The sequence below is a fragment of the Rhipicephalus microplus genome, chromosome 8, assembly GCF_043290135.1.
Source record: "Rhipicephalus microplus isolate Deutch F79 chromosome 8, USDA_Rmic, whole genome shotgun sequence".
Classification (NCBI taxonomy): Eukaryota; Metazoa; Arthropoda; class Arachnida; order Ixodida; family Ixodidae; genus Rhipicephalus; species Rhipicephalus microplus.
Genome location: NC_134707.1, coordinates 54,618,647 through 54,690,039, shown reverse-complemented (window position 1 = coordinate 54,690,039; position 71,393 = coordinate 54,618,647). Strand labels below are relative to the sequence as shown.

At 43.7% G+C, this 71,393-nt stretch overlaps 2 protein-coding genes across 2 annotated transcripts in view; both read left to right on the top strand.

Moving 5' to 3' along the window:
- LOC142761705 (15-hydroxyprostaglandin dehydrogenase [NAD(+)]-like) overlaps positions 1-7,463 on the top strand; it is a 13,394-nt gene extending 5,931 nt beyond the window's left edge. The window contains exons 4-7 of the mRNA XM_075871861.1: positions 2,512-2,608; positions 2,835-2,911; positions 5,895-6,046; positions 7,212-7,463. Coding sequence (XP_075727976.1) covers positions 2,512-2,608; positions 2,835-2,911; positions 5,895-6,046; positions 7,212-7,329 — 444 coding nt within the window. The 3' untranslated portion in view covers positions 7,330-7,463. The remainder of the gene's footprint in view (positions 1-2,511; positions 2,609-2,834; positions 2,912-5,894; positions 6,047-7,211) is intronic.
- An 8,507-nt stretch (positions 7,464-15,970) lies between these two features.
- On the top strand, positions 15,971-40,974 carry LOC119165432 (15-hydroxyprostaglandin dehydrogenase [NAD(+)]). The gene is made up of 7 exons (XM_037417611.2): positions 15,971-16,287; positions 24,926-25,049; positions 32,502-32,608; positions 34,506-34,602; positions 35,852-35,928; positions 38,412-38,563; positions 40,726-40,974. The coding sequence occupies exons 1-7, from the start codon at positions 16,192-16,194 to the stop codon at positions 40,847-40,849; spliced, it is 777 nt and encodes a 258-aa protein (XP_037273508.2). The 5' UTR covers positions 15,971-16,191; the 3' UTR covers positions 40,850-40,974.
- The last annotated feature ends 30,419 nt before the right edge of the window (positions 40,975-71,393 follow it).

Genomic DNA, 71,393 nt, shown 5'->3' with positions numbered 1-71,393 from the left:
ACATACTCACTCACTTGCGAACACAAACACGCAGTCGCACTTGGGTACTCTGTAGATTTGTATTCTTAGTGCGCCTAGATGTGCGCTTGCTCATGTGTGCATGAGCACGTATGTACTGGTTTGTGCATGGGCTTATTATCATGCGTGTGGTTTATACGTGTGTTTGTGTAATGGAGACGTGCGTTGGTAAGAGGAAAGGTGTCATTCGATAAGCTTTTTTTTCTTTATTGCCTTCTTGACTACAGGTCAAGCTAATATGACAATCACTATCACACGTGTTTCATGCGTGACAACGCGTCAAACAAAGATATTACATCTTCATTACAGTCGGTAGTCTTATACACATCTCGCACTTTTATAACAGCTTCCACGAAACACTCATTAACGGAATTCGTTTTTTGCCTTGTGATAGTTCTGTGCAAAATTTGGATGTTATATTTGTACTTGGTCTTCATTCGGTTTGGCGTAGTATGCTATCGTACAGACACTGTGATGTGAGAGTTCTATCAGTCATTCGATAAGCGACGGGCCACGAATAGCCTAACCAAACGGTTGAGTAAGCAGTCTGTTTTATACGAAGGTCATGCTGGTCAAGCCGACGTTTTCTGCTTTGCTGTGGTAATGTCCATCTGGTTGTCATCAAAGTGCAAGAGTGTCCTCTTCGGGAGTCAAGACCAGCTGTCTGTTCTTCCAGGAATAATAGTCAATGCTAGGCCGGCCATTCGGGACGGGAGAGCACATATGGTGCCATCATCTTCGTCGAGCACGAGGCAGTAATGTCGGCTTTTGAGGTACAAAAAAGCTCCTTTGATGACAGCCACGAGTCTGCCTGCGCGCAAGATTTGGCACTCAGTGTGAAGTTCAGCTGCTACCATGCGCTTGCACAACCCTAAAACGCCAAGTGTTTTAACAGTGTTGGCGACTTAGTATTTAGGCGACGCGTGGCACCAAGGTGTCAGTTCCGCTCTGTGCTATCCGATTCACTGTTACTGGGGCCTGAGAACGTAACACCAGGTTTGAATTTATTTCTTTACGTACTTTTGCTGACTTCAGCTGCCTGCACAACTGCAGCACAATCAGAGTTAACTATAAACGGTTTCAAGATTGCAAGCGTTGTGACCCCACAAAACTTCTGGTCACCTCATTTACCAGTTTCTAACGTGTAAATGTGCAAGTTTTGTAAAGGATAAGGAAAATTTCTTATTAGTGTTTAATTAAAATTAACGTGCGTAATGTTCAAGAGAGTTTCTTGGAATTTTTATGTAGCTCTAAAGAACTATCAATTCAATATATTTAGCCATTGCAGGGAAGAAAAGTGTAGAAAATCAGCAGACAACGTCACAACATGTGACTATCATGAAGACTTCATGATTTAAAGCCGGTCAGCTACTACAAAAAGCACGCACGTTACTGCGCCTATTACCTTAAGGCCACGAAGTTTGTGCATAGCAAGTTCGAAAAGATTTCATGCACGAACTGTTTGAAGTAACATTAGGGACAAGATATAGCTATCGCGCTCAATTCCTAAAGGGTGGGAGGGGCTTAAGAGTTCCGCAATTCTTTTTACTGAAATATAAAATGCCCGAAAAACACAAAATGTTCTTATACCAGGTACACGCCTAGATATCGCTGTGGAATTTTCACTTTATGGTCGAAGCTGGCGTTTTATTGGAAAAAAGTATTGCTTCGGCTATCGCCAAGCCGAATTTCGCACATCACTTCATAGCAATATAAGATATCATTGTATATTGAAACAATGCCAGTGAGACCATTCAATCAATTCGCCAATGGCACATGTCAATACTAGCGATATCGAAAACGTTGAGTTTGTATGCGTAATGAACCATCGTCGGTATCACCGATCCGTATTACAGCATGGCGCAAATATTATATATATATATATATATATATATATATATATATATATATATATATATATATATATATATATATATATATATATATATATATATTGTGCCACTTCATTCTGGCGGCAACCTTTCTTTTTAGTGGCACGATCGGCGAGTTATGTTGTTTTTTTAGGCACCCCGTTCCTACTTCTACTCTCGGTATTCTGAATATTCAGAAGCAGTGTTCTAAAAATCAAGCTATATGAATCTGCGGTGTTGGCTCAAATCAAAAAAAAATTTTACTGGATACACATGATATCGGATCTTCAGGTATCTTAAGATAACGACCAATTCACTGCAAGTATAAATATTGAAAATTACTTTAAATAGTTCATTGACAAAGCGGGCGCTCTTCAAGTGAGCAGCTGGGATAGTTGCGGCACCGGGCGAAGCGGATCTCAACCACGCGCCTCTTCTTGCGTGGCCTCCGAGATAGCTTTGGCAGCAAGACGAAACACAAAATTAACCCAAGACGCACACCCGGGAACACGAGTTCTGAATGGCCAGTGCCAGTGCCTCATCCTAAAGGAAGTGCTAGGGTGGCCTTCGATTTTTCTTCGTTCCATATCAGCGATCACTGAAATTCATTATTTCAACGCAGGAAGCCGTCTTCAGTGGAATTCTTCTCGGCTTGAAGTACATGGGAAAGGACAACGGACAAAAAGGTGGCGACATCATCAACGTCGCATCAGTTGCTGGTGAGGCACAGCTTGAACAATTACTTAAAAACTAATATTAACCTCAAATTCAGCGTTCCAAACAATCAGTTATAATTATGATTAGTGGGCACACTCTAAATAAAATATTACCACCCAGAATTCACCCATATTCACCTAATAGGAAGTGCACGAAGCGTAATGGCTTGAAACTTGGTCGTATTAATGAAGTTTTTTTTTTCTTTTTTTTTTCTGATGCTCCATTCAGGCCTCCGAGTGATGCCCACAATTCCGGCTTACAACGCAGCCAAGACTGCTGTGGTTGCCATGACGAGAGCTTTCGGGGTGAGTAGACAAAAAAAATAATCTGATGATGCAATCTCGCCTACCTGCCTCTCTGCAGAAAGTTATTCGGAAGGACAGCCTTCATGCGACAATACTAAGACGCTTGTATTTCACAATCGATTCGATGAAGCTCTCAGAGGTGGCTGGGCTATTTGTTTGCATCACTTGCTGAGAATGGGCAATGCCTCTCTTCTTTACTACTTAATAGAAATCAATCTCCTGCCACCTTGATTATTATTTCCTCTTTTAGTAGTCAATGCATTTTACTTCAAACGCAAGCTCATAATAACGTCAACTATATGCAGTGGTGTAAGTGTACGGAACGTGAACTACATAAAACAAGTACATAGGACAATAGGCATAGGCATAGTTTGTTTTGAAGGATATAAGAGGACGTGGCGTATCGAATGACGTAGCACTTCCCCGATACAAAGAGAAATGTTCTGTTAATAGACTTTCTATAAAACGCCGATAATTCCTATCCTAATAATCCCACACATTTTCTTAAGGAATCTTTAGAGAGTCCATATATTCTATTTATTTGCCTTATATATGTGTATGAATTTTAGAAATGTATAAAATTCTCAAAATGACATAGAAGCGTTTTGCTAAGTTGTGCTCTTATATTTAATCCATTAAAGCGAAGGACCAAAGGAGGCCTTTGTGTTAAGCCAGAAACCCTGCACAGTTTCTTGATTTTTTGGAATCTATTGTGAGGCTTGTCTTAAACTCGACCAATTGAGAGGGGGGGGGGGGGTGTAGAGGTGGAGCGCTGCTATGAAACCTTTCCCCTCTCCCGTCTCCCTAAAACAGGCAAACTGTACTTACGCCTATGTGTATAACCGTGTGTGGATGTTGCCGCCAAGAATGTCAACACCACCTTCATCGCCTTCATTCGCCGTGACTTCTCAGGACGACATTCTAAATTGTTGCTAAGACGTCAGCCTTCAGTCACAGTGGCCAGAAGTGATTGCAGGAAATAGTGTTTACATGATGTAGTGACCAGTAAATTAAACACTCGTGCACAAAAAAGAGTAAAGAAACGGAAGAAAAGCATTCCAACTACAGCACGACGATACCTGCCATCAGCTAAAACAAAAGAGAAGATAAAAAAAAATTGCACTACTCGCAGAGATCCGTCTTCTTAGTACTCACTAGATATCTGCAAGGAATTCCCTACTATGGTTTATTGTTTTTGACGAAATTTCTTGCTAGCTTTATTGCAAAAAGACCCTAATAGTAGCTGACGCTGATTAGGCGGCAGTGGCGCTGATATTTCGTTACACATAAAATATGTTCTGGGAACGGGGAGACTGGAGGTAGGGAGATATCTGACAGCACCGACTAGAATTTTATGAAGCCTTTGAAAGATTTTCGCTGAGTGCTGTGACATTTCAACGGTGAGTTACTTTCCGTAGACTTTGGTGTCTGCACCATTGTTAGAAATCGCTTCTATCAACGGTTGACATTGCTCTGTGGTTCAAAAAAATGTAAACTGAGCCCAAAGTTTCCGGACACAGGTAAGTATGACGACCAAGGCACACTGACTCCGAAACAACGCTCGTCGAGGTCGCGTATGCCTGCAGATTGAAACTGTGTATCCGATTCTGTCCACGAGAAAATCTATAAATAGCCATGAAATGCACCCGAATCAGCGGCACTCGCTGAAACCGCCAGCACAGCGGGTCATAGATGAGTCTAACTTGTAAATTGCTTCGGGTGACGTCATTTTCAGAGCGTCTTCATCCCCACCACGTGCGTACTAAATTTAAAGCACGCGCTGCGGGGCGACAACGGTTGGAGGCGGTGGGCGCGCGCCTTACACCTCCCCTGTCGACGTATCGCAGAGGAACACATGCGTATAGAGAGTGCTATGCGTTTTCTTTTGCCTCTCATTAGCCTGCTTCGACTCGGCGTTACCCCCTATTTTTACCCTCTATTCTATTCTACTCTATTCTATTCGTATTCCTGCCAGTTTTGCACAAGTAAGGACCACCCGCGAGGGGTGCAGAGCGCGCGAGTTTTGGCTCGATGGAGATATCATCTCGTGGCTCGTACGAGATGAGACTGGTATACATGCTCCGTCGCATGGTTTGGCTAAGATGGCCGGGCTTTTTTTAGTAAGACGTCGCAATACCGTGCGATATGAAACGATGAACAGGGAGAGCGGGAAAGGAGGGGGGTTAAAAGATGGCTTGCTTGTGGCGAGATGCCTGGTGTCTATAAAAGCTGTCGACAGCAGCTCTATTTGGACGCGGGCGATGAGCGAGTGCACCTGGAGACTACGTATTACACGGACGAGTAGTCTTGAGTGAAAACAGAAAGCGAGTGAGGGAGGCAGGTTTTTATGTCAGGGAACACTTCAGTGTGGGACGCCGAGATGATTGAGCAAGTGGCCGGGTGAGTGAAGGCGTCGGAGTGAACTTGTGTGCGCGCGATGGTGTGCCTCACGGGTGTGCCTCACTAATTCGAGAGAGAAACGAAAAAAACCTATCTCGGTTAGAGGGTGAGTTAGTCAGTGAGTGAGATCTGTAATATGACTTAGCAAGCAGGCTTTTGTATACTTAAGCAGGTCTGGTTCAAGACTAGATGGAAGAAGCAAACACAGCTATAAATGTTTGGCCCACTGAAAAGGCACATGAACCATTTATGCGCTTGAAAAGCAGCACATTTGGATGCTTCTTTTAATATATTACAAAAAAACGAAGATTTTTTTTGTAATTGTGAAGTCGTAACGGAGAAACAGCACTGGCTTCACTTGACAATTAGAACTGGTACAATAGCCGACACTTCTAAAGATTGTTTCGTGATCGTCGTGATCATTGACACTTCGCTAAGACAGTACAAATTACCTGCTTCTTGTGACACCTTATGCGAGCATTTTGGGAGTATGATATACTGCGAATTCTTTAGCAAAAGCCAAACTCATGCATGCTCATTTTACCTGAAACAATGTCCCATTATTTTTTGCTGTTAAACGTAGGATGACCTCTACTTGAACCGCCACGGAGTCCGAGTGAACTGCATCTGTCCCGAGCCGATGAACACGCCCATGTGGTGGGGCATATCGGCCTTCTGCAAGACCCGCGAAGACACCACCGCAATGGCCCTGGATTACGACAAGCGTGTTATGCCGTGCGTTTTAAACTAATATCTACCGTATCTTAAAGCTATAGCTTTTGAGCTAGTTGGTGCATGTCTTTATTAAATAGTTGACCTCGCACCGAATTCACAACCACACAGAGCAAGAGTGGTGTCTATGTGTTTTTCTTACTCTGTGTGGTGGTGAAATCGGCGCGAACTTGACCAATAATATTACTGTAATATTGTACTATTATGGTACTATTAATATTATTGTAGTTGACTATTATTAGTAGATACTGATTTAATCAGCATCTACCCAAGCGCCGCAGCATCACATCACCCCATTGACGAAAAGTCACACTTCCTGCCCCTTTTAAATGCTAAAATAGCAAGGGTTGACCTGTGACGTTGGCAGTTAGACGTGCTGTTTAAGTTAATAATGCTGCAACTTGTCATTACGGGAGAAAGTAAAAGAACACAGACGAGCAATAAATTTTCACGATGATAATCTGGAAGCTGCGTCAGGTATTTACGCGTGAACTAAAGCCACTCAGGCGAGCTCAAAAACAGAAGCGTCGAGAAACAGTAGTCCTATCTCTGTTAAATATAGTGAGAGCGCATGTGCCCAGAGATAGCTATAGGGCATAGTCCGGAGAACGCCTATGTTCGAGGCAGAGATAAATCAAAGTGCGTCACTTTTAGCGGCGCACTTTCTAAGCAAGTTTGACCTTAACACCAAACCGTATCGTAAAGGAAACAGTGCCGATACCGACGAAAAGAACAAAATCCACACACGCCACCCTCCATGTCTTTTTTCATTCTCCTCTTTATGTTCTATGAGCTATGTACCAACCTTGGTACCAACAAGCTCAAATTGAAGTGGTATTACGAGCGGGTATGCAGACAAGATACAAGAAAAATTTGTGCTATTCTTTCTCTTGTACCTTGACAGCGTACGTGCTCCTAATATCACTATTAGGCAGTATAAACTTGCCAAAATATTTGTGCTTCTATACGTAACCGTAGTCAAGAATCGCGTGCATACTTATGCAGCATGCTGAGCAATATTGCTGAATTCAATGCTGCAATACATAAAGACCACTTGAAATGGTTGTAAGACCAATCAGATTGCGAAATTAAATTTCGCGTAATTACGGAAGCATGATAGATGCCTCCTTATTTTTTTTTTTACCCGGATGCGTTCTGTTTCTTGCAGTGTCGAGCATGTGGCCAGAGGTGTACTGATGATCTTGGATGATGAGAAGAACGGTACTGCCTTGGCGGCCCTCCACGGCAAGGAACTGCATTATTTCCAGTTCCAACCAGATTGTTGAGTCGCCCTCACCGGCATTGAAGTGTGTGTGAGTCGAGCTGAATTATTTAAGACCATGTATTGAAACGTCAGTCCATGCATGTGAAAATGATTTCAATAAACGCCATACTTCACTTCGGTGGAGCCTCAACACAAGTGATCCATGTTTCATAGCGCGTAATATCTGTGCATATAAAGAACGAAACGGCACCTTTCTTCCGCTCTTTCATAACTTAGCAGATTCTTCGTCAGGTTTGTAAATTTCAGAGAAGTCAGCGTGTTGGCGAATGAGTTTTAATAGCTGCCCCAGAAAGTCGTTGCACATAGTTTTGAAAACCGGAGCAATGTGGCGACGCACTATTTTTGGAACAAACTGCTTGAGCAATGCTGTAGTTTTGCGCAACAAGTGAGCGGGACGATCAGCAAAAATGTTCGGTGATGGCTGTACCACCAACTAAGAACTGAACAGTGTATTTCTGGGCCTCTTTTTGCGAGCTTTAAAAAAATGATTAACCCAACTTTCGAGGACATGTACCACAAAATTAGTAAGGTGCAACAACGACACACAAGACGCGTGCGTGTGCTTTCTGCACGCTTCCTTCAAGCATCGCTTCTTCGTCAATTCTTTACCACCCAGTGTCTCAAAAGTACGTAGATGCTGCCTATAGCACTTCAAAGCTTAGCAGGTGCCACTCGGCGGAACTGCGCACCAAGACAGCGGGCTAGGTCTGCACAAACGCCCCTGTCTTCCACGGGTCATAACATATGCAGCGTCTTTGGAGTAATTACTTTACTCCACAGTATGTTTTAGCACCTGCATCGATACCTAGACAGTACGAGGATGGCGCGAAAATTAAGGCGTCGATCACTTTACTGTCACTCGAACCAGCCGAGCTAGCCACTCTTTTGCATATTCAAGTTTTGCGTTGTGCTTAAGGACTTCCAAGATCCTGGAGTTTTCAATGGTGTGCCATGGCCTGCACTCTAATCTCAGGCAGGGCGCAGCAACGTGCTGCCTCAGGGATCCAGGAACCCCCAATATGTCAGTAGCGCTGCAGGAACCACATGCTGATGGCAGGGGAAGTTAAACAAGAATGTCACGGGCATGAGTAGGCGTGCCGAATAGGACTACTGAAGTTACCTTTACATCAATCTATAGGTACTGCAATTCGTTGACAGTCAGCGCCTGTGCGTACTTTTCTCTTTTTTCGTTTTCCCGTCCTGTATTTTTTTCTTGCTTTTTTGCGCTGTTGCACAATTCACCGCATTCACAGAGATTTCAAAGAAGAAGACTAACCTATGCGCAAGGTTCCTACCTTGAGAAGAAGCTGGAACGGTTGCTTCGCTATTGCAGAGTGGATTGATGATATAGTGTTATGGCAACTATCTATATGTCTTAGTTGAATCCTTGAATTCTAACGCCCTCTATGTCAGAGTTCATGGACCGCCCATGGGAGTCCTCAAATTCTTTCGTAACCTCCCTGGCACCACCAATTGCAGGATAGCATGCCGACACGAAAAGGTTTCCCAGCGCGAATGCACACCGGGCGAACCTACAACTTGTAGCAATGTACAATATTCTCCTTATATTTTATCACTTGTGCTTTTTCTGGCCAAAGACTATTGAGTATCTACACGCATAGCGTCATTTTAATTGTCCTGACCAGTTTTGATATATTTTCAACCAACATTCTGTTCCCTAGCGATGGAAGCGTTTAGCGTAAGTATACCTATTAACAATTTGTGTGTATCTCAGAACACCTTCAAGAAAATATTGACAATAATTGAATCTTCTCATGGGACATCATAAAATTGATAGAATAGACTAAGTGGAGGAAGTAAGCACTATAGGGGCACTATTTAACTATTGCGTTCCGCTCCTAAAAATGAAGCTTATGCGTCCCCCAACTTTTTGTCTACTGTTTTGGCACTATCCTGCATGGTTTGTTAGAAAAACGCTGGATACTCTTACACCTACATTCCCCAGCGTTGGTGTGTTCCACATAATCTTTTTTGTTATAATTCCAGAACGACGTCAGCGAGTGAACTTTCTTAATGCCATGGCATGTTGACTTGAATTTAGAACAGCATAAAATACCGATGCAGCAAATAAAATAGCCTGACTTGGGTGTGTATACCCGATAGTTCCTGGAGTTAGCAGGAAAATATCACATTTTGAGAGCGCCTCTTCCCGGCCTCAATGCAGAGGCTACATGAAAGGACTGCGAGTAAAATAGCATACGTCTTCCTGTCTTACGTTTTCTTTTCCATAGCATGCTCCAAACCAGGTCGTACCCCAGTATTCGCTCCCACGGCCAGTTTATTGAAAGCATTGATCCAACATGTCCAGATTGTGGCGCCGTATCTACGTTAGACCACATGCCCTGGCCGTGCCCCTCGTGACGCGATTCTCGGCACATGACTGAAAAGGAATAGAGCTCTGTGCTCAGGAGCTCAGAGCTTGTACATCAACTCTGGGCTGTCCAGAGCACGGATGAAGGAAAGGTAGAAGGGGCTCTGACGCCACTCGTTGTGAAGCTGCGATGAAGCCGGAAGTTGGCCACATTTACTGGGCAAATTCTCCTCTCTTGTTTACATCCGAATGTAAAGCAGAATGCACGACTCTCCCTCCGGCTCGGAAAGTACGTGAGCTGGGCAGCGAGCGTGTCGTGACGATCCGAAACTAATGGAACGGGGCTCAACATTCTAGGCCAGCGTGACACCTTCGGCAAAATCACTTCGTCCGAGTATTAACAGTGAGTAACAGCTCACCGACAACGGAGGAAGTACAAGAGAACGCGCATTAGATTCACTGACAACTGCGAGTGTTTTCACGTCATTAATTCAGCAACTGTATAGACAACACGATCGGTCGTGCGCTTTCTACGGTTGCATTCCGCCACGCAGCCGACGCAGCGTCCTGCCACTGTGTCCGTGTTCCGCGTGAAACTCACCGGCGTCAGCATTCTGCGACCATAGTGACTTTGAGCGTGGTGCTAGTGACACTTGAACGCGGTTGCTGTTACGTTGAGATTACATGCAGTGCTGGGGGAGAGTATACGAAGCGGAACAGAAAAGGTGTTTCAATACGCACTTGCAAGTTTGTTATTGTACACACACACAACACAAAACTACGTATGTGCACATGGTCCTCATTGCGTCTTGCTGGGCTCAACAGCGTCGTCCGTTGTCACAAGCAGGAGCACTGCTCAACCGTCACTGACCTGCAAGGCGTTCGTCGTCGTTCCGCTCGTCATGGTGCCCAACGCATTTCGCTGAACACTAATTGCTTCTTCCGCGCCATCCGCCACGCGACACATGGATATGCACTCGTTCTACGCACTGTTGAAACGCCGTGATGGACAAAAGGATTTGTAAACATTGCTAAGAGTACAGTAACTGCCAGGAGAACCCTGCGTAACCAATAACGCGGCGCAGAGCACGGATATTGTCCGCCACGTCTCAGCACGAGACCTGGGAAGGCACACATGCCGCCGCCAGCCGCGGCCGCTTACTGCTAGACCAGCTCTACTGCGCAACACGTAACTATAGCAACGCCGCCATTGTGCCCGCTGAATATAGCTGCCATGATGCCATTTTCTCCACACTTTTCACGTAGCGCGCCGGCTGGGCATGTCCTCTCCTACCTTTCCTTCCTATGTGGTCCAGAGGGCCCACGACGTCGCGATGAGGCTCGACCTACCCATTCCGACGTGGGAGCGCCCCGTTGCTCTACCTCCTTGAGACAGTGTTCCTCAGAACCTCACTAAAGTTCTGTGTCTGTGTCTGCTTGTCTAGGAAGCCTAGTCACTTCTGCGTTCCATCTAAGGAGGATTAAAACAATTGTTGGAATGGGAGCTCCCGCAATGCATTGCCAGTAGAAAGGAAGCCAGCTTTTGCCACTGCCAAGATGGCGGAAACATACTCTATTCTGGTGATGCCCACTTAAAGATCAAGTGGCTTTGATATGTTAATGTAAATGCTACATTTGCTCTATATTAAAAAAAAAGTTGTTCCCGACGAACTAACACACAGAAACGAGTATGGGTGACTCAATGTTCAAACAACTTTGCTTTTAAATAGAGGCTTACTAATAAATATTAGTAACACTAAGACGCACTTGGAGCGCTATGCGACCCGAAAGGATTTCCACATTGAACTCGTTAGGCGTGCGAAAGAAACGTTCCGTTCTTAATCGCTGAAGGGTGATACTTTATCATCCCCCTAGTAAGATGGCCACCGCAGCCGGCAGACGACATGGTAGTGACACCTACCCATCGCTTTGCGTTCTACACCTTATCACCTCCGAGACGGGCGTGCAAGGTGCGCGTGCTTTGTTTGCAAAGTTAACTGCCATATGGCACTCATGTCTCCCGTGTGACGTGACTTGATGCGCTCGTTCGCCTCCGCTGCACTCGAGGCACTCTAACGCAGCGCCTCCGGAATACCATTCACCAATTTCTTGCGCAGAACATCAAATAAACGTTATGTTCACTCTCTCTACATGCAATGCTATCGTCTTTTGACGACATTTGCAGATTACATGCAGATACCGGGCCAAGTTTTTTTTAAGCGTTCTCACTAGCGAAAGTCGCGGGTCTGAATGCAAGTCCCGGTTAGCATATTTCAACGAAGGCCCAGTGTGCGATATCAATGCAGCAGCCCCACACATTTCCGGAGCCCTCCAGTGCAGCGTGTCTCATGATCACATGAATGCAATAGCGCGTGAAATCCCATGTATTCCCATGTAAGGGTTTTCACTTTTGGGTGTTAAGACTATACCACAGGACCACAAGCACAAGAAAGACAGCAAACAACCTATTTCGTCTGAGCTGGTTTCCGCAATTGCCAACTAATAAACCTGTGGCAGTAATCAGCCCAAACGATCAGTGTTCTCTGCTATCATTTCCTCGCTAACGCAATGCGTATTTTGCACACACGCCTGACCGAAAATGCATAAAACCTAAATAATGGGTACAATTCTGTGGGGGTTAGGCTTTGGGTGTTCAAATAAGTCGTTCTCACGGATGGCCCATGTTCCAATGGTTCACTCACCACTTTCGCACTATTAAAGATATGGGAAAGGATGATAGATTTCGTACATGAGAAAATCAGGCCTTTGCGAGCACCGGGACCCGCCTTACGAAGGCCCGAATCCAGCAGCCACACTAAAAAAATTAAGAAAAGAAGTGAAAGCTTGTTTTTCTTGCTAGACAGAACATCAGTAGGAACTAACACACAATAACGCGAAGGAATATATAGCGGTTGTTTTCTGCAGTAAAGTACAGACAATATAAAAGTGATGGAAGAATAGCGGATGAAAAGATAACTTGCCGCGGGCAAGGACCCAACCTGCTTATACGCTACAAAGTGGGCTGGGAAATGGGCGCCGCGGTAGCTCAGTTCGTAGAGCATCGGACACGTTATTCGAAGATGGTTGGTTTGGTCCAACAAACTATCCGCTATTCTTTCTTCACATTTAATTTACCTTTACTACATTTAAGATGCCCCCTTATTTATTTGAATTATTATCTGTTAGTTCTATTACTAATAAATTTGGGTGCTCTCACTTTTTTGTACATCCTGAATAGCCACGCAGATGACACACTTATTAGACACAGATAAACGCTCTCTGGGGGTAATAGTGGCGGCCTACAATCGTGGGAAAGTTGCGAAACCGAAAGGAGAATGTAAAGTGACGCCATGTGGGCCTTTTGACAAGGTAGCCACGCAACCTCGCCCGTTCTTTTCGGAAACAATGCACCAGTGACGTTTGCCGTTTCTCCTAACGTCACCGGCTTTTCTATGCAACTCGCTGTTGGGAATTCGGGGGAGGGGGTTCGAGCTGTCGACCTCTGCATTGCACGTGATGTCATCCACTTGAGCTTCGTTGGGTGGAGCGTCGCCCGCTATACTTGTTTGAAGTAAGCAACAAAATTTTACAACTGCCTGCCGAGGAGTATTAACACAACTCGTTCAATTCCATCAGCAAGGTTTCTAAACTGTGGGCCTCAGCAGATCTAGTCACTCCTCGCCGAAGAAGGAAGTATCAGTATAAAAAAGTGCACTGCGATGTTAAGAAAAAGATATGTTGCCACATTTAATTTTGATCCTGGCTTAAAATAAGCGCACGCTTCTGGACATCCGCGCCTTCAAATTTTGAGAGCCAACAGGCGGAATCCAGCTGTTGACACCGAAGCGAACACGCCGTGAAGCGCCTACTTGGCAGCCTTCATCACAGCAATGTGACATGCTAATATGTTTCCCTTATGTTTACTTGCTGTTATTTTGTAGCAGACATTGCAGAGACATTACGAAGGAATGCAGGTACGTGACACAAAAATTGGAACCCCCCTTCTCGCTTTTTTAGGCTATTGGTGCTGAGCAAGTAAGTTCTTCTCACAGAAAAGGAGTGTTTTTTTTTTTCGTGAAAGGGGGGAGGGGGGGGGGGGGGCTTCTTTTTTTTTTTACACAACCATTCGAATCCAACAAAAAATTAGACTAAAAAGCAGGGAGGACACCAAGAGTCGTTTATGAGTAGTGTAGCAGTTGGTATAATAATTGAATTGAACAATAATATATAATCAGGGGTTTAGCGTGCCATAACAACGATATGATTATGAGAAACGCCCTAGTGGAAGGTTTAGGAAATTTCGACCATCTGAGGTTCTTTAACATGCATTTAAATTTAGGTACTCGGGCCTCAAACATTTTGCCTCTATTGAAAATGCATCCGCCACAGTGGGAACTCAGTCCAACAACCTTCATGCTCTACCCATTGAGCTAGGGCGAAAAGCGCGCTTCCGTCAACTTCGTTAGATATTTATGTAGTTGTTATTTCAGGAAGTGTAAGTCAGTGCCACTCGTAGCTGAAGTGGCGAGATTAAAACGCTCATTTCGTAAGAGGTCAGTACGTGACACGTCAGTTTGGATGCCACTTAGGATAATTTAGGTGTATATCATAACTACCACACTATAATTTAGACAATACCACCATCTATACGTCCCTTGAATTAATTGCCAGATAGATTTCGTTGGTTACAGGGTGGTTCGTACTTGGAAGGAAGAACGGTGAGACGCACACTCTAATGAGAGATATGAACTGATTTTGTCTTTGACGCAGAGTAATCACCAACATTTGACGCAGAGTAATCACCAACAAGCAGCCTCGTGGTGGCCGCATTTCGGAGAGGCCGGAATGAAAGAGAGCCCATGTAGTGTGTCTTAAGCGGATGTTAACGGGAGTCCAAACGTTTTTGTACTACGAAGTTATTGTCAAGAATATCCTCGTTTTTGTCATCTGTAACTTCACAACGTAACGTAGTTTTTCGGCACTTGGAACCTCACAATAACGTTTGATAATTTAACGGCAACTAACGTAAAGCGGTTTCTAACATTTTCTTTCTTTTTGTACGACGTGCATCCTTCGAATAAAATTATATTGTTAACTAAGAAGCACATTATGTGCTAATAATTGCTGAATTCCACTGTCGTACACAGAGTGCAGAAATACAGATAAATATCAGTGTGCACTGAGAAGCATTACCAATTTATGGGTAAGAAAACAGATTGGCATTGCAAGCAGGAACATTCACAGTTGATATGAGGGCAAAAAGTGTAAGTATAAGGTTTCTGTTTTTGTTAGGCACAATTTTTACGAGAATTTACAGACAATGGCCTACGTGTATCATAAAGATTTTAGCTATAATTATACGATGGTAATTTTGGTATCCACAATTTCTTATAAAACTGCACTCGACAAAGCGGAAGTAACTCGATGAGGCATACATTTTGGATGAACTTGAAGTGAAAACCAGGAAATGACAAACGTTTTAACGAAATAGGTATGGCAAGTAGAATAAATGGTCGTTTTAAAGACACCGCTTATGAAATTTAGAATTGAAATGAAGTCAAGTTCATAGGGAAGCAAATGAATCCAGAAAACTTATTGACTGTTGTCAACAAAGAACATGGCCTGGAGAATTTCGAAAGCACCAGCTAATAAGCGCTGTGCATAAATCTCGCCGAACGTTTCAAGTAAACCAACGAAAATGAGTTAAAGCAGTTGAATAAGGTATTCGCCAATGAATTCTTGCAATCATGTGCAATAATAAGAAAGAAGAGTGTACAAATCGGTCGCTGTACGAGGTGAAAAAGTCAGAATCACAATGGTGATATTTCCTCTGTCTCTTGAAAACAGTTCTTAGTGCTCTTGAGCGTAAGAGCGTAAAACTACGATCTCATAGCGAAAGCAATTACCCCAGTTTTAAGGAATCACAATGCGATGCGAGATTCCTCAAACGAAGCCCTCAGATCCGTGCAGCGGGAGCCAGACCACCCCGCTTTCCGCGGCAGTGCCCGGCCTCCAGATAAGATTAGCCCTCTCCGGCTGGCAAACTAAAATACATCACAGCCCGGCGTGGCGACTGGCATCACAGCAGAAAAAAAAAGCTAATAAATGACATCGTGAGAACTCGCTAGTGAGAGGGGAAGAGAAAGCAGTGAGGGTGGGGGATGCTGCAGCACTCATCTTCATTTCTTCGTCTCCTTGGGAGTGCAAAGGAAAAGGTGAGAGGAGAAGCCAGAAAAAAACAAGGAAACACAAGAACGGCGTAAGTATGACCGGCAGTCCGGGCCGCTCGACATTAAGCCGCGATAGGCCAGGGCCCTGGCGGGGGCGATGCTTGAAATAACACCACCACCGTCGCCGGGCGACGAGCCTGACTAGGTAGCCGTCCCCCGGCATCTAGTCTTGCACCAGGAGTGGAGCGAAGTCGTCGGTGCCTCGGACCGGTGTCCGAACGACTACAGCCATTACGTACTCGCGCCCCGGCCCTCGCTCCCGTTACTATAGACAAGTGGGACCGGACATCTACTTTACACGATGAAGGACTTCAAGGGCAAGGTGGCCATCGTGACGGGAGGCGCTATGGGCCTTGGAAGAGGCATCGTTGAATCTCTGTTGCAGAAAGGTTGCAAGGTGCGTCGGTCGCCACATCTACTCATCCCGAACCCTAATCCCTAGTACGTGCCCCAGTTCCCGACCTCTCTGGAATTTACCCGCATGGATGGCATCGCGGATATGTTTGGTTGGCCAGCGCAAGAGAAGAGTTGATCATTATGATGAAACGCATTTTCTATATGATGCCCGGGCTCTCTGGCGTGTGGCAAGGTCACAGAGGATGTGAGGACCTGTGCCTGCTAAGTTCGGTTGCTGAAGCACACAGTATCATGGATGTTTTAGAGCTTTTTTACACTCCATACCAGTCGTAACTTCTCTCTGTGAGGATTGTGAATGCCGCCGGAGAGCTAACACACACACACACACACACACACACACACACACACACACACACACACACACACACACACACACACACACACACACACACACACACACACACACACACACATACTCACACACACACACACACACGCACAAACAAAAAATGTTGGTTCACACTTCTTAGGCATATATGCTATCTCTAAAGCAGCTTCCGCTTTGCCCGCTTCTATCACTCAAACCTTATGCATTTTGGTTCATGTTTTAAAGCGCTTTCTCATCTTGTTACCATACGTCACAACTTATTTTTTTTTTAAATTGTGATCATGAACCACACGCTTGCCAGAACAGTTGGTGATTTGCAAATAGCACAAAACGAAGTGCCGTATTGGATATTCTTCAAAAAAGTACTGCACTAGCAGAAAGTACTGCACTATATCCTCCACGCATTTGGATATTTCTCTTCTAGAAGTGTGAGCCCTCTAATGCCATTGAAAGTACAATTTTCTCAACTAGGCGATGATACATTCGGTAGGAACGGCTAATTGCTTCAACATCTGTGCACCCCTAATGGTATTCCTTCTGAAGCTGACTGCAGCTACCGTTCACGATAACCGAGCTTTGCTCATATTTATAGAATGCAACGTCACCTACATACAGCCGACATAAAGCAACTGCTTGATTCGGACAGAAAACAGGAAACTAAGTACTTGATCTGATAAGTTTATCCGCGTAAGTACGCAATTTCTACACTTCGAAGCAACGCCTGTCCATTATTCATAAATCCAGTTCATCACTCCTCCCCCCCCTTTTTTTTTCGTTCAGAAGGAACAGGGCTTCATACATGTTCATAAAGAGGCCTACACATTTTGAACACTCATATCGTCTAAAGTTCGCTTTTTTTTGCATTCAGACACTAAACTACCATGTTGGTGGTAATTTCGCATGACAGAGAGTGTTTGGAGCAAGCTACAAAAATTTAATTGCACACAACCTAAAGTAAAGATCACTTCATTTCGCCTGGAATGAAAATAATAAATTGGCAGTCAAAGCGGCGATCCCGGCTAGTTTACTTGAGTCACTTGTAATCATACTCGTAGCGCAATACAAAAACGAAAGCAAACAGACGCAGACACAAGGAGGACATACACAGGACGTGCGCTAGACATCGACTGATTTTATTATTAAAATACAGTGCAAAGGAGCCAAAAAGCCCACGAGCACATCGAGATTCGATGGTGCGCATGCGTTCATGTCCACAGGTTTTTGGCTTTTTGATGTGGTTATTCAGCGAAGAAAGAGTTGATGTCTATCAACCATATTGTGCATGTGTTCCTTACTTTTGTTTGCGTCTGTTTTTTTATTGCGCTATGAATGTGAACACAAAAAATAGGCATGTTGAACCAACGTTCCAACAGCGCCTTTAAAATAAAGCAGTTTGCGGGACGATAAGTTTTGGGCTAAAGAATTGTGGAGTTTATTAGGTAAATAGTGAATATACTATTTGGCCCGTAAATAGTCCTACGGGCCCGTGCATGAAGATGAAGAAGACAAAGCATATAGACTGGCGCGAGCTAATCTCTATGGCTGGCGCTGCGCTCTTCGTAAGGTCTGTTCCTTATGCCCAAGCCTTTGGCGTACCACTCCGACAAGAAGACGTATGCGTAGAAGTCCACGCAGGGGCTCACACTGGTGTTGAGCTTGCCACGCAGGTAACGTTCCGTCCATATGCAAGCGTCTGTCTTGCACTTCGTGTCGGAGCCGCCAAGCTTGACCTCGTGCTTCAGCAAATGCCTGGCCGCCGGTGCATTCACTTCGCTGCCGTGCTGAGGTGTTGTGGAGTTGTACACGAGTAGCCACATGGAGCGGTTGAAGAGCTTGAGGATGGTGGTGCTGTTTTGCAGTTTGTACGTCGACAAGGCCACACCCACCAGCACCATGACGCAGTTTGTACGTCGACAAGGCCACACCCACCAGCACCATGACGCAGTTTGTACGTCGACAAGGCCACACCCACCAGCACCATGATTACACCGACAGTGCACACGACCACGTAAGGAAGCCGAGTGTGCGTCGTCTGGATGACGTGCGAAGGATATTGCGTTCGCACCACTCGGTACTTGGCCTCGGAAGAACTGCTCCGCTCACCGGACTCCTGATACAGGACACTTGGACTCGGCTCCATGTTGTTCCAGAGGCTCGAAAGTACTGGCACGTAGCGATATTGTTCATATCACTGCTGAATTAGGAATGACGACTACTAGACTGCACCACCCTGCGTAGTATAAGAGAAGCTGAAATCACCCCGAATTGATATTTTGAACCGTGAAGCTTCTGTGTGCTCACCGCAGTGGTATACAATGATTACGTTGCTTGTTTTTTTATACGAACGACGTGTGTATGATCCTATTAGCGGAAGTTGCAAATCTCTGGAAGTGAAATGCTAGAAGAGCCTGTACTGCGCTATGTGAGTGCACGTCCAGAAACCCCTGGAGACGATATTTACCGGAAGCTTTCCACTGCATCGTCTCACGTAGATTGAACCAATCTATAGGATTTTGAACCTTTCGAACCAACATATTTTTGCGTTGCGTTGTTTCAGTATTTGACACTGCAGAATAAACGCCTCCTAAGCGATATGGGCTTGAAACGCTTCATATACTGCTTAACGACTGAAGGCAATAATAGAAAACCTGTGTGAACTTTCATAAATGTTTCATTCTCCTAGAAATCACCGGCACTGTTCATACCAAGCGAGCTGCACTAGACATTAATATCCCGTAACGCGTGTCTTTGGTGCTTGCGCCAAGCGAGGTTATAACTTTTTTATTGTGGATGACGCAGCCTTCATTGCAAGCACAAGTAACGAACCTGAGCGTTTAACCACCGTTTCAAAAAGGCCGCGAGAGCCAGCTCACCCTTTATTACAAAGCACCCTTGTAAGCGAATGAAAAATTGCCCCCCGTTCTTCGAAAGCATGTGGGCTTAGCTATCAGTATGGTCACACGTATCGAATGTCAGGATCATTGTTTCTGACAGCTCAAAGCCAAGGAGCACCCCTGTGTTTTCCGACCCGCTGTACGCCCATCTCAATTAGCGTCGGTGCATGGCATGCTCTCTCGCCGTCTTATCCGCGCCACCTTATCCGTTCTTGTTCAAGTTGACGAAGCGTGTGCAACCGTGAGAGACTGCAGGTGGTGTGGTCCTGGGCCTTTCGTTGCGGGAACACAAAAGGGTGGGGGCCACGGTTCTCTTGTCTCTGAGATCTTAATGGTCTGTGTGCTTCCTTGGCATTGTTCCTGGTACTTGCACGGTCGAGATACTGCCGCTTCATTGAGCCCGCATTAGCCTAGTGACTCGAGACCCCGGCCACACCTCTTTCGAAGGTGTGGTCTCCGGTCGTGACCAACAGCTTACCACGGAAAGCCCCTTGAAGAGTATTGCAACAAGGCAATACATGTATGTGGCGTTTATCTCTCAGTTTAAAATTAATGCGCTTTGTTCCCTTAGTTTTTATATTGCTTGGTTAGTTTTCTGAGTTTTCTTATTGCTCTTAGTTTCTTTATTGGTCACTTTTTTTAGTGTTAATGGAATGAGCTAAAGTTAAATGTATTTAAATTGTTTACTATAGGGCAAGTTCATTTGTACCAACGGATATAACTCAACAGTTATCATGCATTGACTAAACTTCTAATGCATTTACTTTATAGGCAAGCAAATATTTCATCTAGAAAAGCAACCTAAAACCACGTCCTTCTTTCACGAGTGTATTACACGATTCGAGTCAAGCTATACGACCTTTATGAGCATTAAATGCATTTTGGTCGACGCGGTTTCTGAGAAACCGAAACTCGGCGCACGAGATGTAGTCAGAGTACCACTGATTTCGCCGTGATGCCAATATTAGGAGTACATTAACCGTCACAATTATAATTTATTGTTTTCAGCATACTATCTGTAAATAACTCTTTTTTAAGCCAACGTTAAGTTTGAATCAACGTGAAAAATTATCGGTATCAATTTTTCAACTGTATGAAAACAATTTTTGGTGTGTAAGGATCGCAGCGAAAATTCAGTCACAAATTGGAGTCTAAACTTTCAGATGAAGGGACAGAGTGCATATATTATCACTTAGATCACTCTGCTCATGTGAAACATGCAGCGCACCTTACCTGTAACAATTTAATGTATTCGTCGCACTTTGTGCGCACCTTCATGTTCGTGCAAAATTGGCATAAAATACAAGTGGAAATGAAGCATCCCGCACATTAGATAATTCAAGATAAGCTGCAACGATGTGCGCAAATAAAGACAGGGACACGAAAAGAACAAATCGGGTCGGGCGCTGCGCCCTGGTCTTTATTTGCACGTACCAGTTTACCTTGAAATATGGACCATCTCGTCCAGGTACAAGGTTTTCCGAACCACACATAAGTAGTGCTGCGCAACATAAATGACTATGAAGTCGGATAACCAGAACCGTCACAATGGATAACATTTGACGCATGGATAATCTCCAAGCTTTTCCTCTTCATCTATATTTTCCGCTCTCTGTTTCTCATGGCGCAGGGTTTTGTGACTTACAAAGGCAAATATTGCTAATCTCGCTTCATGACCCTTATCACAACCCTGACATGCGGTGTGAATTACCCAGCGCAAGAAATAATGCCGGTCTTTCCAGACTGATTATTTCAGGGCAATACCAATTAGTAGAATCACGTGATGCGTAATTTAAAATATCCTGTTCACGTGGCCGTGCTCTTGTAACGATAAAAACTTCTTGTAATTTCCAGCTTGTTCTTTGGCATGCGTTTTGTCTTTAACACTGAAAAGATTCTATTTATAATTAGCAACCTTCTAAACCGGCAGTGTGTGTGTTACTCAAAGGGATTGCTCGTCAAGATATTGTCACGTAAGAGTGAGGGTAGCCCGAAGACAGGAGACCGGGAGGTTAGTAGAAATAGGAGGAGATTCGTTTATTTGGCGGACTTGCGCCCACTCAAGGAAAACAGACACACCGGCTTAGCGGGAGGCGAACAGCGCGTTCGACGGCCGTCGGGTAACAGAAATGTCCCACTGAAACGCAAGGCGCGTTCACCATCCGAGATACACAGTCGCCGTAGCGTCTGGCGCTATCTCGTTATCAACGAATGGTCGACGTGCGGGCCATGATATTTGCAGATGAGTCGCGGTGCATCCTGGACCACGATAAGGCCGCGTGCCGGCGGTATCGGCATGCGCAACACTATCCGCAGTACGCCTCGGGGCAATATGATACTCATGTATAATGTGGCGCACCAACCAGTAGCAGTGCAAACGCAGTGGCGACAGTGGTAATGGAGAATTTCGTTTTGTTCTGTGCCACGCCACCACGCAAGCAACTTGCCGCTTTCCCAAATTCACTGGCAAGTAAATGTGTGCCGCGCAACTACATATTTCGAATGGGTGAAAAAAGAAGCATTGCTTTTAGGTTCTTCTTTTGTTTCTTATACTGACAGCCAATGCAACCTTGATGCCATGGTTTCTGATCACCAGTAAAATAAATGGGATAAGTCTTCTGTGTTGTTCTCAGCGTTGATAAACTATACAGACAATTTCCCCTACACATCAAACGTATATATTCATTCCCATTTATTAAAAGGTTTCCAAAACGTTCAATAATAATAGCTTGTGGTGTTTGAAGCTCCAATATCATCCTGTGCTCGCCTGGTACACCGAAGGGGAGGAGGGGGAAAGTTTGGATCAAGTTTCGCAACCTGTAGTAACCTGAATTAATGTGCACCAAAATCCAAGTGTGCAGGTGTTCTGGCATTTCGCCCTTATTCATGTGTGCATACAACGGTCGGTAATTCAACTTGCACCCTCAAGAATGACAGCGTGACGGCTTACCTGCTAAGCTCCCAAAGGAAGTCACGAAGTATTTTGCAGAGGCAACCAAGTTCACTCCGTTTTTTTTTATTTGTCAAAGCCAACGCAAACTTTCTGACTCATCTCCAACGCACTTCACTGCGGCGAGCGCTCGGTAGACTAATCTTCTGGCACCTTAGCAACCATTTCACGTTGCTTAATACTGAGGCATAAATTACAGCATTGAGAACAAGACCATAGTATTGAGGTGCTGTTATGGCTAAGAAGGAGGCGTGCATTGTTTGCATGCGTTTTATTTTATTTGTTTATTGTACCCACAGGACCCGAGGTCATTACAGAGGAGAGTGGTGAACAGGAAATTATACAAGATTTCATGGCAATAACGCAAGAAGAACATTATACAACCGCGCAGTGAAACAATAGACTAGAAATAGCAGTACATACAATAGTAAAAAAATGCTTTGCAATAATAATATAAACAAGGTAACATGACATTAATTCCTGTCAATACATCATTAGGACAAAAATAACAAGATGTCATGAATTCCAAGTTGAGGAAGGTTAGGTATAGCCTTGCAAAAAAGTTTGTTATTTGTTATCAATGATGGTGACCATGTCTTTGCGAAAGTGGATCCATTGCCGAAATGCTCTAGGGAAAAAGGAATGACTAAACGTGTCAGTATTTCCTGCTTGAATTGCCCAGCGTTTTGCATTGCTCGGTCCGGTCGTGTTGGTGTGAGTGATATAACAAAGAAAAGTTTGGAGTCTTCTTGGCAGCCCGGCCTTCTCTGATGGGCGGCTCGTCAAAACGCTTTTGGAGCGATACTGCACAGTGCGACAGTTAGCTTCCAAAATGTTGCGTCTCAGTGTGCTACGCTGGAAATGTTTCAGTCAACTAATATAAATTTCCCTGTTCCTATTGTGTTCAGGAATGAAACCTTGGCAGCATTGCTTCTTGCAATAGTTGTGGCGCCTTTTTTAATTACATTATAACGAAGGTAATCATTCGCATACTCGTGATAAAATATTGCAGCTACAGTTTTACACGCCGTTTAGAAATAAGGCATGCCATTGCTTATCTACGCAGATTGCCTCAAATTGCAATTTTTCGCCAACGCGATAAAAAAAAAAGACCAAAAATGAACAAGCTATCATAGTAATGACGAAATATCACCTTGTAATAAGGACAAAAATTGTTTCTTATTAATTTCTCAAACCAGTAATATTATATAAATTATTGGTCGTGAGGCAGTTTCACTTGAATGCCCAAAGTCTTAAACGCCCTCTAGGCAATACTATTTTTTTCCCGAAATATAACGCCTCAATAACTACTTCTTTCATTCAGATATACCTGCACGATATTTTTTCAGCATGATCGGCGATGGTCTAAAATTGACCGGGTACACGTGATATGGAATGGACCATTTATATGCACACCCGTGGTACACGTCTCATCATTGTAGGTGCAACAGAGAACCGCAAGAACGTAACAGTAAACGTTGACGCACAGGAATGTATGTCTTCTTTTTGTCGTTTCTCACACAAGGTGACGCTCAATCAAGCCACCCAAATATTGGCACTCGTACATTCATGTTATTCACACACATGTGTTATTTCTCTTTTCCTTTGTTTTTGAGTTCAATTATTTATCGAACTCAAGATAAATAATCTTGAGTTCGATAAATAATTTATTTATAGGCACAGGCAGTGGATTTTAGTGTAGAGGAGAATTAATTTCTCTCATCTGATCTGCCCACTGCTGGCTTTTTCTGCTTTGCCCCATGCATTAGCATCACTCCATAAATAAACAAAGTACAATATACCGTGCATCGATCATACATGTAGGGTAGCTGGGCTGGACCGGCAAAGAGGCAATTCAATGCCTCACAAATTGTCGCAAGCCGTTTCAGTCATTGAACCACACAAGTAGCAGCAAAGAAAGTTCTTTACGAAAATCCTAAAAAAGCAGCCTTTGCAATAGAAATTTTCATAACAACAAATGAGACATCGTCAGAACAACATTCATATTAAATGCGAAAGAGGGGTGCTTTACAAAAAAGGCACTAAAAAGAAGAAATTGGTGACGCAAGCACTCTGTAATCGCACGCAAACAGTGCTACGCAGGCACACTGTTTGTGTACCTGTGTCTTCGTTCTTTTCTTTTGTTTCTGTTTTTTACTACACCTTTTTTCTTCAATTTATCGTGAATCATTACCACGCAACCCAAATGGCTGTTTTGCTAGAACGTTCATTTTTTTCAGACCTGCCTGCAATAATTCAATTAATAACAACATTTAGGTATAACATTTTTTATTGGCAAAGGCACGCAGCAAGGAATATGTGTAGGTACCCACAACTATGGGACACCAAATTATGCAATCACTATTCATCTAATGAAATTGTGGTAAATACTCGTACTACCTACTTTAATCGCAACTCAAGGTGTTTCTCTTCCCGATTCCCGCAGGTGTCTATACTTGACATAGACGAACCCATGGGCAAGCAGACGGCCGCCGACATGGTGAAGAAGTTTCCCAACGCTAACTGCGTGTTCTACAAGTGTGACGTCACCAACGATGCCCAGTTCGAAGGTAACGCAGCATGCATGGCGCTGTTTGTTCTAGGAAAGCTGTGTCTCCGGGAAATGAACAGCATCTATTAATACGTATGATGACATAAGCTATGCTACTTCATGCACAAGAAGTTTGGAAATAATAACTGCTGTAACAGAATGGAATGTGGGGCGAGTTGGTTTGAAAACATTCTTGGTCACAATGCGGCACGTGTACAGTGGACGGGAAAACGGAAGGCTAAAAAACAGAAGCCGTGCTAGTTTGTATTTTCGCCTTCCGTTTTCCCGTCGGGTTATTACGGCAGTCTGGAATATAGGCTCAAAAGCATATTACTTGTAGTTAAATTTATTATTTTTCGTGTATTTGCCATTTCATTTCATTATTTTTGGTTTTAAATTTCACTGCTTACCTAAAATAACATTTACCAGTCCCTACGTTGCATTATTGGCCAATCCCCCAAAGTGGGTACGTGCTATGTATCTAGGATAGCGAAGCGAAGCAAAGCAAAGCCTTTAGTTTTCTCTCCCACTATGTGCGCACCGAGTTGTTACCAAGAATACTAACTACCACTGAAGATAAATCGCGTTTCTGGACACAATCGAAGTCTTTCACTCAGTGTTAAGCTTCAAACACCTCTTTAAATGCAGTGTCCAGCTTAACGCAAATTGATGGTATCTGTGAACACTTGCAGCACACTGTATTGTTTCACAGAAATTCTGGTGTTGGCGTCAGCATTGGTGTCATTGGTTGTGAGTAAAAAAATCATCATCTTATCCGTATCCGCAAGGTTGAGAACGATGCAAATGAAATAAAGGATTAGAAATTCCCTAGTCAGACTGGGGATCGAACCAGGGTCATTTGAGGCTGAATGGGTATCAAACCCGGTTCGTTTGCGTGGCAAGCGAATGTTCTGATTGATTGATACGTGGAGTGTAACGTCCCAAAATCAGCATATCATTATGAGAGACGTCGTAGTGGTGGGCTCCGGAAATTTCGACCACCTAGTGTTATTTAACGTACACCCCAATCTGATCACACAGGCCTAGAGCATTTTCGCCTCCATCGAAAATGCAGCCGACGCAGCCGGGATTCGACCCTACGACCTGCGGGTCAGCAGCCGAGTACCTTAGCCACTGGACCACCACGGCGGGGCCAAGCGAAAGTTCTTCTACATGACCATGCATGTGTTTGTAAATACAGTGAAAATGACTTCCTCTGCTTGGAAATGCAGTGAAACTAGCTTTCATGCTGCACAACCACACGTGTCTTGTATATATGCTTGACAAGGCAACATGATATATTGCAGTAATAATGCGTGGTACAAGAGCCCATTGCCAGCTGGCGTGACAACATGCGATTACCATAATGGTTTCGTTGTTTAAAGGCGGTGACTCACTATAAAAGGTACACACGCTACTTAAGGCCAGGTAGTTGATGCGTAGCAAGTTAGAAAAGACTTCATGCACTAAGTGTTTCAAGCAAGCACCAGGAACGGAATATCGCTATCACATTCAACACGTAAAGGCGAAGCTTTAGGATTCCTTTATTTTTAACCCTGTTTTCGGCCTTGACTATGAGAAGTTTTGCAGCTTTAAAACAACCCGGAAACATAGAACAAACACATCATCAAAGAATCCAAGCTAAATTTTGTGTGACGAAATAACACAATTACTTTCCTTGGGTACTGCTAGCATTTCACTCAGTTATTTCTCTTGGGAATCGCAATGTTATCCTTGGCTGACCAGAGAACTGTAGGCCGGTAGAGAAAATGTTTGTCAGTGCATGCATCTGTATCCATCCTAGGTCTGGACGTACCGTGCTGACCCCAACGCACCAGGTTTAAGTGCTTGCTGAAAAAATTAACAATTTTTAATGCTCTACAACTCCAGAATTTTATAAATGAGGCATCGTAACAATGAAAGAAGGCAACACTTTTTTTTCTTATTAGAGGAATATTATTTAAAGATGATTGATTGTTATGTGAGGTTTAACGTCCCGAAACCAATATGATTATGAGAGACGCCGTAGTGGAGGGCTCCGGAAATTTTGGCCACCTGTGGTTCTTTAACGTGCACCCAAATCTGAGCACATAAGCCTGCAACATTTCCGCCTCCATCGGAAATGCGGCCGCCGCAGCCGGGATTCGATCCCGCGACCTATTATTTAAAGATACCCCTTTTTGAAATGTTTCGTATTCCCCGACAAATCTTGCACGTGAGCAAAATATCTGGCATCTTGGCTGTGCCTTCATCTTATTTTGCACTTCGATTAATGCCTATAAGTTTCTCTAATAACCAATCTTCGCAAATGTCATGAGGCGAAATGGCGGGTCATATCTGTGGTAAGACCTTCCGCACAAAAGTACACAGAGCTGGACCTGCCAGATTCGAACAATGCCTTCAAGGACACCGTAATCTGTGCCGCAATCGTTCTCTAAGGACACCGGCCCCGTTTGTATGTCGAAGTCGGTCAGGGCATTTACCGCGGAAATGATTCCCATTCATCCATTGCGCTGCGTTCAGACGCACACAAAAACGCTATAGTCATCCATCAAAATTTTTATTTCGCTCACTGAAAAGAATATATGACAGCTCACACGCTGCAGATAATATAAATACTTAATAGGAATAAGGTTTAAAACAATCAATATCGTTCGCAAAGCGTTTCTTCGTAACATGTTCGTTAAGCTGTACAAGGCGCGCGAACGAACGTAAGTAGGCCATGGATTGCAATCTTTGGAATACTAAAGTGAACATCACTCTGATGGATCTTCTTAGTCACAAACTGAAACCTTCTTGAAGCGATGGGGTCAAAATATCACAAGGCATCACTTATACATCACCCGACACAAAATGATCTGAAATTAAGTGCAGACGACCAGGCATTCGTGTACAAAAGATTTCGCGCTCCAAAAGCCGCTGGAGTGGTTACCAAACGTAACAAAAACTAACACTCCGAGATGAAAACACTGAGAGAAAAGCAAAAGTGAATGGCGTGACAGCAGGTAGACGGAGATTACACGGGAGCTGGCTGCCACGCATTGCATATTCAAGAGCTGTTTCTCCCGAAGGCGTGGTCTGCCGGAAACGGAAGTTTAGTGTCGTGAAGATATATCTTTTCAGCGCAGCCGATGGCCACTGTCTAAGCAGGAAGGCTGCGCATCGTAAATAAGGCGTAGCAGCGGCAGAAAAAATAAGCGTTCTCCATTAATTACACGCCAAAGGGAAATGAGTGCATGTGAGTACTGTCAAAGTGAACGGCAGGAGAGAAACGGTCCCACGACCGTATACTTTATAATACATCGGCCGCGTGACAGCGCAGTTGCGTCGAAGGACGATTGAGTAACGACGAACGGGGATGATCAAGGTGAGCCGGCAAAAGGCAAGTGCTCGATCATATAAGCGTCTAAGATATCCGTCGGAACGGATGGCAGCGCGCCTTTTGTGTGACTTGGCCGCACACGCAGGAGTGGAGGAAGGCCGCTAACGCGAGTAAACGGAGCGAGAAACGAGAAAAGACTTTCGATCTGCAGTAACAAGAAGAAGGACAACAACAAAAAAAAGACAACAACGGCAACTGTCGTGATTATGTGGGACACCGCAGTAAAAAAACCGCACTTTCGTCGTCTCACGGCCGCTGTCCCATGTATGCCGCGTGCCTCGGCTATGCACGGCACCGCAAACTACATCCCTTCCGCTCTGCTCGCTACCGCACGCGGATTACGTACAGAACGCAGCGCCTTCCTCGCCGTCCTTCTCGAAAACGCCGGCTTTCCGGAGCACTTGGCTCCGCTGAAAGATGGCAGGCGGCGAGGATTCTAAACTGCTAAGTCGCAGCTAACCACACCCTCACTTATTACCCCCTCCCACGGTTACCCGTACTCAAAGCCCGCTAGGACTCTCGGCATTTGTTCCGGTGTACTGCGGGCCTGCGACACGGGATGTTGTGCTGTGGCGACGCGCCAGTGTACGTTGTGGGCGTGTTATCTCGCAGCTTCCTTCTTGGTTGCACTGAGAGGCGAGCCCTCGCAAATAACCCGCCGCGTCACTCCGTTAATAGTCCTCGCTTGGAAAAGCGCACTGCCGCACCTTCGGCGCCCAGCTGTACATAATTTCGGAGCATGTATACGTAACTGCCGCATGGGAGCGGCATAACACCGTACACAGAAGTGGCGTCTTGAATAGTCTTGCGTCCCACATCGGGCGGCCCGATTACCGCGCTGTGGTCGTTGGGGCTGAAAATGCGTGTCATGTGGTTAGGAAAACAAGAGTTCGGTCCGTTGTATGTCGGGACAAACATAGTTGCTTTGAGGGCCTAGCATTTGTAAGGGTAAGAGTAGGCAAAAGGGGTGTAGCCTACCAATATTCGATGTGAGCCGAGTTCCGGGGAGAGCCACATTAATGAAGAGCTAGGACATATTTCATAACCAATGAGTTCCTTTGCTGACGCTTTCTGGAGTTCTTATTCAAAACTTCATGGTATTAATTCGACTGAGCTACCAATAAAGACAAGAGACCTCTTTTTTTAACGCATGCAATTTTAAGGTGTCCTTTTGCCAACAGGTAATCTAACTAGACTGCCGAATAAACATTACACGTCCAACACCATTTCGCACCACGAAGTTGGGTTTCTAATTTGATTAACGAAGGGACGTTGAAATAAACAAAACAAGAAGTGAACTTCACAGCTAAGAATTTTAAACGTTGGCTGTTATTGTTTGCTTTTTATCTTAAATATCCAACTGGACGGTCAATTAAACCAGAGATGACATTTTGTGCATCTAGTTATTGTTTTATGTGAAGAAAACAACCCAATTTCTATAAAAAAGCAATATTTGGTATAAAAATTTCGAAGACCGGGTTACTTGGGTCTTGGGGCAGCTGAAATGAAAAAAATAGCTTAAAAATTTAGACCTAGCTGTCTGGTAGATTCGTATGTAGGGGCTAACAGAAATCATAGGGCTAACAGATCCACAACTAAACAATCGAATATTGTCGTACAGTTTAGCAGAGATTTCTGATCTCGGTTCATTTGGTGCTATTCAATGTGTACGGAAAGAAGAGTGCCAGAAACTGACTGACGGACTGACTGACTGACATACTGAGTGAATGAATGAGTGAGTGAAAGAGTGAACGAGCGTTGTTTCTCATTCATTCTGCCAATGGAACGTGGCTTGGGTGGTGAAATACCAAACGCAGAATTCAGCGATCAGATAGGGAATGCTGAAGCGTGTGACTCACCATGAGTAGTGCTCGGTTTACTCGCTTGCTCGGTAACGATTGTTCCTTCACAGAAGAGAAAATAAATTTTACGTCCCTGTCCTACATTCCCAGTGCCAACCCTACAAATCCAATGATAAAGTGTTGGCCAGCGTATATGTTGTGGGACAAGCAGGCTATGTTAATTAGAACCTGTTTGAGAAGTTTCAATTATCTGAAATTGCGGTTTTTCCTCTACAACCCATTGCGGTTTTCCAAGCCATGCGGTTTTCCTCTACAACCCATTGGTATGCAAACGCACGTCGGTAAAGCGAAAAATCCACGATAGATGGCAGTTGGCCCGCGCTTGCAATTTGCAGCCGATATCACAACTCCAACGGCACGACGCGAATTAACATAAACAACGGATCCTTTGCAACCAACACAGCTGTAAAATCTGATAACAAGCCAAAAAACACGACCGACCTGTTTGTACGTTCAAAGTACACGGCGTAGTTAAGAAACAATGCGAGAAACAGATAAGTAAGAACTTGATAACGACTCCATTTACACATATTGCACCTTCGAAGTTGTGAAAGGAAAGGCCTTTGTCATGTACTATCGCGATTGCAAATCTAACTATGTCAGTGCGTATACAAGTGCGGTTACAATGGTCAGTGAGATCGGTGCGCGCAGTTAAGAAACTAAGTCCTTGGTGGTCTTGCGTGGCTACGATGTTTCCCAGTGGAAGCGGCGCGCCGGAGACATGGCGCTATCCTCATGAAAGAGAAATACAAAAGCCAAACAGGTCGAGCTCGCTATTGAGGACGCTGAGGCATTCGCAGCGGAAGATCAGGGCTCTCGGCAACAGGGCATAGCAATAAATTGAGTTCGAGACTAGCTAGACGATGCAGCAACCCATCTTCGAAAAAAAAGAAATCTCTAAAGGCTGCCATGTACGACTTTTTAAGTCACATCGCTTGCACCTGAACGTGGTAGATTTATTATTGCTGCTTTTTTTTCGATTTGTTGTGTGGTTATTTTGTTTTATCACTACGCCGATCGTATTTTTCGGGGGGGGGGGGGGGGAGGGGGCTTATCTGTGAGAATTTCGGTGCGGCGAATATGTTACGTAACTGATTTCGAGGTCACCGGATAGATTAGAGCCCGCGCTTCGATGCTTCTTCAGATAATTCAGCAGACGAAAAGTTGAAAACTAAGTTCTCCCCCGCTCCCCAAGAAAAGGTAATTAAAAACTTTCTTCTTAACATTACGCAGCCTTATCAAGATTCTTTTCATCTTGCAGCGTCTTGTAGAACAAGCAACCTATATGTTTGTTATCTCCACAGAAAAAAAAGATAAAAACGAGCAAAACGCAGTCAGATAAACTGATATCGAAACTAGCTCGTGGCCCAACGACAGTGGAAAAGACACATAGAGAGTAAAGGAGAGCACAGAATAGCAAAAAAAAGTGCTAAAAAAAGCGTCAGTTATTGTCCGTATAGTACAACGAGGACACACACAAAAATCAACAATGGTATTCGTTATGTCCAAAAATATGAGTTTTTTTTTAATATTGAATAACTTTGTCTGTGTCACTCATGGTATCACGGGGTGACATATTGCATAAGAAAATGTACTCAATTCGTAAATGTTTGACGCCAAAAAAAAAAAAAACACGGCTAATAAAGAGAGAACATTTTAGATAATTCCTGAAAAGGTTCAAAACAAACTTTCGATAAGGCCACAGGGTTGACGCCAAGCTTCATTAAATGCGATTATTTTCACAGGACTAAATTGCCCAATTTATAATAAATCACGACGATTATGTGTTTAGGTGGCGGTCTTACTTGTTTGTTCACATGCAAAATTAGAAAGCATATGCTGAAGGTTATGTGTAATATCTGGAAAATAAGATAACTTCAATACAGGTAAGTGTGTCGTATGATGTATGATAATTTTGAAAAAAACTATTATATAGCCAGCATTACAGTGATGTCGCTCAGCTGCATTGGTGGTAGTTATGGTTATAACAAATAGAATACTGGTTCAATGAGCACTCGTATGACACCAAGTGTGAGCTAGCGCATAATTTTTCCCTCAAATTTTGAAAACATATTGCTACAAGGCAATCCTTGAACTCTTCTGCTTGAGTAAATATTCAGTGCGCTGAATATCAGAGAGAGAGCGACTACTAAATACCTATTAGGCAACATCTCTACGATATTCACTAGCATTTCATGTAAATCAAGGATGCTTCTGGGCTTTTCAGATGGCTTTAAGAAGACCAAGAACCACTTTGGTGGTATTGACATCCTCGTGAACAACGCAGGCATTGCAGGAGAAGACCAGTGGCGAAAGGTCTTCTCTGTGAACCTTGTGAGTAAATGAATCATTTATTGGCATAGGAGGCATTGAAAATTCACCATCCTTACTGCTTTTTTTTCTTTCGACATTGATATTGAAGCTAAGAAGCATTAAAATTTGCGGTAGCCTTTTGCGTCCTTCTCCAGTGTTGTCCGAGATTTGCATATGTTAGACCACTACAATATAAACTGCGAAATGAAATTTGGACGGGCTTGCGTGCCCGGAATGCACATGGTTTTTATAAACGAACTGCTACTTTTCAACGTTCGCTTTCATTACGAGATACTGACATTTTTCTTACACAAAACATATAAAAAACGCCCATAGCAGCACAATCTAGTCATCCACTAGCACGGCATTAGTATTAAAGATGTCGCGGTGTCATTTCAAATAAGCCTGTTATACTACTTCTCAAGTAATCTCACAGACCCGTACCTCAAATGTAGTACTAGAGACTAATGATGACAATCGAATACTAGTACCAAGCTACCCCTTCTTTATCGGTAGTTATAAAGTATGTAACATACACCACCTTAAACATATGCTTCTCGTTCTAACGGGTGAAAAATAACTGAAAATTCAGCGCCTGCATGTCATTATTCGAATAGTAATATAGTGTCATGAGATGGAATGGTCACGGACGCAATAATGCGATTGTTGGGAGCTCATTTGCGCTTTTTCTCATTGATCATTTGCTCATCTGCCTAAACACACCGATACTGTAAACAAAGTTGTCCTTCCTGCTGCTGGATTGGCACAGCTATCAGAACGGTTAGTCTAACTCTACGTCATTTCGTGACAACGCTACGTCATCGTGTTGTCGGCGTCTCATAAATACCCTAATCCTTTGTATCCCAGGTGCCAGGTTTGTGGCAGTCTTGTGAATTTTCTTTCTGCCCCAAAATTTTATGATGAGACTTGTGACCCCGAGCTGCCACTAACTTCATTAGTGGCACCAGTGGTAGTGCACTGGAGTGCGACGTTTTTTGTGAAAACTGACATTACTTGCGGCCAGCAAAGACGACGTGTACCTGATCTCACGTGTTTTTTTTTTTGTCATGCTCCCATTTACTCAATACTTGCAGTATCTAATTATAAAGGTATCTACCTTTTTTAACGAGGTCTACAAAACAATATTAGTTTGTAATATTTTGGTGTGATCGGTTAATAACAGTTTTGCGTGCAGTTGAGGCTTGTACACAGGTCTGTGGCACTCACAACTAGCAAGTTTTGTTCTCCGGGTATTCAAAAAAGTGTGCTGAAGTTGGCAGTGTGACGCAGTTCTGGATATTTTTATTATTCTGTGGTAAAAAATATTTTAAAGCATCTCATTGCCTTAGATAAGTTTTTAAGGTACCCAGTTCAATGACGAGCAAATCCGAGACATCATCTTTCGAAATGAATACGACAGCCGAAGTGAAGAAAAAAACGTCTTCGGTACAGATTGCGTAGAAGAGTATATTCCACCAGAGAGACCACCAAGCCATGCACGGATGGTGAACACTCTAGAAACAAAGAGGATGACTAAGTTCAAGATACCTCTAGTCTGATCAAAAAACCAAAAACAATGGCGCTGTGAGAAGAACGATATACACAAAATAGAAAAATGAAAAAAAAAAGAAATTGGCAAAAAAGTAACTGCTTCAGTCTGTTCATGTCTCAAAAAATATTTCAAGAGTTCAGTGCATGGTCGTGCAGTTGTGATCTACACATAAATAATGGCTGCAACAAACGTGGCCGTTATAAAACTTTTATTAAACCTACAAATATCGATGTAACCTTTTTTTTTTCAAAGTATTTCTTAGTAATAAGAACTGCCTGCAATTATATTTTTCTGTCACGTTCACTGCGCACACTGTATGTGAAAAAACAACGGGTTAACGTTTAATTTTGCACCTTTTCCATCAAGGAAGCCTACTACTCCGGCATCCTCCTCGGAATGAAATACATGGACAAATCCAAGGGCGGCAAAGGAGGACACGTCGTTAATGTGTCGTCGGTGTCAGGTACGCTCCATTTAGAGGTAACGTCTAATCACGCCCACGAGAAGCTTTTTGAAAGATACTTGTTTATTTTATTCCTTATGTAATCCTACTACAGTATTAAACCACGAAAGTCAATGTAAGCTTTGAAGAAAAAAAAAACGTCAATGTGTTTCAATGGCCCAAGAATAACTTTCTCTAAAGAATTGTTAACGAGGTGAACTTGCGCGATGCCTGCAGGCTAGAAACGCCAACATTTACTAACACTGAATTGGTGAAAGCAGAGTATGACGCAACATTGCCATCGGTTTTTGGCCATACTTGCAAGTCGGCATTGGCTTTCAATGGAACTGTATGTACCCAACAATTCTTTTAGTGTACCTGCGCCCATAAACCATAACGTAATCAGATACATATTTTTGTTATAAGTAAATGCTCATTATAAAACGGCTTCAAGTAGCTACTTAGGCTATCACCAAACTTCAATATTGTGTGGCAGGCGGAAATTTGCGAACGATCAAGTGCAAACGATCAATTTGCGAACGAGCCTACCGCGATGAGATCCAAAATGGAGATGTGATGGGAAATAACTAGCACTAAGGTAGAGTAAACTATCATTGATACTTTGTATTAACTTGTGAAAATACACATACCCAACCTATATAGAGAGATTAAATATGAAAGAAACAATGAAGATAAGAATTAAGCCTACACTACTGTATCAATAAGATACATGAGTCAAAGACGTACCTGACTTTAACAACGGCGTTGTTAATGACACCTCTATGATCATGCGTATCAATTTTCACTGGTGCGCCAGACTGTGAAATTATTTTCAACACAATCAGCTTGTTGACACCATATTTTTTATTTACATATCGCTGCTCCAAACATAGCTTGGGAATATTGTAAATTTTTTTATATAGTGTCTCTGCATTTTGAAAAACTTGGTAACGTAGTTCTTGCTTACTTACAATGATTCTTGCTGCCATTCCACAGCCACTGTCATTGCCAAGACCATTTTTTCGCACGGAGCCCTACTACATGCTTTACCATTGTGTAATTATTCCCTTTCAATATCTCTGGAAATTCTTCTGGCGCTCATTCCCAAATTGTTCTGGTTACTTCAGTACAATACAAAATTAGCTTAATATTTATGACTCATCGATCACCGTACACCACCAAGATCAGTTCTATTCTGCAATAAGATTATCGTACGCTATGTAAAGCTGGCTATGTTTCGATGAGCTGCAGCAATCTTGTTTCCTTTCAGGGATCTACGTGTTGCCACAGCTTCCAGCTTACAACACATCCCAAGCCGCCATCGTCACTATGACCAGATGTTTCGGAGTAAGTCAATTGACATTTTTTTTCATAAAATGGTAATTGACCTGTGACACACTTTGTACACAATTGCGAGCTTCACTTGTCCTTGCCAGTGGCATCGAAACATTTAAAGTCAGTATATTAGACACAGGCTTTCGCCAAGTGATCTTTCGAATTTACAAAATTTCAAAGTGTGTTCGTCAAAAGCTTCTGACCATTCGACTGAAAATGCTACGTCTTTGTTTGTTTGTTTGTTGTTTTTGTACATGTATAGAATTCAGCATGGCGCTTGGTATCAGTAGTGGTGGAGCTAAACATTTATTGAAAACAGAGAGGTTGCCAGGGAAACAAGCCCCTAGTGGGTCAGCTTCTCTGCAGCACTAGGTGGAGTCCCTAGTCAGGGACCCCATTGGTCGTGGCCGCTGTCCTGGCGCACTTGACCATGGCTTGTTGGGCCGGAACATCCTGGCAACAAAGCAGCACCACCTCCCAGTCTTCTCTGGTTGGATTTGGGTTCGAGGGTAACTAGGAAATCGTATTCATGAGGTGCTTCTCTGAACCGCTTGCCGTGGAATTGCTTTACGGTGCGCCTGCCTTCTCTTGCGAAGGGCAGTCATTCCAGCTGGATTCCACTCAAGCCGCAAGTACTCTTTGTCGGCAAATATAAACACTACGGGTATTAATAATTGAAAATTCGCCGTTCCTGTTCATAATACTATGTCTATTCAAGCAGCGGCGCGAGAATATGGAACGACCTTTGCCAGGACATTCAAATTTCTCAAATTAAACCGGCGATACAATGATGGATTTCTATTGTGACGGGGGCAGATATATTTAGGCACTAACAAAGTACTGCCAGAAGTAAAGATACGACACACTTCCACTGTGCATTGGCAGGTATTTGTGTTGAAACTGATAGTTCTCCGTAATACGTGAACTCCTTCATGGCTGAATATTTGTCAACACAGCCTCATCAAGCGTGAAGCCCACGTAATGTCCTAGTGCTCTCTCATTGTAGAGTACCAATTACTCTAAATCATTCCCCATTTTATCTAAACACAGGCGGCTTTCTGCTCTCCCATAGCAGAGTGACGAGTACTAAACACAGACATTAAGGTTTTCGACTTGATATTGAATGAGACAAAGCAGCACTCAGTGAGCGTTGGATGAACTGAACCTCTCTCTAAAAAAGGTAGCGGCCTTCCCCGAATGAAACAAGCGAAATCCCTCTAAGTAAGGATTATTCATTTCTGTACTTTCATAACGCTGTGTACTTTTGCATATAATTACTTCGCTCAAGGCACTACCATGTTGTACGAGTAGTCCGACGTGCCGCATTCCGTGAGACATGTACAATTGCTCACTGATAAAAATAACATAAATAACATAACATAAAATAACATAAGCGAAAACAAACATGCAGAATATTTGCTGCCACAGATTTGATTGAGGAGGAGGAGGATTAAAAGACGAAGGACAGGGAGGTTAGCCAGTTCAAGTTTGATTTAATTTAGGCAAAACGGAGTAGGCATCTCTTGAGAATATATATTTAGGTGCAGTTTATTCAGGAATAAAAACTATCAAAACAATTTAACGAAATGTTTTAATATTTTTGGTAGAATATGGTATCAAGTGTTTTGAAATATTTTGCCAATTCAACGCATTTACAGGCAGTACTTCATAGACAATCTCTAAAAATCCTAATAAGGTGACACTGGGACATGCACGGATCAAAGCTCCGACTCTCATTAGCTTAGGCAGCTATATCACTCTAAAAGTCATACATACAGCCGGAACTTAAGCTTTAGCTCTCTAGAGTAACGAATAGATTGATTGATATGTTGGGTTTAACGTCCCAAAACCACCATATGATTATGAGAGACGCCGTAGTGGAAAACTCCGGAAATTTCGACCACCTGGGGTTTAACGTGCACCCAAATCTGAGCACACGGGCCTACAACATTTTCGCCCCCATCGGAAATGCAGCCGCCGCAGCCGGGATTCGAACCCGCGACCTGCAGGTCAGCAGCCGAGTACCTTAGCCACTAGACCACTGCGGCGGGGCAGAGCAACGAATAGAGCGTAACAAAAGTAATCGCAGATGTTGCCCGACTTTTCGAACATGCTAAGGAGTGTGCATCCCCATGCGGGCGCGTTTTACCCAGTAATAAAGTAATAAAACAGCCCGCGTTCGATTGTTTACATGTGGTCATGTGCGGAAGTGTATTCATGTGATCATGTGCACAAGTGTTCATGTGCCTAATAGAATTCATGTGTTCATGTGCACATGTGTTATGTGTGGCACAGTATTCATGTGTTCATGTGCCTAATAGTATGCATGTGTTCATGTGCACATTTGTTCGTTCGTGTGACGAAAAGTATTCATGTGTTCATGAGCACATGTCTTCATGTGCCTAATTGTATTCATGGTCCCGAATAGCTCATGTGCCAGAATACAGAGTCGACTAACATGCAGTCTTCTTAACTCCTTCGCTGCTTCCGCGCAGTCGGACATGTACTACAGCCGCACCGGCGTCAAGGTCTACTGTATCTGCCCGGACCCCATCGACACAAGACTCTGGGCCCAGCTGTCGGACTATTGCCGAATGTCCGAAGAGACCGTTGAGTACGCCCACGTCTACGATACGCGGATTCAGCAGTACGTACACTTCTTTATGTAATATGTGCTATGTTACTGATAATAGTTAAACGCATACTTGCGATCGTTCGTTACATGATGTGGCGAAAAACGGCGGCGTTTTTTATCTTTCCAGTAAATTTACACAATTCTGATGCATATCCTATAGGCTCATCAAATCATCAGCAAAATGCACAGTACGAACTAAATCTTCACACCCTGAGCGTAACCTACACATAATATAAGTAATCGCATATCAAAGGCCGCGTTCAAATTACCTTGTGTTACTAATAGTCTATCTCTACCAGTTAACATAAAATATTTTTTTACAGCGAAAGCTGTTGAGATTTCGCCAAAAAAGCCGATTATGGCACCGTAGTTGTCCAGCGCTGCCGCTACCGGTTATCGGTATCACATGAACTAGAAAAAAAAAACTAGACAAGTAAATTATATTGAAGACACAATAGGAATAGAACCAGAGCCCTGTGCGTGGCATGCTCAGTGCTTACTCACGGAGTTATGCCGCTTCTCTACACTACATATAAAAATGAGTCTATGCAGGCTTCATGTAGGGTAAAGAATAGTGTTGGGGTGCGTGATGAAGCGTTCTGATGATGATGGTAGATTTTAGTGGCGCAAGGGCAACTCAGGCCAATGAAGCGTTCTGGAACAGTAAAGTAACAACCGGGAGTCACACAATGTGAATTGCGCAACAGGTGGGTTGTTGACTGCTACTAACCATTGCAGGAACCTCGGGCATAATTCATCATCACCGTCACCCACAACATCAATAAAGAGAACACAATGGTAAAGCAAGAGTGTAGCGGGTACCATGCCTTTCCGAAGAATGATGAACAATGTCATATACCGAATGCTTCCGCACTGCCCGTAAACAATAATTATTCGTGGCGTACTAGGCTACTGTACCTGCTTTCGTTTGTGACTGTGCTGAATGCTCCGCGCAGTCCCTTGGCGGTTATAAGTTTACCATTTTGGTTTCCCATTGCTAAATGTAAATTTTTTAGAGTAAGCATATATATGTGCACACGTAGATTATGCCGTATATATATATATATATATATATATATATATATATATATATATATATATATATATATATATATATATATATATATATATATATATATATATATATATATATATATAAGGGAAAGAGGTGTATATCTAAGGGGTCGTTTTTCCGTGTTTTGACACAATATTAATGAGATCTAACAGACAATAATGCGAAGGAATGTATAGGGAAAGTTATTGAAACTTCCCCTATACATTCCACACACACACACACACACACACACACACACATATATATATATATATATATATATATATATATATATATATATATATATATATATATATATATATATATATATATATATATATATATATATATATATATATATATATATATATATATATATATATATATGTGTGTGTGTGTGTGTGTGTGTGTGTGTGTGTGTGTGTGTGTGTGTGTGTGTGTGTGTGAAAACTTGTTTACGCTTGTCGAAACCTGTTTATGGGCTGAAGTTTCGATAGGAGACCGATATCCAGCAATAAGACCGATAACTTTGGACAATCGTCGATAATTATATATATATATATATATTTATATATATATATATTTATATATAAATATATATATATATGTGTGTGTGTGTGGAATGTATAGGGGAAGTTTCAATAACTTTCTCTATACATTCCTTCGCATTATTGTCTGTTAGATCTCATTAATATTGTGTCAAAACACGGAAAAACGAGCCCTTAGATATACACCTCTTTCCCTTATATATATATATATATATATATATATATATATATATATATATATATATATATATATATATATATATATATATATATATATATATATATATATATATGTGATCATGAATGTCTGAGGCTTCGATGAGAGTGCAATAGTGAGGCAGGTAAGACAGCAGTTCTGAGCCCCTACTTTGGATCGTTTTCTTTATCACATCATTGTAAACTAGTTTTTTCTTCTAACCTGGGCCCCAAATTCACTGCCACGTGCTTATATACTAACGCATTTTCAACTTGATTGTAGCCGATTTGTCGGCTGATGAACTTCTGTCATTGGAAATGAAGATAACGTCGAGTGATAGATTGATTGATTGATTGATCTCATTAATTTTTTTCAGGCCTGTAGTAGTGGCGCACGCCATCATCCAACTCCTGGAGGACGAAAAGAACGGCGGCATCATGTTGTGCCTGCACAAGATTGGTAACAAGTACCACGAGTTCCCGGTCCTGCCAGATCAATGAACAACCCCACTGTTTTTTTTTTATTTTTCGAAACTCCGAACGACCACCTTTGTGCCTTTTTAGTCGCCTCTCAGCAATAAGACTGCCACAGTTTATCCATGACATTAAAACCGTGAACACCTGTTCATATTTTTTTATTGAACATACGGAAGTGCAACACACAAACGAGAAATAGAGAGAGAAATAATGAAAGAAGGTTGGGAAGTTAACTATACTACGCCCAGTTCACTACTCCACACGTGGGCAGATACGAAGAGTGTAATAAGGGAGTAAAAGAGAGAAATAGAGAGACACCTTTACGACCAAAGTGAAGTCTTTCGCATCAATTTCACTTAAATATTTATTGATCACTCTGTACCATTGGTGGTGAACTATCATGATCATCATATAGACTCCGCGCAGAGACGTGAAGATGTTGCAAAAAGTATTCTTTTACTCTCATTCTTAATACATTTCCATATTTCCGAAAACAGTGAATTTTCGCTGTCTCTGTGTCTTTATCTTGTAGATTCTTGTGAAAACTGATAAGCCCTTAGCAGTGAATTCTTTTTAACAATTCAGCACTTGTTGCGAGTATTGCTTTTTATGAAGCTTCGGGTGTTACAGCTCTCTGTAAACTCGGGCATAAGCCAATTACAAAAACATTTTCAGCTAAAACGAGGATACCCTTCCGGTCTTTTTATTTATTTCTCTCTCTTAACAAGAAAGACTGGTCAATAACCAAGTAGTATTTTGGATACAATCCCATATTGGACCATTACACTAAAAATGATCATAGCAACTTTTTTAGTATATTCTAATTATCGTTATTGCCACACACGCGCTAATGCTTTATGTAAACACCGGGTTGTGGTCTCCTGATCTGTTTAGCCTTTCTTGATGTACTGTTGTATATTTTTTTTTCATTTTCGCCTATTGTTTATACGCTGGATCCCAAGAGCTCTCAGCAGGCCAGACAAATTGTCATAAAAACATATGAGAATAATCGTTTCCATGAACTACAGGTTTGTTCGTCTGAAGTTATCTGATTCTTAGCGCGTTCGGTGAACGGGCAAGATGTGCACTGGGACAATAACTTCTCGTGTAAGGGCGGGGTGCTAGATATTAGCCTACATCCTATGAGAAACAATGGCGTTGCAGACGAAAAAAATTCTACATTCCGTCTCGTGTCACAGATACTTGTCGAGGTCTTCGTCTCGGACGAACGTGGACCGTTATTCGTCGCTGTATAGGCTGCACTTAACTGCGCCCTGATTCGCTCTCGATTCCCTGGCGGCCGCTGATGCTCAAAGGGCGTTGGCGGCGTAGGAGGCTACAGCGCAATAGGTTTCCCCGACGGGCCATGCTATCTGTTCAGTGCGGAAACAATGACGCCGTATTGTTGTCATCACTTTGCACGCACATTAATGCTGTGTATTTTCTATTGTACTAACTTGATGGAGAAAAAATGGAGTGAGCAAGACAGACACTCTTTCCGTTTCTTCCCGGACTCCGGAAGCAGGTGGAGAAAGTTTGTTTTCAGGGATGGCCGCCGAAGTTATGCGCATGATTGATAGAAAAAGGTGCTATTATAGCTCCAACTCTGTGCAGCTGACATGATTTTTTTTCTTTTTGCTTCTTAGTTTTACAAATGGACGGGGCACCCAGGCAAACGACCCTTCGTTAAAGGGGGCCCTGCCAAGGTAATCTTGCGGCTAAAATACTCGGCTGCTGACCCGCAGGTCGCCGAATCGAATCCTGGCTGCGGCGGCTGCGTTTCCGATGGTTGCGGAAATGCTGTAGGCCCGTGTGCTCAGATTTGGGTGCGCGTTAATGACCCCCAGGTGGTGGAAATTTCCGGAGCTCCCCACTATGGCGTCTCTCATAAGCATAAGGTGGTTTTGGGACGGTAAACCCGACATATCAATCAATCAATCGTTCAAAAGTTTCAACTTCGCATTATTTATTTATTTATTTATTTTTGCTGCGATCTGTTATTGCATGCATATCGTCTGCTACAGTTGTGTGACAGATAATTATTTAGAGGTTCCTCATTACCAACCAGTCTCCGTTTCAGTTTGAAAAAAGTTCAAAACACGACAAGCTGCCGACTGCAGCTATCACAATCTTGCAAGTGCAACCTCCAAACGCGTCCGCACACAGAATGGTGATGCACTTCAACACGGTCCGCGTCAAGACGTCTTTCTGAACGGTAAACGGGAGAGTAGTGTCGCGAAACACAATAGTTTGAACGCTCGCATCACAGCCATGGGCTCCTAGCATCTGTCGAGTAATAGTCTGCTGGTGCAAACGAGGCGAAATAGAAATGGCAGAAATGGCGTCATCTTATATTGTTGCGGCGTGGTCACGGGAATGAATTACGGGGTTTAAATAGGGTCACCTTGAGAGTGTCAATAGCGTAAAAGAGAGTCGACCACTCACGTAAACGTCAAAATTATTTCAAAACCCTTCCAAGCTATGCTTATTATTGATATTTTGCAGATGAAATACGTTTTATTGCGGACATTGCTCTAGCTGGCTAACTTGGCAGAGAAGTTATGTGTGCGCCTCTGACGTGGGTAGGTTGATTCGTATTCATGTTGTTGCAACAGTGCGCATAATGAGCCAAATTTTCTTTTCAAGTTTAATTTTACCAGTTGCACTGGTTAATGCCGTGCATGTGATCCTTGCTTAGTGGAACGCACGATATGTGCGTTGCTGATAATAGTAAAATCAGGGACAGTCACGGTGGCAACCACATGCTATAAATGATACGAAAGTCGATCATAGCGGTAGTAGAATCAATAAATTTGTCCATACACAAAGTGGGTGGTAAAAATACATAAAAACTCATTAGGAAATGTATAAAAACTCAATCTGCAATTGATGACATGATCAAAGAAGTTGTGAGTGAATATTAAAACTTTAACGTACATTTCTGTGTATTCTTCCTGTGCGACAACTCATGTGTTTTCTTTTAAAAACAGTTGTGGAGCTGTATACATTTATCTGTCATACTTATGTATGTTAAGTTCATTTATTTAGGCATGTATTTCTCGTATTTGTCACAATTCTGGTTTAATACTTTTTTTACACTGGCCTTTCTTGCAATAGACTGCGGTAATCTTGATCTAGTTAGAAGCTGCTTCTATTCTTGAGGTCAAAATTATCTGAGGATTCTGGCGTTCTACTCTAATATGATTTATAAGCAGTACCTTCTGTCACTTTTTAGTCTACAAAATATAGAATTTGTACATGAAAAATTGCAGGCGCAACTCCGGTATACGAGTATGGTTTTAAAACTGGCTCCTATATATTTTTGGAATTTTTTCATCACCTTTGATACAACTACCTATGACAGAGGAAATCTTTCTTCCTTCTCACCCATCGAAGTGTATATAGCCAGGCTTGGAAATAGTTTTAGTACCCCTTGGTAAATTGTGCTTGCAATCCTGAGCGACATTTAAGCCTACGTGCTACAGGCGCATGCACGTACGCCACTCCGGTGTCATTCGCATCACGTCTGAACTTTTATTCCAGATTTCGAAGCGCAACTATAATCCTGCAAATGCGCCGATGTTTTCCCATCCTACGTGCTTCGCAGTCTGGCCGCCTACGAACGACGATAACTGACTGTCGAGACCCGGCATCGTATATAGCCACCTACTTCCCGAGATCGCACATTTATTCTACTTCCGTGTCGCCCAGACTAGGTCGTGCACGTGCAATGCCATGGCCGGGGCATAGACTCCCCACCCCATTGATTGGAACAGTACCACTCCTTTATTAAATTTTTCGTCGAATATCATATCCGACGTTTAAGATATAATCCGAAAGTGACAAACGCCCCACTGCGGTGGTCTAGTGGCTAAGGTACTCGGCTGCTGAGCCGCACGACGCGGGATCGTATACCGGCAGTGGCAGCTGCATTTTCGATGGAGGTGAATAAGCTGTAGACCCGTGTGCTCAGACTTGGGTGCACGTTAAAGAACCCCTGATGGTCAAAATTTTGAGCGCCCTCCACTACGGCGTCTCTCATAATCATATGCTGGTTTTGGGACGTTAAACCAAATATAACAATCAATCGACAAACAACAAATCTTGCTGGAACAAACTTTCTGGAACAAACGTTCTGATGAAAACACGCACAGTTTCAGGCTGCTCGACGAACTTATTGCGCATTCAGCTATTCTTGTTCTAATTTATGTCTATTCATCGAACATTGCATGACGATTATATATTTATGAAGGGAGCCACAGTGCAGGGCTCCGGAAATTCGAACCAGCCGTCGTTTTTTTAAGCTGCACTGTTCTCAGTCACTGCGGAATTGAGGGAAATTAAATGGCGGATGAGTTGGCAAAAGCCGCTCCTAATTCTACGCAAACGTGCTTCATTCCGGTGTCTCATTATGATGTGAATAGAATTCTGAGAACAAAAAAAAAAAACGGGAATCATGCCTGTCTACCTGGTTCACAGACAAAACAAAGGAATCGATCCTATATTCTGTTGATCCTAATCTTGAATACCAATTAGACCGTGACCTCCCAAGACGTATCCACACACTCATTCATCGCCTACGACTCGGAACTGCCTAGACAAAGCACTTCCTACTTCGTATTCATCATGCAACATCGTCAGCATGTTCATGCGGCCATGATGACGAGGATATCTGTCACCTTTTGCTCGACTGTCCGAAATACGACGCACACCGAAGGCGACTAGAACAAGAACTGCATAGGTTAGATCCTGAGCGACCATTCGGGTTGAATAAAATACTAGGTCCATGGCCATCCAAAACAAACGGCAAAGCGGTGAAGGTGATGCAACAGTTCTTCGAAGAAACGAACACTTGTGACGAATACTGAGCGGACAAAAGTTAAAAGTGAGCGTGTTGTCTGCGTGTTTGTTCTGCCCATATAGAACTTTTGCTCTCACCCATGTAGGACTGTATATATGTATACATGCTATTGTTTTTTTTATATTTTTATTTGTACCAATTAAGTGGAAAGGGGTAGCCGTCACCAAATAACGGTGACGAAAACTCCTTCGTTTATTTTCTATTTCAATAAAAAAAAAGACAACGCGCAGTACACGGGGCCCTACCATTTTCCGCTATCAAATTGAGACCCCCCAATTCGAGGATCGAGCAAGTGACCTATGGGTCAGAAGCCGAGCATCTTAGCCATTGATCCATGACGTACGTGTCGGATGCAACCAACGACCCACTGTAAACACAGCTAACATTGCGGGACGCTTAGTTGCTATCGTACTCTGCTAGCACGATATATTCTCTACATTACCAAGCATCCTTTCTCGAGATGACGCCTGCGTTACCTAATTTTCCGAGTGAGCTTCAAGACAGATTAGCAGAAACACCGAACCTACGCCATATAATAAAACAACTTCCAGGAGCAACAAATTCAAATACACCTGATAAAGTACTGTTCTAGTGGCGCTGTATATTGGTGTAGCATGCTTTATTTACGTGTATAGGTATCTATTATTCTTTGAACTGTCTTAGTACAGTAAAATCTCGCTAGTTCAAATCCACCCGTTCCCGCAACGGTTTATTCGAGTCGGGAGCCTCTGGTTCTTAGATACGTCGTCTTGGATGATACTAGTGTGTTGTGATACAAAACTAACCTGCAAGTTTACTCTAGATGTGGAACAAAACAAAACAGCAGCGTTTCTTCACTTTAGGCAACTTGGACGCCACAATAGGACTCTTGGACAAGCTGCAAACGATGCTCATGGAGTGGCACACGAGAATTAAAATTACTGATTACCTTTTATTTTGATTGAGTCAACTGTTTCTTGTAACTGAATGTGTGTTATAGCATCAATTGCGTTATATATTCTGACATCAATGCAGACTGTTCACATGAATGCATGTCGTTGCTTGTTTCTGGCGTGTCACAAAGTGTTACATTATTTATGTTTGCAGCTAGAGCTTCATCAACGTAATTTACGGAATCACCTGCTAAGAAAGTGTATCATTACCTCATTCGCGATAACTTGTTCGGAGGGGGCTTCTTTGGGATCTGCCCTAGCGGTGTTGCACAATGTATGCGCATTCTAGCACCCGTCCACAATTTAGCACTGCACTATTATTACTAACAATTTCATTGACCCTTATTAGGTTTTTAATAGAGACCTTTACTATGGAACCATTTTTTAGATTAATAAATAAAAACGTGCGCTCTACTATACCACGCAGGGGGCCTGCGTTCAAATACCATTTTATACTGCATATTTTCTTCTCAATTCACCTTTTTCAGTAGTTTGCGTGATTATCGTTACGAGCCCCGGTGGTGACAGACGACTGTGCCACCAAAGTCGGCTCCTGCTGTTACCTAATAACAGCTTTCGTTGTAAGAAAACACAATTTCATGTCAAGAGGTGTATAACACTGCGAAAGAATTGTAAATTGCGATTTTAATTTCTTTAAATCTCTAAAAACACTCCTGCAGTTCTTCTGACTACATTATTCATAGTTGTAAGGGCAGCTAAATCGTTCTCATCGAGCATCGTGACAAGCGTTATTACGTTAACGCAATAAATCGCCCAGCCGTGAGAACGAGACGGTTTTCGATGCCACGGTCGGTTGCCCGTTGCTGGAAGATCTTTATACGCGTTCGTGAGCAACGAGCCCCCGCTGTTGTTGAGACGCTATCATCGTAGATCTGTGGGACCAGATGAAAGCACGCGAAACCAATTTAGACACAGCCACTGTTATCGGCAAGATCGCTGCGAAGGAACGAACACGTAGTAGGGGCTCCGTAGAAACGGAGCTGATAACACCGTACTTATGTAAGAACTAAAAATAACAATCGATCCCCCTCTTTTACTTTTTCCCCCCAGGGAAATAAACCTCTATCAACTTACCCGCCTTTGACTTGTGAACATCTCTGTTACATCTGAAACAGTTCTTCGATCGCATTCACGTTCTGCGGCTTCGCTCACACAGGATGCATTTTGTATTAGATTTTTTTTTCTACACGTGGCAGCTCTGTTTGTTTTTATAGGCATATTTTTAAAAAAGATATACTTATCGCACGTTTTAAAAGTAAGTGATGAGATTTGAGCGCCAGGAGTTTGTGTGATTTGATGAACCAGTACCTTCCTGTTCTTAACGGTCAAAAGGTACTATAAAAGAAAACTTGAACATGAATGTCATGACGAGTCTCAAAATATATCCGAACTTTCAATGATTAGTGAAGGTGGAAAAGTTATGAAAAAAAGCTTTTTTGTTACCGAGCAGCTTATTTTAGAAGCGGTTGCTCGTTCCAATGGAGGGACAGTGGAGATAAAGAGATGTACTACAAATTTTTCTCATTTCTGCCGAATTCCACCGTCAATTCTTTCAATTCCTGATCTCGACTTTTCGCGAGTGATCTATAGCGCCTAAATACATCATGACAACTAATGTTTCATAATACATCAGCTGTAAGACTTGAAATTCATCTTGTTCGTCTTCTCTTGTCGTGTCTTCCTCCTCTACGAAGTGCCTGTATACGTGAGCTAGCCCCGAAGTGACTTTTCACCAATCACAAGCGTTCACTTCATTCAGGGCGTTTATGGGAGTTTGAAAATTTTCGTACAAGCTGACTGGCCCCTGCAGGTAGATAGATTAGCCAATTTATTTCTCGAAGCTTTCGAATGTTCGTCTCTACACGAACATACATTAATGGAGAACACTTGAAAGAATTGCGAAGGGGAAAAACTAGATGCGCGTGGGCATAGCTTCAAATGACTAGGCTGTGGGCCTGGCTACAAATAAACAGTTCATTTGTTTCAGTAAAATGATTCTGTCTTGGTTTAGCTTGGTATGCAAGCGATAATAGTTCAAACCTAGAAGAACCAGTTTACGTTCGTTGGCATAAGTTATAAAGGATTGCGGAAAGAAAGCGTATACATTCACTTCTTTGCAGACTTCACTTCGTTCCTAGGGTGCACGCACAGACATATAAAAAAAAGTCCTCGATCAATTGTTTAGTCAGGAACCTGTTACAAAACTTGTCATTATCAAAGACACCCACGTAGCAATACGCCGGAGAACAATAGGTAGTTCATACGTCACTCTACAAGCCTATGCAACAGTGTGCGACCACCCACGATCTTCCTGCAGCACTTCGTGTTCTCACGGCTATTGATAAAAAAATCCTTCCTAGCTCCACACTTCGTGTGAATCGGTCCTCCCGTCCAGCCTACCCCATAGCATACAAAGAAGTTTTGCCTCTGCTTCATGTCCAACCTGTTTAACAATGCTGGAACCATCGACCAGGCCTTACGAGATGTCGGCCTTTTGTGCCTTCACTCACATATTCACCGCATCTATGAAAGTTTTACATACCTGATCAAACGGACAATTTGATTGTCGGCGCTGGCGTCAACGCGAGCGAAACAACTATCATCATCGCCTGATGAGGTCATTATTGCATCATAGATCAGCAAAATTTGTGATGCCATCAAATGAAATATTCCGGAGGACAAGGGTGGGCCCAGTCATAGACGCAGTCCTAAACCAGGCCAGGTGCATAAATCTTGCAACGACTCCGTTCCTGGAGGCTAATTGGGCGAGTTGGTCATTCATGATTGTTCGAAATAAGAGTGCTGTACTTAGACGCGGACAGGATAGACAAGGACAAGCGCTTTTATGCGAGTTTTTACGAAGGTTTAGTGGACTATGTGGTTACGGATGCACCACTACAAGCCATAAAATGTCTGTGTTGCACACCCAAGCCACCCACTAGTCTAACCATCCGTGTACTATACAGATCCTCCCTACTGTCATGTCTGCTTTCTCTTCCCTGCTTATAGCTAATGTTGTGACCTGTCATGTGCAGACGTTTCATTTGACAGGATTTGTGTGATTTGGCCCAAACTTTGCTAATATTTACGACATAGAAGACAGTGACCAAGGAGGAGAATACCCTTGTAATGTTTCTCAGTTGGTGGTAAATTTAAACCATCACCATCTACTCTGTCGTCGCGCTTAATACCAGTTGCACCATGTTGGCCGTGGTTGAAGAGAGCCCCAATCTTGAATGATGACACCGGAAAACGTTACGATACTACACTGGTTCATAGAGTAACGCGAACTTTAACATTGCTAAATTCACCATGTCGGGACGGCCTTACAGCGTTGACTCAACTTTTTTAGCACGAACAATATGTTGAAACTGATACCACGCGTAACTCTACAACACATGACTTGCACCCCTTGCACAAATTGCATCTTGTGCAGCCCTATTCGACGAAGAAGTGCTTACTTCTGACCTCTTTTTACACGTCTTTCTGTGCGTCGATTGCAGGCAACCAAGCCATTCATTAGAAAAGTCTATTTTTATCACTTGAGCTTTACGTAGCCACTAGATATGAAATATTATTTTTCTTACAGCACCATGATCCGGATTTCTCTCAGCACTTCATGTCAGGTAGGAAAGTCGTCTTAACTGCAGACTATCTAAGTTCCGGCACTTATAACCCGAATACGCTTCTGTAACCAGAAGCTTGAAGCCCACTTGCTGGTAAGCCTCGAAGAAAGTAGACATTGCTGGGTTCGACTTGCTCTACACAAGCCACGCATGCCCGAATTTAGAAACCGTATGTAGTATACGGCCACAGTTACTAAAGTTAGCACTTTTCAAAAATTACGTTACACGCTCGTGATGTAACCTTTACGGAGCTGCTCGCGTTAGCTATTAGGTGACCACTGGTTGTTATTTTCCTTAACTTGTTGCTGCGTTGCTTCTCTGACCTTTAGCTCAGTCGTCCACAACCCGGAACTTCGGTATCGATTACAAGCTTCGATAAAGTTAAAAGGCTGGCAGATTGAAAAAAAAAACTGCAGTAAACGCAAAAAGCGAGCGTTTTATTGTCCGAACAGTGTCAGATAACGTGGGTCTGCCCAGGTATCACACGCACACGAAATTCCTTCGCCTCCCTTCCCGCGAACAAGACAAAACGCTTTCACAGATCGACGATCGTCACGGCGGTGTAGCCCCCGCCAGAGTCCGAATTCCAGTCACGTTCGCGATTCCGCGTGTACACGACTGTGTTGGCGCGTCGCAGTAAAGATTAAGTCCCTCCAGCGCAGCACTTTTAAAACCCTCACCCACCGGTGTTTTTCGGGACGTGATTTGCATTTGCGCCGCAGATATCACCGCGGCTCTTCGCGACTAACAAACTCTCCGTAACCCGACAAGCGGTGGTCGTGAATGACTGCCGGAACTCAGTGCGCCCATCGTCCCTTATGCTATTGGCATTTCCGTTATTTATTTTTTTTCGACGTTCTTTCATGTGTAGTTCTCACAGCCAGCACCCCGGCAAGCAGCGTTGTCCGTTCAGCGTGCTATCCTGTCCTAGAAAGCTCGTCGCGACACAGATATGAACGCCCCCCGGCTTGCGCTTGTTTCCCGTGCTACGTTTTTCGCTTGTGAGCTCTCGCTATAATATTCGCTGTCTTTGTTACAGAGCCGGACTTCACTCGAAGACGGATTAAGAGGCCGCGGGATGAGTGACGCGAAATCCAGGCCGGACAACCCCGATGACGGGACTCGCGTCCGTTCGTTTCGAATTCGCTCGGCGTTCTCCACTCTGGCACGTGCACGCGAGTTGAAAAGAACGCGGTTGGGAGAGCGAATACATATGCATAAGGTCTATGCAGATCGCTTGAGTCTCGGCGAAGCCGCCTTCGTGGAAAGATGTCAGAGACGTTTTGGTACTTTACTTAACAAGGTGCGCATGTTTGTAACGCGATGTGTGCCGGAAAGGCCTCACCGAAAATGTTTCGACAGAGGCCGTGCCCATGCCGTGACTGGACGGGTCTCATGCCCAATTAGATTTCTTTCGAAAAGGGACGAAAGTATTCATTTACTTTCGAGTGAGAGCCGGTTGTTTATAGTAAGCCAACATTTCGAAGCCTGGCAGTTACGAGTGATACTAGGCTTCATAGGTGAACCGGGGTGCGTAAGGTACAAAATACGAACTCCTAGAGATTCTGAGTACATGACAATACATTGTCCTGTACAATACTCATTCTGTAACTGTGTAGGCTACACGCCTGGCGTACGTGGACACACACACACACACACACACACACACACACACACACACACACACACACACACACACACACACATACACATCATTGTATTTGTGGATTTGTGGGCAGAGAAAATCGTTACTGACTTATTGATGTGATGGCGCAGCCAGAGCTATATTTATCCTGAGCTGAAATTGTGCTAATCCACTCTATGAGGGTGCGACCAAGCGAATGTTGCATACTATTGCGTGGAGTATGTCACGATATGTTTTCCTTTCTGCTTAATTGCTTAAATGGAGAAGTGTAATGAGGCAGCTTTCGAAGCAACGAAAAGCAATGAAGCTGGATCAGACATTCCAATCAAAAAGTTGTAGGTTGCTTTGCAAAACGTCAGATTAGATAGTGTCTAACATGCCCCGCCACGGTGGTCTAGTGGCTAAAGTACTCGGCTGCTGACCCGCATGTCGCGGGATTGAATCCCGGCTGTGGCGGCTGCATTTCCGATAGAGGCGGCAATGTTGTAGGCCCGTGTGCTCTGATTTGTGTGCACGTTAAAGAACCCCAGGTGGTCAAAATTTTCGAAGCCCTCCACTACGGCGTCTCTCATAATCAAATGGTGGTTTTGGGACATTAAACTCTACAAATAACTTAGTGTCTAACATCTTAACTATGCAATATGTGTTTGTCGGATAATTAAGGATGGCCGTGGAATACAATATACCACGTGACATGCGTCTTGTGATCCTATGCGCGCCGATATTACAAAGCTTCCTAATCATCTGCATGCTAGTCGCACTTATCAAATTTGTCAACTCAATGTAGACGGTGAACTCATTGAAAGTTAACCTCACAGTACCTCTGACACTCCCACAAGTTTATTTGCTTTAATCAGCAGCGTTTGGGTGATCCAAACACAGGTACTGACACCAGCACAAAACTGCACAGACGCCTATCAGCCTGTCCTTCTTCGTAACGGTGGAGTACCGCTGTCCTGAAATGCACGAAAATGACTGGCAGCTTGCATATATCTCGTATAGATACAACTACTTAGCCATATATAGTATACCTAAGCCTACTTTCGCTGCCGGAGACAAGCTGCGCTTAAAACAGGCAGCGAAGTGCAGGAACTCGCACCCCACATGCCCAGCAGGAAGAGGTGCAGCGCTCAGCGTCTATCCAGTGCTCTGTTTTGCAACTGCAAAGCCAGCCAATTTCGGGTGGCTCAAAATGAACGACGGGTATTCAAGACGGCCCACTGTGAAGGAGCCCAAAAAAACGCATACGTGGCAGGCCCTGGGCGCCCTGCAGGAGACGGGAGACGGTCAAGTGGCTTGAAAGCACGAACCTAATATGCGCGCTTCAGAAAGAAAAGCTTAAACCTCCTTCACCTCTTTCATTCTTTTTTTTTGCCCGTGCAGCTTCTTTGTGGCGTCAAGTAGACGCCGTTAATGATTTCCGCAATGCGTGCTCTATTTTCGAACTGTACAGCCGGAAAACAGCGTTATCCACTTAATATTTTGCAGCAGTGTTAGTCTGAACTCATGACGCCAGATGGCCGACTCCGCTGCAGCTTACGTTATGATTCCTCGCTCTCCGCATTGCGACTACAAGTCACGTAAGGTTATGCAAGCGTGCGTTTTTTCATCCAATTCTCGTTACATTCCTTCACTAGTAACGCTTACCGCGCTTTGGGTCGCTTCCTGCATTTTAGACGCTTACTTCCGCCAGTATGATACGTTTCCGGTGTCCGATGGGAATACGGAATGGCGGATTAATTTCCCGGATGATAGTGTTATTACGCCCTGTTTATTGGTTTCCCAAACTGTGCGCATATACGTGTCGATCTGCGTTTTAAAAGTGTGCTGTCATCAATATCACTTCCAATATCATTCGTCGTTAGTTTATCTTGCCTGCAAAGTAATTTTTACTTCACCATAAATGGTACTCTTGGATTGTTACCTACCGACGCTAGTGTCAGGTACCAGAACAAACAAATAACTCGTGTGGGACAACATCAATAATTTCTTTTACGTGTTGACCGAATCTCAGACTACATCTATAATCAGTGACTCTGATCGCGTCATTTGGTTTATGCCATGCGCCATTTTTTTTTTATCCAGTGAGACAGTATTAAGTAACTGCTCCAGTGAAGGGCTCCGGAAAAAAATAACCCCAGGTGGTCTAAATTTCCGGAGCTCCACTACGGCGTCTCTCATATTCATATGGTGGTTTTGGGAGGTTAAACCCCACATATCAATCAATTATCCAGTTAAAATACTGCCATAGATCCATATATCGGCACTAGTTTTCAACTCTTAATCTTTCTTTTATAGCGTAAGTCTCGCCTCATTTTTTTTATTTGTCTAGATGTGGCCGATGTGTCAGAATAACTTCATTTAACTTGGCAATGAACGTAGTGTACAATTATATAGCGCATTTAATTTTTCAGTCATGACCTAAAGGAGCCAAACTACTCCTAATGGACATTATTGTAAATAGACCGATTGCAAGGAAAACTATTGTGTAATTACAATTACATACAAAATCAGCACGTAATTTTTCCCCAATAGTGGAAAAAACGTTGTACTAGTGATAATGTTCTTCTCTGTACCAATTAATGCCAAGTGAAGTATTTTAAAGAATCATGATTCCTTCCTTTTGGTGAATTGCCATAGTATTCTTAAAGCTTTGAAAGAATATAGCGTTAATCATTGTGATGACTCCTTCCCGAATTCTCATTACAATGCCTTTGCCTTAACATTCGCTTTACGTTTTTCTATCCCTCTTTCTTTCCCCCTTCCCTTATCCCCTGTGTAGAGTAGCAGGCTAGCGCGAACATGCTGAGTGCCTTGTAATAAATTCTCACTCACACACACACACACACACTATCGATAGCTTGACTGTGTATATTGACAAAAACAAACATAATTGGTAATTCTTAGTTAATGATATTTTAACTACCATGGCCAACCTGTATGCAACTGAACACTGCGTAACGCGCTATATCGCATGCGTGAGACATCTCTCTGAAAAAAAAAAAAACAACTGATATCCTCCGCGTTCCCACCCACTTTCCCACGTTTACGACTTCCCACGCACGGCGAATCATCTATGCGTCGAGCGAGATAAGATTTCTTACGACAGAGCAAGTCGTAACAATGCGCTGTGGAGATAGCCATCTATAAGAGATCAGCGGGATGCCGGTCAATGGAATCTCAACGACTGAAAGTCCACACAGAACGAGAGGGAAAGCGACTACAAGATTCAAAACACAACTGCGCGTGGGCCCGACAAAGAGATCACTAGGTCTTGCGCAGGCATTAGAAAGCTTAGCGGAGCGATGTGGGTAGCACTGGAACAAGTCATGGAATGAAATTTCCCAATACGTCTATCCATATTGCAGTAGATTGCGACAGAAATCGTGATTACGATGATCCTGATTATGTTAAATAGTTCAGGAAATGGCGTTGGCAGAGCCCTCCACAATAATAAGCAATACTGTATATATACTTTTCGTGTAGTCGAGAGCCCGACGAAATACGAGCTGTTCAAATAAATTGAAAAATCTGTAAACAGGAAATGCTTGCCCGTACCGACGTTTCGACAAGTTGGCTTGTCTTCTTCCGTTCTGGCCTTGAAGGAAGACAAGCGTAGTTGTCGAAACATCGGCTTGAGCACAGAAACTTTTTTTACGGATTTTTTTTTTTCATCGCAAGATTCCATCTTCCACTTTCTGCCGTTGTCGGGTCAGGTAAAAGCATTCTTATAAACAAACAGCTCACTTATCGATGCGCAAACGAAGTAAATGGACGTTCATTTATATTCGTTTTGACATTGATCAGTGAGCCGTTTCAAAGGTGGTGCTCTTTGAACTCGTTATGCCGGATAGTGCGAACAGTAATTCTCATAACGAACTGGTGGAACTCGTTTTGTGCTCTTTATTTGAGTGCACGTTAAAGAACCCCATGTGGTCGATATCTCCGGAGCCCTCCACTACGGCGTCTCTCATAATCATAGGGGGGTTTTGGGACGTTAAACCCCACAAATCAATCAATCAATCGTTTTATCCTCTTCAATTTCTTCTTCGCTTCCGCGAACACATAGCAGCACTTTTCTCATCTGAACTTCGTTCAGATTACGAACACTCAACGCAGTCAACACACTAACGCAGTCATGAGTGATTAGGATCACTCAACGCAGTCAACGAGAACAGCCTTCGAAGCATTCCTTGATCGCAAGGTCTCCCGAGCAGTAAGCAATGCATAACTTTACAACTCATTACACGCTACTCAGCTGCGTTCAGTCCAACGCCATGTTTATGCGCTGCGACAACCCAGCAGCTGTACGATGCAAAAGAGCCACGTGTGACTTCTTACGCTATGGCACTGCGCTTCCGTTGCATGCTGCTAATCGCAGGCTACATCCTCTTTAACTCCGGTTCCCGTCAACTTCCAGACACTAAACACCTGCTGTCGGCCACGTTCCGCGTGCTCGCTTCGAGTCGAGCGAACTTCAAATGGGATCAAGACATTCACCAGCTGCACTTCGTTGCCCTTTGACCGGACGTAAGGCGCTTGGTCAAGCGCATTTTATTTCGCTACCGCGGGGAGCCTGTGAGGTGCAACCGAGTTCACGTTTATTTTCGAGGCCGCACGCGCGACATAACAGGTTTCGGAGCTGCCCGCGTCGTCACTTTCGCGAGGGGCATAATTTTCTTTTCGAATACCCGTTCTACGAGCTTCGCGCTGTTTTGTTTTTTGTTTTTCATGTGTGCCCGTTATTGTGGCTGTGTCGAAAAGTAAATACACATCTAGCGGAGGTGTTAGCTAAAGTTGTAATTCACAAAGTCTGTTGTGCATTTGTTAATAAAGACAAATCGAAATCGTTTATTGCCTTGACTTGCACGAACAATGACCCCTAGTTTAAAAGAATCAGCACGCTAGTGCTTCAAAAAGTCATTTGTAATGTGCTGTGTGACTCGCATACGGACGCGAAGAAAGTAATGATACTTAGAAAGCGTGTTCATTGGCTCGGGTTGCCTGTCCAGATTGGCTGTGTGAGGTGAAAAGAGAACAGGAAAGATTAATTTTGTAGGTACCACTGGAATCATTTTCGAATGAGTGCATTAGCATTGCAATGAATGCTTTAGATGCCGCAGCGCTTTTTTTTTTCAGAAATTGTCGATGAATTGCCCTGGTTAAACCAAGTTGACGGAAGCTCAACTGATCATGAACTCCCTTTGATTTGCATGATAACACAGTGAACCCGAAGAGCATACAATCTGCCCAGATTAATCATATTGTTTAACATCTTTCAGCCGTTGCAGGCAATAAACTCACGCTTGGTAGCAGTATAGAGCCATCATCGTGGTGCTTAATGGTTGATTACCACCAATTCACTCAACACAATGGCCTGCAGATAACTTTTCCTTTATTAATTAAGCAGCATCCTTGCCTCATTGACAAATGGAAAACCTAATTCATGGCTTCCGACTTCACGAGCGTATATTAAAGAGTGGCACTATTAAAATGAGTTAATATAAAAACGCCATTTCAGCTGCTTCATTTTTCTTCCTCTATTTTTTTTCTCTGATCAAACAGTAATTCGAGCCAAGCTTCACTGCGAAATTCAGGTGTAGGTTTCACTTAACGAGCTCATTTTTAAGCACACATCTACGGCATAAGTCGGTAGACTCGTGCGCCGGCTCACTTAGATTGCCTGAGATCAAGTCGTGAGTTGTAGGGAGGTACGCTGGTGCTATTTTGGTGTATTTTAATGCCAGTGAGTCATGTTGAGCAAACATTTCGCGAGTATGAATCAGTCTGGATGAAAGCTGCGACATGCCGTAGCGTGTGCCTAAAGTTCAGCTCAGAGCATTGCCATCTTTTTAAAAAAAAACAACTTAATGGCCCTTAAATACAGCAGCGACGAAAACTGCGACCCAAGAAAGTGCTTTGGAGAAGATCATTTCAGAGATAACTGGTTTTCCGGTGCCAAATATACGGCGACCCAGTTAAAATAAACCAGGATACCACACGTTTGATGAATGTGAAGCGAACACGCGAACCTAAAAGCATCGAAAAGTATACCGTCGCACGCGTAGAAGAAATAAAACGTGCAGCCATACGTTGCACACTCTTTTATTTTTTGTTTCCTTCTTTTAAAACCCAAATAGATGAAAAATAACTAGGAGACTTCGCATTACGGGACATTCATTTTGCACCACTGCTTCCTGGCTCATCCTCCGTTGCAGGAGTTCCGGGCGATAAGAACGCAATTTATCGTTTCGTTCCAAGAGGCCGCACGCATTGAATATAGCCCCGTTCAGATCGTCAAGAGATAGCACGTCGCGATCACTCCTGTTTCCTGCGAGGAGCATCGCTAAGAATAGGGTGAAGACCAAATTAAGGTACCGAAAACCGAACGCGTTGGTGTATTTGCGAACGCTTTACATAACGTAACGCGGGGATGTGAAGGTGCTCGTGAATATTTACGCGAGCTTTGGAGAATACAAAATGGCAGGAAGAAGATTCTCTAAGGAATCCCGAAAATATTTTTATAGATGGCTCGTGATAGTACGGAAGTGCACACGCACAAAAAAAAACTGTATAGTCAATGCATGCCATTTTCTTTTTTTCACCAAGTGTTGTACGGGCTAGTTGTGGGTCGAAAAATACTCACGTAGCGTTTCCACTGTGCGACTGCTTTTTTAAATATACACACGGAGTGTTTTCTACACAGGAGCGCAAAATGATAGCATTGGTATTATTTGTTCGAATAAAGCGAAACAATATGGGAGAGCTTTGCTCGCCTATCACGACTACTAACCGAGCTAAGTTTTGTACGGACGCAAAAAAAAAAACATTAATTTTAAAGAGGCCGTAAGGTTTGCGAAACTACCCTATACTTGCAGCCATGGTAACTAACCTCTGCAATTGTTATCTCAAGCACATGTGCAATAGTTACTCGACTTTAATCATTGGTAATGCGGCCGCAAGCAGGAAAAGGACGTGTACATAACGGCGAAGTGAGCACTAGACAAGCACTGGGTGTAGTATTAGTAGGACAGTTCTGTTGACAAACGCCCGTACTCTCAGCAATGACTGCCTTTGAATGGAGGCAGAAAAAGGAAAATATTGACCACTTTAAGAACACTATTTTAGCAATAGAAAGCGACATAGTGAGAGCTTTCCATTTGCACCTGAAGTACCATAATGATTGATTAGTTTGTTGATTTTTAACACCAGGGGCTTCTTGCCAAGCTACCTGATTCTGCAATAAGCAAGTACACCTGGTGTCTGCGTTCACCTCTGATTCAGCCGATGAGCGCTAGGTCTGCAACACTCCAATTCAAGCTCAGTCGCTACGATAGGTTGTTGACTCATAATATAGCTTCACTTGCATGGTGATTCCCAAAGTGAATAACCCATATGGATGCTCTATTTCAGTGAATGTGGATAATTTTGTTTTGCTGTTTCAATTTACTTGCATCAGCAGGAACAAGTGCTTTCGAAGACAAAAAAGGCAGGAGGCCGAACAAGATTATTGTTTTGGTTCGTGCTTTATGCAGGGACAATAGAAAAGGGGGATGACCTAAATGCTTGCAAGAGTAGCATTCCGAGTCTATATACTGCAGATGCTTTTATTTTCAAATGGCAGGATGGTAATGTGTGATTCCACAGCTTCTATATTACTGATGTCAATGAACGTGTACATTGCACTGTACGCCTTTTACAGTGCTTCTCTGTTAAGCAGTCACAAATATTAGAACTGATAGTCAATTAATTGATTTGTGGGGTTTTAACGTCCCAAAACCACGATCTGAGTGTGAGAGACGCCGTAGTGGAAGGCTCCAGAAATTTTGACCACTTGGGGTTCTTTAAGTGCACCCAAATCTGAGCACACGGGCCTACAACATTTCCGCCTCCATCGGATATGCAGCCGCCGCAGCCGGGATTCGATCCCGCGACCTGCGGGGCTGCAGCCGAGTACCTTAGCCACTAGACCACCATGGTGGGGCCTGATAGCCAATACATCAGTTATGCAATACAGACGGCAAATTACAGTGTGTATTGTAGTGTTCCTACTTAAAATAACGGAACAGCATTAAAGCTTCAGTATGGAACTGGCGTCCATCTTAATCTGCTTTATTTTTCACTTCATCCTCTTCTTCTTTCCTGCCCCGGCCCTCGCGCTTCTTCATCTTCTGTCCAAAGGCTCATACCGCTTCACCCTTCCCGCTTTCTTTTAATTACCCCTCCTGGGGTAATACTTGAAGACATTCCCAATTGAAGCACATTCAACAGATCCACGTTCACCAGTGTACCAGACAGTCTTCAAAATTCCGTTCTGGGTGGCTGTCTTGGTCACAAAGTAAGGCCCATAAAATTTGGCACTGGAATCTCTTATTCCTTTTCTCACTAGTACGAGGTCGGTGACTTGAATGTCTGGCATGTCTGCTCGATGCCTCTTGTCGAAATTCTTTTTCATTCGTTTTCGGTACCTCTCCTCCTGTGATTTTTGTTGCCTCTCCTCGACAATCTTGAGGTTTTCCAAGAGTCCCAACTCACGGTCTGCCTGCAGAATAGGGGTCTCTCCTGTAGAAGCGTACTGTGGACTGCACCCCAAGCCACTGGTGTAGGATCGGTTATGATGTTTTACGGCTGCTTCTAAAGAACATTTCCATCCCCCAGGAAAACTATCGTACATCTTGATGTATTGTTTCACGTCCCGTATGGCACGTTCTGCAAGCCCATTCGCCGCAGGATGGTATGGCGCACAGAACTTGATCGATACATTGTGATCTCGAGCCCATCTTACTAGCTTTTCACTCTTGAACGCGGGGCCGTTATCGCATACGATTGTCCGCGTAGTTCTAAACATGTCCCTTTCGAGAAGGGTTATGACGCTATTTGCATCTTCTTTTCCTGCTCGTGCCGCGACCATCCTGGTGCATTCATCTATGGCCAGCAGAAAAGCTTGCGTTTTTCTGACTCCTTCCCGTTTCTTGTTAAGTTCGGCGAAATCCAGGTGAACTACTTCAAAAGGCACGTTCGAGTGGCAAGGTAGTATCATGGTGTCCGTAGGCTGTTTATACTTGACTTTGTGTACTTGACACACATGGCATGAACGAACGTACTGACTAACGTCTTTCTTCATGTGAGGCCACGTAAACCTCTTGACCAACTTGTTGTAGGTACGCCAAAAGCCGTCGTGTCCTCCAGATTCTGGGCTATCGTGGTACAAGTAAAGCACTTTGGAAACAAGAGTTGGTGGGACTTGATACCGACCTTCCGTAAAAACCAGTTGTTCTGAGCCTTCCCACAGCTTCACTTCATTGATTTCTTCAGATTTTTCTGTGTTGTTTTGTACCATCAATCTTGATAGAGCATCTGCATCGGTTAAAAGCGGTCCTGGTCGGTGCGAGATGGTAAAGTCAAATTGCTGCAAGTAATTCACCCATCTGGCGATACGCCCTTTAGTTTGGGTCATATTCAAGAGATGAGTGAGTGCCTGGTGATCGGTGAACAAAGTGAACTTCGTACCTTCCAGGTACGTGCGGAAGTAGTCAACGGCCTTCAGAACCGCCAGTGCTTCTTTTTCCGTAGTAGTGTAGTTTGTTTCAGACGGCTTGAAAGTGTAACTGTAGTAACCGACTACGTGTCGCTTTTCTCGGCCAGATGCTTCAATACATTTTTGATACAACACTGCACCAGTCCCATAATGTGAGGCGTCAGTGTTCAATTCAAAGGGTAAAGTGAAATCTGGTATACGCAGAACGGGGTCAGAAGAAATTCTGTGCACCAAGTCACGGTAGACTCTCTCACATTCGTCACTCCATTCAAAGGGAACTTCTTTCTGCGTTAAGCGCGTGAGGCATCTAGTTTTGACAGCAAAGTCCTTTATGAAAGATCGGAAATGTCCTGCCAATCCCAAAAACACACGCAGTGAATGGACGTCATATGGTTTCTTCAACTGGGAGATCTTCTCGACGGACTCTTGTTTTGTGCTTTTGGTGTTCCCATCGAAGACTCTTCCAAGAAACACCACTTTTTGTTGAAAGAATACACTCTTCTTAAAATTAACCTTGAGATGTGCCAAGCTCAAGGCGTTTAACACCTGAGACAGATGGTCCTGATGCTCAGCCTCTGTTTTGGAGAAGACTATAATGTCGTCTATGTACACATTACAAAAAACACCAAGGAATGGCTTTAGGACGTCGTTCATGATCTTCTGGAACCACGCTGGCGAGTTTTTCCAACCGAAAGGGAGCCGGTTGTATTCGTAGAGATCGAATGGCGTGATAAAAGCGGTGTACATTTTTGTTTCTTCGGTTAGTGGGATCTGCCAGAAACCTTTGCATAAATCGATGCGGGAAAAATGTCGGCAACCCCCGGTCTCATCTATAATTGTGTCGATCTTCGGCATAGGAAATGGTATGAGTTCTGTCTGACGATTGAGAACCCTGTAGTCGGTGCATAATCTGAAGGTTCCGTCTTCTTTCGGTGCGATCGTTATGGGAGAAGCGAAGGGTGATACCGAAGGTCGTATGATATCAGCATCTAGCATCTCCTGCAACTCTTTCTTGAGCCACATCTTTCGCTCCCTTGACATATTGTAAGGTGCTTTCCGGATGACGGTCTTGTCAGCGAGTTCGAAAGGAACCTTGTGGGACTTCATCGCCTGAGGATAGCTTCCTATGCATACAAGTTCAGGGTAGGTCGTTGCGATATCCGCCGCGCACTTGACAACTCGTAGATTATCTTGTCTACCTTGATTTGTCTCGTTCCTTGCTACTCCTTCTACTAGAACCACATCGTCCCAGTACACGTTGATCTTTAGTTTCTTTATATCTGGTCTTGATAGCAAAAAGTCGTACGTTACCCCCTCTATCACCAACACTTCGCTCTCTATTTGCTGACCCTGGAACTCGATGTTTACCAAGGCCCACTGATCATGCAACGTTACTTTTCCATCATAGCCTTGTACTCGTAGAATTCTTCCACTATGCAAGCGATTTGCATCCACCAGCTTGGCATTTATAATGGACACAGAAGCACCGCTGTCTACCAGAGCCATCATATGTTTGTTTCCTACTTTGACGGGAATGTGAAGTAGGCTAGAGCAACTTAAATAAACAGTCTCATTTGGAGTCATCGGGTGGGACTGATCACCCTCGTTTATTAGTTTTTTTCTGTCGAATACTCCTGAGCTTCAGTGTCGATATTATTCACTCGACCTCTTGGAACACGCCAGGGCAAGTTATCTGTGCGAGTTGCGAGGTGGCTCGGTTCTCGCTGAGCGCGGCTTGACCAGTCCGATTTACTCCGACTGAAACAGCTGCTTGACTCGGCGGTTATGCTTGTTTCCGAAGCTGATGGTATGTTCTGAAGACACGCGAGGAGGTCATCTAGAGTCTTTGGTGACAGTATTTGCACTTGCTTCAACACGTTAGTGTGCAATCCATGCATTATTAAGGCAACTACGGCCGTAGATGGAAGCAAAGGCTCCGCCAGCTTTAAAAGACGGCGTTTCTCAAAGAAGTACTCGACAAGGCAGCTTTGCTCAGACTTGAAATTAAGCGCCGTGTTCCATCTTTCTACTGGATTGCTTCGGAATGCAGTCAAAAACTTTTTCCTCCACTGGCTCCAAGAGTCGTCACTGTCTTCCAGAATGCATGTTTCATACCACTTTCGCGCAACACCTCTCAAGTAAACGCGCATGTTGGTGATTTTAGCCTCATCAGAGAGCCACTTGTTTTTTCCAGCGGCATATTCGTAGAAATCAAGCCAACTTTCTGGATTTGAAGACACACCGTCGAAAGCATCAGGTTCTACGAAATTAGGTGTCGGTCTCTCAGCATTCAGAGAGCTTATAAGAGATGTCATTATTTGGTTTTGTTGAAGCATCTGTTCCTGTTGCAGCTGAAAAGCTTTCAAAACGAGGCTCACCTCTTCCGTCGAAGATCGTGATCCTGAGTGTTTTCGACGCGCTGGTTCAAGAACTAGGTCGTTGAAGGTCGCCACACGCAAGTTCACTTTCACAGCACCTTTCCGTCGTAGTTCAGTAGTGTCTACGGCTGCCTTTTCCACAACCAGGTTTACGAGTTCTTCCGAGCTGAGCTCACGAGGTAGGTCTACCGCTGCTTCGTCTTGAACTTGGTACTTCGAAAAGATGATCTCCTCGGAGGTCTCGTCTATGAAGAACGTCACCCACATGATGGCTTCGATGGCCGGCTGCGCCAAAATAATGTAGTGTTCCTACTTAAAATAACGGAACAGCATTAAAGCTTCAGTATGGAACTGGCGTCCATCTTAATCTGCTTTATTTTTCACTTCATCCTCTTCTTCTTTCCTGCCCCGGCCCTCGCGCTTCTTCATCTTCTGTCCAAAGGCTCATACCGCTTCATGTATATTGCGCAGATTGTTGTCAAGCGTAGGAAACAAAATTGGCTCCAGTTATGCGTAAGGTGGAGCGATGACAGCAAGGAATTCGCACGGGCATTATGAAGTCACTGGACGCAAGGGAGGGCAAGTGGGGACCCTTAGAACCCGCTCACGTTGTATGATGGACGTGGGTGTACGATAACAACAGCTACCAATGTAATACCACCATTTTGCGATGTGTGCGTTAATGTCCAAGTGAAGCACACTCCGCCGCCTTTCGTCAAATCGTCAAGGTTGTGCACCAAACGAGAAATCAGAGCACAAGGACTGCGCTGAATGCAGTTCTTGAACACGTCTTCCGACCCGGGCCTCTGCAAACGATCTTAGACGCGAACGTCCGCAAATGGCATATTCACAAGTCTTCGCTTCATGTAACGACACTCTACCAAAGTGGCGAGTCACGCACAATATATAACAGCCACGTTATAGGAACGTCGGCAAAGATTGGCGCTCATAACAATTGTTACGTAACTACGGTCCACGAAGGACCCACGTCTTCGAGATGCACGCTTTCTCTTTCAGTACTCCCCCCTTTTCCCGCCGAAGCGCCAATCAGCGACCCGCTGTACCCACGGCCGAGTTTGCCCGCAAAGCGAAAGAGAGATATACGATAAACGAGGCGAACGTCGAAACGACAGCGACCGCACTTCGCCCCCCCCCCCCCCCCCCCCGCTTCCCAATTAACTACCGCCGATTAGACCGTGAACGAAGACGACGAAGAGGACGATGCCAACGCAATCGGTCCCGCCGCGTCTTTCGCCTTTCCCTCTCTCCTTCATGCAATGCAATGCCAGGATGCTTAAGCGATCTGGGGCAGCAGCACGGCCAGGGCCTCCTTAGCGATTCTCCGGGCCCACCGCACCCCTTCCGTGCCGACGCTTCACCGATCACGCAAGCGCGCCTGTGGGAATGCGTACACGCCGCTACGGCGGGATCGTGATTAGCGATTCATCAGCGCGAAAGACTGCCCGCCGCTCTAGTTAAAGTCAAGGCGGCGCTATAGCCTCCATGTTTTAAGTTTAGGCGAGCCGTGCTTCTATGGCCTTGCTATAGTTCAAGCAGCGGGTGATTGTCTCGGCACCTCAAATGGGCGTCTCCCCCGGACCAAGCGAGAGCGCCGGGCCGATCCGTCATGCAAATTGGCTGACGGCCCATGGCGTGCCGAGAGAAAATCAAGACGGGACGCGGAAGCGATGTGATTCGCCAGGGCTCGCCGAGCTGTAACCTGCGCAGGGCTTTTCGGTAGTTTTGCACGGGGCTTGTCGTTACATGTGTTATCGAGGATTAGAGGTTTTCTCATCCCTGGGCACACCGAGGCACGGCCGCGTTGGTTTACGAAGAACTGGGTCCAATCTGATCGTGCGGGACGGCCACTCGCAATGCACGAGTCTCCACCCTTATTGAAAACCGGCGCGAAGGACGCGCTGACACACACGCTTCCAGCAACTCCGAGCATCCGGAGTGATGTATCGTCTCGTCAATTGCTACTTGACGTCCAGTGACCAAGAGATAACTGTTCCGGAATAGACTTCTGCGAAGTGGAGGGCAGTGGAGGAGAGGAGAAGGCTCACTAAAATGTAGCTCAGTTCTCGATGCTTGGTGTACTAATTTGGGTCCGGCCGTGGCAACGAATACATCAATCTATAAATATTAATTGACTAAAACTTACTTCAAGGATCACTGGTACGTAGATAAGGCCTACTAGAACGGAGCAACTGGATGCATGCGTGTTCATGACGAAAGGATAAGTGACACTCGTATTTTCCTTAGTGTCGTGTATTTCCTGTCGTGATAATCTAGCGTCAGTCAAAGGCTTTAGGATATCGAGCGATCCTGGACACATTTCGAGTCACCTTCAGGTTTCTTGGGTCTGCGAGCGTACAGAATAGTACTCTCGCAGTAGCGGGGGCTCAATATATAGAACCAAAAAGACTGGACGTTTGTTAATTTTTGTGAGTGGTGCTCAGCACGATTAGGGTACTGACAGTTCTTGACGTCTTTAGACCCCCGCCTACGAACAAAAAAAAAAACATCACACGAATAAATGTTTCCTTGCAGTTAGGCTACCTGCGCAATGTCAAATAACTCAGCTCAGCTCTTTCACAAAATAAACAATATTTATTTGAAATACAAAATTACGAAATAAACCATATCTATTTAGAAGGACGTGCCCTACGTGCCTAACTGCTTTCCAAGCAAAACCACAAAGTGCAAATGAGTCAAGGACATGGAAGTACTGCCCAGTTATAACACTCTAGAGAAATCTAAAGTGCTCACGCTTCTTTGTAACTATGACTTCCTACACATTTCAACAAATATTTTTTGCGATATTCAGTTTGATAGCAATACGTTATACACGCTTTTGAGTGAGAATACTATTACTGAGCTAGCACCTCGAAGAAAAGTGTGCGAAATTGCACGTCCTGTACGTTTTCAACGTGAGCCCTCCAAACATAGACCCCCTAGAATATTTTACACCACCACGTCGCATTCCTTGAGTCATGCTTTAGACAAATGCACTCTACTCAAGACTATCATTTAAAACATTCTTTAACAAAAAAACAAATTCTGATGAGTTCTTGTTTTCCACACATAGTCCAATACTGGAACGCTTTACCTCTTCGGGTCTTGTGTTTCTTATCGGGCAGTCGAGTGCGTTTCTTCCTATGCTTAGTGTCTCCTGCTCTCTTTTTCCTTAAAATAGGGATTTTATTCGGACCTTTCGTGGAATAACTTTTGGTAATGCGCCAATATACATAGTAGGCCTACTCCTAATAATCCAGCATGTTCAATCACTGAAGTCGAAATTGAGGTACTATCTCTGTACTGATATACTATGCAATGCGATCTTTATGGAAATACCAACTGCTTGGTTTTTCTTGGTAGGGGGTCTTGTGATGCATCATTATCATCACTGATAGCCTGTGCTATTTTAACAGCAGTGCGAAAGCGTTCAAACAGGGAAGTCTTTTGCGTACCAGTAGCAACTTTTCAGGTGAGCACAAATTGCACTATGTAATAAATAGACTTCAGCGGGACATACAAACAAGAGCACATAGGCACGATATAACTTACATCGTTGCAGTATTTTCACAGGTGACCGATGGAAGCGAAAAGAAAAGGGAACACTAAAAGTCACTAATTATTTTCACTTTGACTTATCATGTTTGAGCTGATTTCATTTTACGAATCACAACTTCCTGTCTTGGTCACTCCGGATAAATTGCTGCAGTTTTCATCTCCGTTTATTAGCCCTTGGCGTCTATTCTGTTGTCATGTTCGATGGTCTGATGGTCTGATGAGTGTTCTGTAAAGTTTGTAATGTTTTGCTATGGGTGGCAAAATGTGCCGACGCTGAGACGTAACTGTAATAGCAGGATTTAGCAAACAGATTTTGGTGATATTTTTAATGTGTTTATTCCCAGTAGAGCGCAATAAAAAACTAAGACATAACATCTTATGTCACACATAAATATGCCGTTCTTACTAGCAGACGCTAAAGCTTGATTGCTTTTCATATCTTTTCTTTCGTGAGAAAATAAAACTACTCTAATATTTCTACAATCAACGTTAAAACAGCTATTCATTCAACATTCGGATAGCTTAGTGGAAAGTGGCTACATTTTTCCACAGCTTTTTCTTGATCCAGACCAGAATAAAGCAGCGTCATCTGCATATTTAAGGCTCTTCAACATTGTGGAGGCCAATGTGAGATACGATATTTCTGCATTAAAATGTAAAAAAAATTATGGCAGCTTCATGTGTTGTGAAGCTTGAAAGAGCAGCGGCGCTCTGCGGCCTTTCTTTGCACACCAGTCACGGCTATCCTAGAGCAGCTAAGCCTAGTTATAGTTACGTGAGCATACGAGGGGCAGTTAAGCCTGGTAAAAACAGGTTCGAGCCTACAAAAGACCTACTGGGGTGCTCTCTCTCTTTCTCTTTTTTTTTTAATTTCTCACTCGCTCTTTTTTTTTCTCACCTTTTCTGGGTTTCACCCCGTCTGTTTTATTTTTTTCTCTTCTATTTTACCTTTCCATGTATATTTGTCCTCAATTTATGAACCAAAGCAATCCTATCGTATGCTTTCTATAAATGCTTGCTTTGCTTACGTGCCAGGATACTTAAGTGGTTAAGACGCTCACCTTCGCAGCATGGCTACTTGGTTTCTAATTTTACCTTATAAAAGGTCATTATAGTTTACCTAATTCTTCTCTACCTCACGACATCTCATCTTTCTCTGTGTTCTGTGTCTCCCGACACCTTGTTAGATGAAGCAAGGTGACATCGTCCCTCAGCGAGGTTTTTTTTTTTTGGTACACAGATACTGACCTAACCTCCGTCTTAAAGACCTTCGCTGTTAAAAAAGAAGTTGCTTAAAAAGGATAATTTCTAGAAAAAAAGCTTATTCCTTTAGCACCGTAACGCAACTTCCACAACAGACATTGAACACGCTCCCAATCCATCACTCTACAAACGTGATCAACTGAAAAACAGCATTAGACACAGAAGGGGGCCTGTATTCCAAGCGTGCAGTCAGTTGCGTGGCCACGACTACACAAACAAACCATAAACTGAGTTCGTATTGTTACACGTTCAAAAAGAAAATTACGTCGAATGCTGAATGGAAAACGTGGTCGGTGCGTGAGTTACAAAGGGACCGGTCTCCATAGTTTCATCCTTGGCGGTTTCAGTGGTATCACACGAAGCAAAAGAAAGTGTTTCTGCAGCTCGCAATTTGCGATTCAGATCTGCTCCCGCGCCGCATCATTGTGAGGCGTCGTGTGACTATCCGGAAGGCATACGATTCGTGGTCGGTGTAGCTGTCAGCCTACGCTGTCCGTTCTCGGCTTGCACTTCACGTAACAGCTGTTCTACACCGCCATCAGCGCACGTTCGCCTCAACGGAGTTTCAGCGCCGGCGCGAGAAAACCCGACTTCCGGGATTAAGTCCTGGATCGGGACGACCAGGAGGCAAGTTCTTCTGACGAAGCACCCAGCTGCTTTGCAGGACGACGTCCTGTGGCGTCGGGCCTCATATAAGGTCGTTCACTGGAAAGAAGACGTTGTTTTGATGAAGAAGGAAGGGAAGGGGGGGGAGCTACCTGCGATTCCGTGCGTTATGGATCACCTTTAGTTTGTTTTCCGGCACTTTGAAAGGGCAGCCGTTTTTTCGTCGAGCGCTTATATAAAGCGATGGAAGTCAATAACGAAACTTGTGACGCGCAAGCTGGGGTGGCCTACGTGAGTGCAATCAATCACAGTTATCGAAAGTGGGTAAATATAAGTCTTTAAAAATACTTCGCGTCTTGTTTTTTCTGAACATAACTTCCATTACTTCATCACTTGTGGCCCCGCCGCGGTGGTCTAGTGGCTAAGGTACTCGGCTGCTGACCCGCAGGGCGCGGGTTCGAATCCCGGCTGCGGCGGCTGCATTTCTGATGGAGGCGGAAATGTTGTAGGCCCGTGTGCTCAGATTTGGGTGCACGTTAAAGAACCCCAGGTGGTCTAAATTTCCGGAGCCCTCCACTACGGCGTCTCTCATAATCATATAGTGGTTTTGGGACGTTAAACCCTACGTATCAATCATTTCATCACTTGTGGCGGGCCCCCTGGTCTCAACACTTCGGGTATATCGCTCCAACCTGTCCGCAGTGTTGTACCATATGCCTTGAATAAAATTCCAGCTGGAGCTCTTTAGAAAAAAATAAAACTGCTGTGGACAAATAATTAACAAATCACATACGGACGCAAATTCCTCTCCGGGATTTACTGTGAGTGATTTCCAAGAAACAAAGAAGAAAAATATGAAATGGGCGCCAATATTGAAGCATGCTTGTGAAAATACTTCTATAAAGAACACTCGATTTTTTCGCCATTTAACTTGTACTTGACAGTTCAACGAAGCGTTATGTTGAAGAAACAAGAAAATATGGAAGTGGAGCAGATTTTAGGGGCACGTCTTTTTCCCATTTTTTAGCGAAATGGCGTTAACCGCGAAGACCACGCCATGAAGGAGTAATCTTGGCAACAAATTTCTTTAAATTAGTTTAGTTAAGTACCTGCTCCGAACAACTGGTCAGAACGTCAATTGGGATTTCCAGTAAAGCTTCATAATTAACGTCATTCCTGACATGATTAGGAGCCCACCTTCTCGTGTAACCAACATGAGAAAAACTAACAGCGACCTCTCACTTGTTCACTGTAAAACTAGAGAATAGTTCAGGCTGGTAATTGTTGATGACCCCAAAAAATCTTAATTGTCACGTCTAAGCTGGCGTAGCCTTGATTTAGCAAATGTAAAGAGGATACATTTCTAGTAGGGAAAGGGCCAGGAAGCATATTTTTTTTATGTTAATAGTGGCGCTAGCTATTAGCACTGTATTTCTTTAATTTGTTGCAACACAGTGGCCCAAGACGCCATTGCGCATGAGTAAATAACTCATGAGGCATCAAAACTTTTTCTGAGCAGTATACGTGACACTCGCGCACTTGTTATGACTTAACGGTACGTACGGTACGGTACGCTACGGTACAGTGTGTCAATGTTCGGTACGGTGAGGCACATATAAGCCACTGGTTGTTAATCCTGTGTGTTCCATATTTTCAGTTATCATTAGTGTAGTAGTTCAAGATCGAATGCGGGAGCTCTTAATTATCTTCACTTGATTGCGTGGTGATGTAAATGCTTTCTTGTTCAACTGTAAGATTCCGCGGACAAGAAGAATAAAGTACAATGCAAAATGACAAGGCGATATTCGCGTCGCTGAAATAGACGACGTTCGTCCATTAGCGGCGCTTACGTCCTTAAATACAAGGTGGTCGCCTGTACTTTGCTCGGTGATTTGGAAGGTCAAGGAGTCAGAGACAACCGGGGCTAACCTCATACCGGCTATTTCATACACTGCAAAAAACAAAGGAATGAAAGATTGCGTCATGCGCAGGATAGAAACAAAGAACGGTTATTGAGGCCGTAACAATAAAAGATCAGTGATTTGCTTCGAGCACAAACTTGGGCAAGGCAGCCTCACTGGTCGCCCATTACCTACCCCGAACGGCCTAATGTAAACGACTT

Coding starts and splice junctions, on each gene's coding strand:
- LOC119165432 (XM_037417611.2), top strand. CDS start 16,192: ATGAAGGACTTCAAGGGCAAGGTGGCCATCGTGACGGGAGGCGCTATG. Junction 32,609..34,505: donor AGGTCTTCTCTGTGAACCTT/GTGAGTAAATGA, acceptor TTTTCCATCAAG/GAAGCCTACTACTCCGGCAT. Junction 38,564..40,725: donor TACGATACGCGGATTCAGCA/GTACGTACACTT, acceptor AATTTTTTTCAG/GCCTGTAGTAGTGGCGCACG.